The sequence below is a fragment of the Salarias fasciatus genome, chromosome 16 (assembly GCF_902148845.1).
Source record: "Salarias fasciatus chromosome 16, fSalaFa1.1, whole genome shotgun sequence".
Lineage (NCBI taxonomy): Eukaryota > Metazoa > Chordata > Actinopteri > Blenniiformes > Blenniidae > Salarias > Salarias fasciatus.
The window spans coordinates 11,321,040-11,393,128 of NC_043760.1; the positions used below are offsets into that span (position 1 = coordinate 11,321,040).

Genomic DNA, 72,089 nt, shown 5'->3' on the forward strand with positions numbered 1-72,089 from the left:
TTGACCAATCAGAAGAGCCCCTGAGGCTCTTCTGATTGGTCGAGGGGCGACGCTTCATCCTTCATCCTTCATCACGACTGGTTGTAAAGCTCTGCGTCTCAGGAGGGGCTGTGCTGGGTTTCAAATCGCCATCTTAGATGGGTCAAATTGCCATCTTGCTCAGGTAATCCTGCCTACGGCACCTTTAGCCTCCACAGCCAGGATGCAACATATTTGGGAGATTTCAAGCAGTTTTACACAAAATTCTCAAACATCCCACAAAGAGACACTTTTTTTTAATTTATATTCACAGTGATGAAAAAGCAGGACGTTCCCTTCTGCCTGCACCCAAAACTTCATAGACCAGACTCCACAGGGTGCTGTGAGGGCAGATCCAGCAGTCATGTGGACTTTCTCCCCCGCCGAGCGGACGCTGGCAGGCTGTCCTGTCAGAACTGGCTCCAGCCATTTGCTGCGCATCGCAGAGAAGTGAAATTGTGACTAAGTGGGTGGCGCATTGGGAAAGGAGATTCTTGGATCTTCTCTCGGCTTCAGAGGACGAGGCCGGGGCCTTTAAAGGAGACTGCGGCTCCAGAAGTGCTTAAATTTGAGGAAAAATTTTTTTTTTTTCTCATGATAAACTTCAGATGAAGCCTCTTCAATTAAGAGGCCTTGTTGGAGGCGGTAACACCCTGCAGATATGTGAAAACACTGTAGCACTGACCAGAAGCTCATTAGCAAGTCTCAGAAAAATAAAGCGCCTGCCCCAACATGAACCCAAGAGGCAGCGCTCACTGGAATCAATGTGTCTCAATGGGATACTCAAATATCGACAGATTACATGTAAAAACAAATGACATATACCATACTCAGTTCTGTTGATCAGCCCACAAATGCTGTTCCCTTTAAAACTCACAGAGGAAATACATTTTTATGATCGTTATTTAACAACAAGGAGCATTGTCACAGCAGAGAAATTACCTTGTATATATCAAGCTATTTTAACAATGAATTCAATTTATGGTCAGGCTTTAGAAAATACAACCTGTGTGTCGCTAAATATGCAGCATCAGCTCTGAGAAGCAAAGGCTGCACATCAAGAGATGCTCAGGCTGAATAAAAAGCTCCAACTGTGGGAAACAGTCCTGGTTTCTGCTCCATTCATTTACTGATCATCTACCGTGTTTGTTAGAAATGAATGAAGAGAACATCTACTGCATGAATGGCGGCTCTTCTTCAGTGGAATGAACCTGCAAATGAGACGAGAACCAATTCGACATGCTTGATAATTAGTCTCCTTACATTCACACATGCTTATTTCACACAGATTTTTTTTTTCATTTCCATTAGATTTGTGTGTGTATCTTTAGATCAGGCGTGCTGGCAGATGTGGCCTTTCAATGTGGAGTCTGCATGTTCTCTCTGGGCACTCCTGCAGATTTTACCCTCAAAATAATCAGATGTGTGAATGAGTGAACTTGTGATCGCCGCCCAAAGGACAGTCCACAATGCTGTGAAAACCCAGAGAAACACACTGTAATACTCACACAGACTGGAACATGAACCTGTGATACACCGCGTCCACCACCAGGTGGCCCCGAGTCTCTCCTCTCCTCTTTAAAGAAGTGGCAGTAATCAAGGGTAAATATGAGCCTCCATCTCCTGTTACTTGGAAATATGTTTCCACAGTCAGCTTATTTATGTATTTCTACAGTAGTACATAAATACATGCCTGTATATCTGGACTTATTCCAGGCTGAGTTTAGTTGATGATGCCCTAAAATGACCAACACAGATGGAAATAAACATCTTTCTGAAACCGATTTCTATTTAGATGATGTAGATGCTGCAAAACCCCTGAATCTGATGATCCTCCATCACCAAACTCTGGTCTCTCTGGTTGAAGAGCTCTGGTGCAAGAAGAACAGCACAGACGAGTACTTCAGACCAGCAGCATCCCATTGTGGTGTGTGTGTGTGTGTGTGTGCTTTTGTGCAATGAGAGGCTTCAAGAGCTTGATTATAACATTTATCACATTCAGTGGTGCCAAACATAAGGCCCATGGGCCAAAACCGGCACGGAAGAAGCTGAAATCCAACCAAATGGTAAACATTACAAAGAAAACACTGATTTAAAAAAGGGGATGTGTTAGTATACTGTTAGAGATCTGACCTCACACACACACACACACACACACACACACACACACACACACACACACACTGGCTCGTGCTTCCATCAGCAGTGACTTGAGACAGGCAGGTTTGTCCTCCGCGGTCACGTGGTCGCGGAGCATCCTTGGCAGATCAGCGGGCTGCGCGCGGCGTGTTGTCTTCTCTCCTCCGGGCTCCGGGATGATGGAGCAGCTCTCCTCCTGCTCCTCCTAGCGTCTCCCCCCTCTCCTCCATCCCCTCCCAGCGTCTTGTTTTCCTCCCCTTTCTTTCCTCGGCCGGCTCGGATCGCTCTCACAAATCACAGGTAAGCAGAAACGCGGACGCGCGCGAGCGCTGCCACTTCTGAGTGGGCAGTTTACGCACGAGCCGACGCCGCCTGGGTTTTTTTTTTCTTTTCTCAATCTTCCCTTTTTTTTCCCTTTTTTTTTCTTTACTCCGCTACGCAACAAAGAGGTTGTATAATGCTGCAGACTGTCACCCCCCCTGACATGTGTTAACACTGTGAAACGCACGGTGCACGCGCGCAGGGCTGCTGGACGTCTTCCTCATTGTGTGTGCAGGTGGAGCGGCTCGCGCCCATCCTTCCACCCCGTGGCATGATCCCTGCCTTTAGCTGTATTCTCAAAAAAAAAAAAAAAAAAGGAAAGAAAAAAACAAAAGTCATCTTGCAATCTGCACGAGAGTGTAAATCGCCTTGAAGTTGGAGCACGAGCAGGATGGAGGAAGCCGAGTAGTAACAATGACTCAGCACGCGCCTCCTTCTCCACACAGCCCTGGTGGTGGAGGAGGTGGTGATGGTGCTAAAGAGGGGTTTTATTTCTCCTTTCCAGCAGCAGCTGCTGGCTGGAAGGAGGTCCTGATCTCAGAGGAAACTCGACTCCTCTCCGCCGGGCTGTTTTATAAATAAAGACGGTCAGAATTGAGTGCAGCTATCGATTGTTGTGAGGCAGGGAGGAGAAGAGGAGCAGAGATTCACACACGATGGAAACTACTGTTTCATTTCTGCTTATTACAAGGAAAGTGGTCTTTACATAACACCAACCAAGTAAAAGGTCTCTTGAAACTACTCAAGCTGTAAGTTTGTAGCTTTGTCAAAGTATAATAAGCCACTGGTTATATTCTTTAAATCTTCTAAAAAAACATTCTGTGAACAGTCCTGTTTGAAGAGCTTTCTAGTTAAAATAAGTCTTAAAAAAGGCTTATTTTTAACCAGCTCTTGGTTTGTTTACACAGAAATACTCAAATAAACATAAAAAGACCTTTTCTCAATGTGAAGATGCAAGAGATATATCAGTAGTCTTCTCAAACTGTTTGTTTGATATAATCATTAGAAATCACCAGTCTAAAAAAGTCAATGATTATATCCTTTAAATCCTCTGAAAAAGATTGCCTGTGATTACAGTCTAATTTGAAGGGCCTTCTAAACAGGTCTTAAAAATATAAAATTAAAAGCATAAGGTACTTTTCTCAAACATTATCCAATGAATTTGTTCTGCAAATCTTCCAAAACCCATTGTCAATGCACACAAAAACGCTTTATAGTTGAACCAGGTTTTATAAATACTCCTGTTTTACCTTTTCTTGGTGCCACTAATTAAAAAATACTAAAACATTACCCAATGGTTCTGTTCTGTAAATCCCCTGAAAACCACTGTCTGTGAACACAGTGTGATCCAGTTTTATCGCGTATGAAACCCGACTCAGGATGTTTTCACGGACTGCTGACTGTATTAGTTTGTAGATGAGTCATTGAATATATGTAATAATAATATTAAAAAAAACACAATGATTCTGTGCTTTAAACCTTCTGAAAACCATTGTCTGAGAACACTGCTAGAAATAATTTTATACTTTAAGAAAATCGATCACACTAGTTTTCCCAAAACATTTCAAATTACAAGGTTAGTATTTTTGAAGCCTGCTTACACTATTTTAAAACCCTTTGTAGTTCTGTTGTTTCAAAAATACATACAGTATTTAAAAGTAGAAAGAAATATTCTGAAACACTCCACTGTCAGTGAATCCTTTGTCTATGAACATAGTTTGATCAAAACAGTTTCATAGTTTATAAATTTACTCATAGCTGAAACAGTGGTGTGTCAGTGTGTTTGGACCTTATGTTTATATGTTGACGAAGTGTGATCTGGTTTTACAGTGCAGTGACATTTCTCAGTGCAGTCTGAACTGAACCAGAAGGAGAGATTGATCCTCAGTCTGCAGTGATTTAAACCTTCTTCACTGCTGCTACAGCATAAGAGTGTAAACAAAGAATGCATTTAACATATCTGAACTAATAAGTTCACAACGATTAATGCGGCTGTAAAGTACAGTGTAGAAAGCTACTTTAAAAGTGCCGAACTTTTTTGAAACCTCATTTGCATGCTACTTTTTTTTACCCAAAAAACGTTTAAGGAAAAAATGTCAAACTGTGTTAATTCCCGCTACATCTGAGAAAAAGCCTTCTTTTTGTGACGTGAATGACTGCAAACCGCGAGAAATCACCGTGTGCACACTGTGACGACATATAAATTGAGACAGACAAATACGACTAGGAACATTTCATAGTTTCTGCTTTTTAGGCGTTCTTGAAAAATACGATTTCATTACAGCCAATGGAGGCTTAAAAACTAATGATCCTGTGCTTTAAATGAATGCATGCATCAGGAACACATCGCTGTACTGAATATAGTTTGATTTTAAGTATTGTGCAGTTTATTTAATTCATTACAGCAACGTGATTAATTGTAATTTTTTCATTCCCACAGCTGGTTTTATCTCGTTTCTTAATCACTTTATGCAAACTGCCAGACAGAACCTTCTGTTAAAGGATTCAAAGCTCAGAAGTTACGTGAGCATAATTGGCCTTTTCGCTTCATCACTGCAGCAGTTTTAGCCAATTCTTCCTGCACAGACACAGTTAAACAGATTGACCTTTTAGCAACGTTCAGCGACGCTGGATTGCTTTGGAAGCTGCAGTTTGTGAGGCTTCATGTTCTCCTGTTAGCAGGTATCTGGACTCTTTCATGATTTAGACAGAATCGGTTGGCATCATTTCACTAAAAGCCTCTCTTATTTAGTGAAAAAGATTGATTGTGGACACGTGTTGCTAGAAGTCAGTGGGGTTTTCTTCTTTCAACCACATCGACTGCACCTTTTATTTTACATTTAATGTGTTCGGTTAACTATAATCTCACTGTATGAATACACAACACATCAACATAATGAGTCAAAGACTTGCTTCCACTGAACCATTTCCAGTGTTTTCTGGCTGCAGCGTTCAAACACTGAAGTTAAAAGTCTTTGTAGAACCGAGAGGCGTCGCTTGTCTCTAAATATAGATCGATGTACCAAGAAATAGCAGCCTGTTGTGTCTGGAGTGTCTTGATCTGGTCTGACATGGGGAGAAGTGGTCATTGTTGAGGTCTCAGTCTCTCACATCAACAACATGTGATGAACGTGGGTATCGCAACATGGAGGTAATACTAGTATTTTAATAAATGTTTCCTATAAATATGACTCCTGTACATTATTTCGTCTTTAAATAGCAAAGCAAGGCAGTGCTATAAACTGAGTCTGTCATCTGATTGTATGTAACTAAACTCTGATGTGTGGCGCTGACTCATAAAGAGGCAGACATTTACATCTTAATATTTCACTGTTACTCATCTGCAGCTGTATTGAGCGTGTCCGGCAGAATGCAAGAGGGGGAAAGTTAAGAATTTGGTTTCAAACGACGCACGTTTTCTGAAAAACACTCAACTGAAGATGCAAATACCTGAAAAATATACTTCAAAACAGTACCTCTGCAACATTACGTTTGCCTGTGTTTTACTGCTGCGCAGTGAAAAACGCGATCTTACACCCTCCATCTGCACCGCGTGTGAAGTCCTGCATGTACTGTGAAGCCATCCAAGATGTCTCTGAGCCCGTGCCAAGAAAATCTCCCAAGTGTTTGGTCAGAGTCGGTCACTCTTTCTAACAATCCCCAGATAATTCAGAGCAGTAATAATGACTCCAACCCGTTAAGTAGGTCAGACTCTTCGTAGCAGTTTATTGGCTTCAGGTGAAGTGGTTTACGCTTTTCAAGGTTTTTTTTTTTTTTTTTTTATGGCGCTGCACTGCGATCACCAGATCTGTTCAGAAACTGTAGATGGTTACATGTAAAGATGGAAATTTTGCTATCACCTTCATCCATGTACAGTGACAGAAGTTTATAAACTGTTGTCACAGATACCCTATTTCTACATATAACGTGTGACTCCTGCTGCTTACAGCCAGGAATAACGCAGCATAAAGGGAGACAAAGTCTAGTAAATACACAACCAGATCCACTTCTTCCACTCTGGCGTTTTCTTAAGCCTCGTTTACACGACAGCGTTTCAAGTGGAAATCCATCATTTTTGCATTTTCATTGCAGAGAAGTTTTGTGCTTACTCGGCAACGCTTTGATGGCAGCAATATCTGTTTACATGGAAATGGCAGAAGTGCTGAAAATGATGTAGTTTTGGCTTCAATACTTTGCTGCACTGCAGTCTCTCTTAAAGGCAGTTGATGGATGCCCGGGTTTTTATTATTGTTCTGTGCAGAGGTTTGATTTACTTGATGGTTGATGCACCAACATGTCATGCATTAAAACGCTTTTATCTGCTGTCATTTTGCACAGAATTCAGGGAAACAGTTCTTGCATTCAACGCAATATTTTAGTGGAACACAAAGTCCTTCCTGAACAGACGCATCTCCTGGATGACCACAAAACTCTCCTCTTGGCCCCAGTTTGGGAGGAAGATAACCATAACCAGAGACGTCTTCAGAAAGTGGCATGCGCCAAAAGAATCCGGTCAACTTTAATGTCCAATACATTGCCGGGTGGTTGAGTGAAATCTTAAACAGCACTTGAAAAAGTTCAAAGAAACTGCAAAAATCCAATTGATTCCATAAGAAATAATCATAATCATTCCTTCAGATCCAACAGGGTCTTTCCATTCACTGTGCTTGAACTCTAATTAACACAGTTGTTGTAAGTTGTTTTATTAGTCACATATTCTTCAGTGTCTTACATTTAAAATTACAGAGAATTAATGTGAAAAAATGCCAACAAAATCAAATCTGTTGACCACATGAAAAACCAAACAGCATTTTCAGATCCTGGAGGGACTGAGGAAAGCCTTTCAAGCAGCAGATACATCAGTATACTGGCTCGCAACCATAATGTCAGTAAAGCTGAAAATCAATAGCTACGCTCCTAAATATCATACACAATAGGACTCATACCTGCTTTCAGATTCTGTTGATTGAATCTTTGCAGCTTTTTGAAGGCCACAGGGCACAAATCTGAGCTTGGCATCTGTTGCCTAATTTATAAAGTGCTGCAGCAAAGCATTAGACTCCAGTCACCCACTGCTGTTATCTTTATTAAACGCTGTGCAACAAACACCAGGCTGCTGAGAAAGAACAACACTAACATCCTGGTGTCTCTTCTTCGTCACACCAGGCTGTAAATTCTGCACCCAGAGACTCATGAAGCAAATGGTTTGCAATCAAAAACCCAGAAGCTATTAAACGTTAACCATGCTGAAAGCATTACATCTTATCGCCGTCTACAGTCGGCCACATGTTGGTTTTGTTTCTATTTAGGCAGGAAAGGATTGCATTTCATCTCAAATACATGTTGGCATAGTTACACTGGTTGTGCATGAGCTATGTTACAGTTATTTAACAGCAGTATGAAGAAAAAAAAGCAGCAAATAGATGCAATATGAGTGTACTAGTGGATGAACCATTTCCCTTCTTCCACACCAGCAAGCGTCAGTGACAGAGGAAAAGAGAAACTCGCTTTTAACAGGGAGAAATCAGCAGAACCAGAATCACTTTCTGGCGTGACCTCAGACTTTCAGTTTCACTGTCTGATGGAGCTTTAAAGACTAAACTGTGTGAGTGTTTGAGGGATGCTCTGGACTCCTGTTCTCAGTGGCCCCTGACTGGTGGAGGTTGGGAGTCATTGTCCAGTTCTATTCAAACATTGTGGACAAAGTACAAGTGGTGGAGTCATGATGGGGATATGTTGAAGCTGCACCTGCGTACTCTGAGTATTGCGATATGTTTGTAGACTTTACTATTTTGCGCTTCTGAAGTTTTCTGACCTACTTCCAGAGGGTAATACTGAAATGATGAAACGAATCACAGTCTGTTGTTAACACAGTTTATTCCTCCATCTTGACTTGCAGAGCATGAATACATAACACATTAAAAAAATAAGTTGTTGCAGTTCAGTTTTGAGACTTTCACGATTTATCATGCTTTATAATTATAATGTAAATTTAATTTGGAATTGAAATGTATCATAATGTTTATACTGCCTTTGACCCATTCCTGTTGCTCGCCCACTATGGAAGGAAAAGTTCATTTCAGTGTGTTGCTTATATATGATTTGATGGGGGTCACAACATGTTATACCCCATGAAATTGAAAAAAAAATCCTCTGCTTACAACCCAATTCTAACTCATAAAGGTCACTACTGTAAGATCTAAATAAAGGACTGCCAACCAAGTGGTGTCTCATCCTACACGACACCTCCAGACGTTGTTTTGCTCGGGAGGTCAAAGCTATTTTGGTGAAAACTGCACGACATCAAACAGCTGAATGCAGTATTGCGGTATATCCCTCTGAATTCACTGACTAATCCTTGAGGCACCCGTACTCTTGCTGAGTCCTCCACCTTGGAACGGATCCCTCTGAGCTGTTGAGACGACAAATTTAATGCAAAGCTCTTGAAACAGGTTTTTTGTCAATGCTTAAAACAGAACATTATTTCGCAGAAGGTACCCTGAATGAAGCTGTTTACGAAGCCGGTTTCAAGGTTGAGCGCGATATACTTCACAGGATCGTTTGAGTGAATGAAACTCTCACCCGTGAACGCAATACCGGCGTTAAATGATGAGTCAGTCATATGTTTCAATTCATCAACATCAACGGCACTATTTCTGTCTGTTTCTTAATGCTCGGCCATCAACGCTTTAATCCCTCTTGGTACTTGATATTGGCGGTTGGATGGTTTGCGTCAAGCATTCAGATCAGTATCTTGTTTCTGTCGTGCAGCATGTGGCCGGTTATTGTCGAGCGCCGTCCGGGGTCACCCCCATGGTTTGTATTGTCGACCGTCCGGCCATCGGAGGTTCTGTTTACCTGCTGGCATTCCCCAACGGTTATTTGCCGGCCGCCTCCCCCCCGGGGTCAACGCCATCAATGTCTTCACACATTCAAAAGGGCGAGCCATCAGACGCTCTCTGATTACCGTCGACGGTGGGGGGCGGGAGGTGGTCGGACACCCGATACGAGAGGGGCGATGGACCATGGGGCGGTGGGGCCGGGCGGGGATCCGGGTCAGCTCCGGCCAAGGTGACTACTGCACACTCCGCCGGAGGCCGATAAAGACAAACACCCCGGCGATTCAGACATAATGGAAGGTAAGAGTGACCCTGATGGAGATGGGCGGCCTGCAATTTAAAGCATTCAGATCTGCAATCCAGAAACGTCAGACGTTTCTGGATTGCAGATCTGAATGCTTTAAATGCCTAAACTCTGATTTGAAATGAACAGGAAATGGACGCTCTTGGTCTCGTTGTCCAAAGTGACAACCTCGACAAACCGTCGTGCTTCTCGGCGGCGTTCTGCCGTGCATAATGGGAGCCATGAGCCAGATGTAAATGTCTCTCGGGGAGAGCGGATGAGTCAGCTGAATCCAACCGAGGCAGATGTACAACCTCTTATTGTGTTGGGGGGTTGGGGGTGGAGGTGCGGGGGGGGGGGGGGGGGGGGGGGGGGGGGGGGGGTCAGCAGCGCCAGATTGGGCGGGCCACCCGGGATTTATCAGCTCTGCTCCATCGTTTCCCAGGAACACTTCAACTCCGATTATTCACGTGATGCTAGCTTAACTCAATGGGATAAAGCTGAGTCACTGTACGCTGGGCGTCCTTCAACCACAACTGATTTAATTACCTGATTTATTGAAATGTGTGTTTAGTCCAAACACTGTAATGTGTGTGCATCAGTGCAGGATTACTGGAATGACGTTTTCTGGCATTTCCTCTTGTTTTTCTTGTGTGTTTGTGTGAGAGCTGCAGTGGATTTGCTAACAAATGATGTGCAATCAAGAGATTTGAGTTACTTTTCCAGGCATCTTGAACCAGTCCAGTGTTCCTCTGACCTCTGACCTCAACAGAGAGCTGCTGCTCACTGGTTGCTTCAGTAGAACTGCTGATATCTGGATATTGATTTTGAGAGACGCTCCTCTCACCACTTCAGTGTCATTTTACACTGAAATGGACCTGCAGCCAAACAAAACGGCCAAATACTGCATTTGCATTCCAGCTACTTGTGCCTGAAAAAGCCGATAAATGAATCTTTCTGGCACATAACATGAAGAGGGTGTAAGTGCAACTCTTGTGCATTTGTGTTTAATAGAAATGTAAATTGATGTAAATGGGCCTGAATATCCAGAGTACAGGATTCTTATTCTGACCAGACACTGAAACTCCTCAGCATGCTCCCACCTGTTCTCCTCCTCGTTAAAACCAGTATCATCAGCGGGATCGCTTCGAGCATCGTCAGGATAATTAAGAGGCCCCAAGGTGCCTTCTGTTGTTTGTTTACCTGCACGGATGCCACCGTCATCTTATTGGACTCATAAAAGAACAAACACCTGCACATGCATTTGTTAAAACAAACACACCTTCTGGACTGAAGTTCCTTTTTTTCATGTTCAATCATTCATCTAGAATTTCACGTTACAAATATTATATTGTAGATATGTCAGTATCATGTTGACATGCACTTTTCATTCTTATTAATTGTGATTAATTCACAAAAATTGTTTGATTTACCAGTTTAAAATTTTGTACTGACAGTCTTGGTTATTTTATAAGCGATGACCACAGGTCAGAAACACAAAAATTAAGAGAAAATCAACCAAAACAAGAAAAGGAAAAATTCCTCAGCTCATGCCTCCCAGTGCATATTCTTTTTGTTTCAGAGCATTTATTAATCTCCACACAGGTGAACAAATCCAATGAGGGTGAGACAAAGGCAAAGTGAGAACAGCAAGCAGAGTCAGAAGCACGAGAGCGCAGAACACAGTGAGAACATGCAGAGACAGGACGATGGCAAGAAGCACGACCATCTGGCAACAAGGGAGACAAAACAGGGTTTAAATACACACAGGAGGAGGGGAGGCGCACCACTATAGGATAATTTAATGATTGGAAGAAGCAGGTGAGGGAGACGCACTGCCTCGTCTCCCAGCGCGCTGCGTACCTCAGTCTCAGCGTTTCTGCAGTTTCCATGTGAATGGGCTTTGTTTTCAAAACGTTGCCGTGTGAACACCGAACACTAGCAGAGTCTTGATGAGCATCACTGGATGGTCAGTGGTGTGAGCGATAGCTGCCGTGTGACTATAAACTCTGTGTCTCCTGCAGGTTATGCCACCCCGAAGGCTTCCTGGATCCCCGGCCGTGAAAGAGAAGGGCTGATCCCCGTCCTCCTGCAGGTTCCCGCTGCTTTGCGCCCCACCTCGCCCTCCTCCCCTCTTCTGCTTGCCCCCCGACCTCACGGCCACATCTGACGTCTCGCCTGGCCCCCCCTCCCCGGTCTGCTTGAACCACCCGGAACAGCTCATCACCCCCCCCCCCGTTTGCTGCCATTGCACCCTCAAAGATCTATTGATTGACCCAGTGGCTGCTCGCCGGGCCTCATGGCTACAGGAGGCCATGTTCCTGACATAGATGTGTTGATCAATCTACAGCAGGTAGGAACTCCTGGATTTCTTCCCCATGCCTTTGAGCCAGCAGGAGGGTGAACCTCCTACTGAGCAGCAAACAACATGATCTTATGTGAAAACCAGGGACTTTCAGTTTGATGAGAAACATCTAGAGCAAAGATTTCTCCCAGTTATTGGAGTGTTGAGGAGACGTGGAGCAGCAGGGGTGTGAGGGGGACCAGGGCTCTGCTGGTGTGTGTGAGTCTCGTCCTCCTGAAAAAACATGCAAATGATTCTAAATGAAAAAAAAAAAGCTATACCTACAACAACTAAGGTTACATTCATGAAGAGTCATTGGTACAATTTAAATATATTTTATTAAATTTTTGGAGTTTTTGGCCATTTTTAAAGATTTTTCTTATTTTTTGCATGGATTTCCTCATTTTATCTTTTAATCTGTTTACAACCGATGTGTTCTTCTGTTGTAGAAATTTGACCTACACTAGCGTTGTTTTTCCTTTTACCCACATTCTTTCTTGATTTTTTAACTTTTAATTATTTTTCAGTTTTCTTTTTTCCTTTCCTCTATTCTGTTTTTCTTTTTTTAAAATTATTGTACATTTTTTCTTATTTGTTTCCTTTTTCTTTTGTCTTGTATTTTCTTAAAATTTTTTGAACCTATTGTTTTCCACATATTTAACAATTCCAACTATCCAGGTTGTTTTAGCTCTGTTGCCTTAATTAGCAGTTTAAAATGCAAATAAAACAAAAATTAGAACAAAAAGTTAATTTAGAAATAACTTATTGCAAGCTTCATGGAGCCGCTGCAGTCGGGCTGAGGAGCCACGTGTCTCCAGAGCTGCTGGTTGCTCTGATCTATACTAAGCAAATATACTTAAAGGGGCTGTATCATGCTTTTTTAGCTAGTCCAAACCCTAGAAATGGCATTAACATGGTAACAGTTTATTTTTGGCGCAAAGGAAAAGTAATTTTGTGTGAAATAAAAGATTTTCTGGGGCTAATTCTGAAACCCGGAAGAGAAAACGCTCTGTTTCACTGAAAATCCCGCCTCTCCCCCTGTGGACTTTGACTGACAGCGTACTTCAACCAATCAGCGTCTCTAAGGGTTAGCTTTAGCTCTTTAGCTCTAGCTTCTCTACACGGAAATACACGCAAAAACATCTTTTCCTGTGAGAAACTCACCAAGCGCAGACCCTTCAGACCCTTCAGACTCTTGCTCTTGCTTGACTGTTGCTTTCAGACGACGGTTTAAGTTTATCTCCGTAATCAGAGTTAGAAAAAAGCGGCAACGCTGATTGCCGAGGGCCTGCGGGAGGGGAGCTCAGGGGAGCCATCTTCTCCGTGTGACGTGAACGTGGGAAAACAGAGCGTTTTCACGGGTGCGGGAGGGGCTGCCTCTCTGAGCAGCACAACAAGGAGGAAAGCTCAAACATGCAGGCACGAAGGAAAAAAAACGCTTTGGGGGTGTTTTAGGTGAGTACATAGCCATATAACAAGGTTAAAACATACAAAAAGTGAATTTTGCATGATTCAGCCCCTTTAAAGTTTTAGCTGAACACATTAGAAAGCCTCAAGAATTGAACACAAATAACCAAATACAGAGCAGTAAAACATTCCAATGAAAACATGCAGTATCTACTACAAGTTTTTTGCATTTTTTTCACCTCATAAGTAATGCATTTTCCCAAATCAGTTTTTCTTTTACATTATTAGAGAATTGCTGATGGACAAGTTGACCTGAAATCATAAAGTTAATTCAGAAAAAGTTCCATATAGAAACATGAATGTGGAATCAAGAATAAAATGTTTAATCTGAGATGTGTTTTAAGCCACTCCAGCTATTTCACCTAGTTTTGAAATAGCTAATTTAGCTAATGATTGTCAAAAACAGCCAGAAGTGCAATGGGACATAAAAAAACTGTAAAAGCAAGCCGAGTGTGTTACTAGCTTGTGTAAATATAAAAATGCTACTTTAAGTCCTTTTTACTTCCTGGTCATGCTTCTCAGTGGGATTGCAGGAGTGAAAGGTCAGACTGAGCGAGGCACTTTGAATGTTGTATGGATGCAAATGTGGATTTGTTTGACTTGCAAAACCAGAAAACTCCTGGAACAGAGAGCGAAATATGGAGCATGGTGCGTACGGCTACAGCATGTCTCGTTCTCAGATGGAGAAATAGTTTGGAGAAAACGAGACTTTTGAGTCCTTTTTTCAACAACTCGGCGGTAAACCGGTTCTCATGCAGAATTCCTTTTAACGCCGTGCCACGTGGCCTGGAAAGAGGTGAAAACAGCTTCCTGCTTCTTCAGCCGGGTGTTTCTCCAGCTGGATCCAGGATCTGGAGGGAAGCGGCCGGCTGTAGATGCCCTGTGGCCTCAGGCGGACGCTGCTCTTTCGAACGCCGTGTATATCATGAACGTCAGAAACAAAGCGCCGCTTTCCCTCCTTTCCCAAGGCGGTTTGGAGTTTCGTGTTCTGACGGAGCTGAAGTTCATTCCTCTCAGATTAGAAGGGAAAAGAAGAAAAAACAGTGAATCGACCACACTGCATCACAATCATGCAGATTGCCTTAATCATGATCTCGGTTCAGGATAATAAGAATTGCTTAAACAGCAGAAAGTTAATACAATGAAGAGTTTTCTAGTTTGGTTCATTCTTCTTATCTTCTCCATGAAATCTAGTGTGTTTGAGCCCTCTCTGCTTTCGTCGTGAATCTTTCTACACTTCCTCTACACAGGGTACAGATAATCTGCTGAACTTCAGGACAAAAATACCCAATTAAATTGGGACTGAGGGTTTAACAGGCTCACACTCCAAAGTTGATAAAATATCGACTATTATCACATTATTGTTACATTTTCCCCATTTTATTAGCAACATCCACGAGTGTCATACATTGCCGTGAATGCAAAAAAAAAAAAAGAAAAAAAAAAGCGAAATGCCGAAAACTGAGTAATACTGGAACTCTGCATGAGTCAGTGACTCATCTGTAGTGATTTAGTCTGGACTCGTTCCTCAGGTCAAAAACAGTCAAACATATTGAGTTTTTAAAGAAGGCTAATTGATTTGTTTAAATCAGTCGAGTTCCCTACATTGCAGTTATGCAAACATCAGGATTTTACTGAAAAAAAGAACTTTCTAAGGATTCTGGAAAACTGCTAGTTTTGTTCTCCAGCCTCATGATCCCTTCAAGGTCAGAATTAAACGATGAATTAACCAAACAAACAGCAGGTCACGTATTGAACCAGCTGTTTGGAACGTTTACTGTGACCATGTCTGGAGTTTTCCTCGAGCATCGCTCAGAAATTAAAAACGCCCTGAATGTTTTCCTCAGCAGGCTCGTAGATGAGTCAGACCCGGGTCTCATGTCCCTCCTATCAGGACTCTCCAGCTCCTCCTCCAGCGATACGGATTAGCCTGTGTTCTCCGGCAGAGGCGACTCTGCCAGCTGAGTAGGTGATGTGTCACCGTGCGCAGTGGGAACTGTGTCATCCGGCATATTGCGAGCCTCATGTGATTCAAAACAACAGGCTGGATCTGCACAGACAGAACCGTCCCCTCTGCATCCTCCCCTCCTGCAGCTGATTCAGAGCATATTTAAGGTCAGAGCAGTGGGACTGGTGATGGTCGTGGATCCAGTCCTGGAACTGAAATCCGAAAAAACTAAAAACCTCACATAGCGTGCACGGAGGCTTTTGCTCGTGAGACATAATGATACTTATTCAAATGTCTGCGATCAGCCTGGCATTCCTGATGCCATGAGATGGTGTTTTATTGCACAATAATACATTTTGCATGCATATGACTCAATATGCATGTAAGACATTCCTCTGCATTGGATTGTGTATTTGCATTTTTTTTTTTTTTTACAAGATGTGCAGGCAAATGTTTTCCTGATTTGCCTTGTTTTTACTCATTGCTCATTGTAAAAGCTAAAGCCTCTTTTCCTTAGATATGTAATGAGAAACAGACATTAAATACACCTTAAACTTTAAAATGTTCCATATATTTAAAATCAATTCTGGCAACCAGGAGAGGTTGAAAAGCCTTATTTTGAAAGAGTACATTTAAATTTCTGAATCCGCATTGAGTTTTATTTTTGAAAAACGTTTCACTTCCGCCAGCACTAATTTTCTTCTCTTATGTTCATCAGTCTTTTCTTTCTTTCTTTCTTTTTTTTTTTTTAATATGTCGTTCATCCCTTGCTACAGCATTTCTATTCAACGTCCGGCTGGTCTGAGGATAAATTATGCTGCTTGAAACTGGTCTGTGGTGCCAAAAGAAGTTTGGCGACCACTGTGCTGGACAATTAAATCTGAGTTCCTAATGGTAACAGTAGTATCTTTGGTACTTTGCAGTTGTTTCCTTCTGGAAAAATATTGAGTATTTTCATCCTAAATAGTTGAACGAGACTAATATGAGCACATGTTAAGAAGGCTAGGGTGCTAATTTATTTAGATTAGTGAAAATCCAGAGAGGCGAAGTCCAGCACTTTTACTGTATGCTAATGCAAACAGACTGGGCTTCTTGCTCACTGGTGATCAATGATGGAAAACATCACGAGTCAAATGAGATGAGGATTTTTCACACAGTATTCCTGATGCTCACTGTGAAGTAGTTGTAGAGCTTGATAGCGGTCTTGGTCCTGGTCTTGGTCTTGTTTTGTGATGCTCTGGTCCTGGTCTTGACTCGGTCCCGGGTTTTCACACTGATTAATATTGTATGAAGTATTTTGAAGACACAGTTTTAATACATGGTGTTGTTTTACCAGAGTTTTTCCTCAAAAATATTTTTCTTGTAGCTTTTTTCCCAACACAAACTCAGTTTGCTCGACCTTCTTCCATCGATTTCAATCTGTCAGCAAGGTCAAGTCAATAAAACGAGATCAGAGCAGAAAGGACACTGTCAACAAGACGTTTCAAAAACGGGACCATATTTGGCTGACATCACAAACATTTTAAAGTATTTCCTTGTAAACACGAACTGACAAGACAAACAAAACAGTGAAGATGATATTTATGTTGGATGACATTTGTTGGGAATTTGTCTGGGACGTCTTCCAGCCGCGACATGAGGGCAGCGGGGAGTGGTCTGAAAACGAACCCAAAATGCAATGGATGTTTTCTGTTTTCCAATTTTAGGTTACTTAAACATGAAGTTAATCCTAATCTGAGCAGCAAAAACTGCTGTAATCCAAACCTGCTCTGTAAACGGAGACCTGCAGTGATGGCATGCGACCCAGATGACCTTCACTTCGGAAGTCCTCACTCATGTGAAAACACTTGATCTTCACAAAAGAGAGGAACAGACAAGCATATGCTCTCCTGAATAGTAGTCAGCAGCTCATGCATAATTTACTGCGTCTCCCTCGCTCGCCATTCCACCACGTATGAAATATTGATGCTGTATTAGGAGCCGGGCAGGTGATCAGAAAAGGTTAAACTGCACGTTTTGAGCTGAGGTGTGGCTCGGCTCAGCTGATCGGGCCGCTTCAATCGTTTCTGTAAGTTCAAGTTCAAACTAATGAATCAATCTCGTGTACAGAAAGAATCTTATTTTTGTTTCTTCTGTTTTTTGTTTTTTTACATACATTGAAAATGTGATGTGCTTCTTTTAACATAAAGCATAATCAGACTGTATAAACACGCAGACACACAATCACTACCATCGTAGTATAATTCCGTAGTTAGCCATTAAGTGATAAGATATGGATAATATACTTTTATTTTTAGATGAGTTATTTTCTATTTGAATGTCTTTTGTCACTTGTTCCATCATCAAACTCATTTTACTTTTGTCTTTTTCTGTCTGTATATTCTCTTTTATGAGCTCGAGAGAGTGCTGGCAAGATTATGAGATCCACTAAACTATAAAAATGTTCAATATTAGCTGCAGGAGTGATGGTCTTGCTGGATGTCAGTGCTGTCTTTTGTTACTCTCACAGCTCTCTTTTGCAAGATGAAGACTGAGTTAATGTTTTGCTTCTTTTTCCCCACAGTAATCTAAACAGTAGAATGCATATCTGGAATCATTTACTTTGTAACATAGCAGTCGTCTTTGGCCTTTATCTACTCTAAATAATATACTGTATGCTGTGTGATTTAATTCCGTTCAATGTTATTTTTATAGCACTAAATGGAGTGTGGTCACAGGGTGTTTTTAATTCGGAATTGGTTTATTCTGAACTAAGTAATTCTGAATTATACTCACGAGCTTCTTGTTTACATGGGAAAAATGAAGGAATAAATCCTCTTTAATGCCGGGGGCTGCGAAGAGTTCTGATTGGACAGGGCAGCCGTGACGTACTTCCATCTCCTGGCGGTAAACAATGAATTTTGGCGGCGATGTTTCTCTCTTTCTTTCTCGATCAACTTCGATGCTACAGCCCTGAAGATGTCTGTGTTGTTAAGCGCCCGTTCATCCGCTCTTTTCACTGTATTCATTTTTTTCTGAAGCTCCCATTAAATAAATCGTCTCCATACGAGTCAAGCCACCACCCGCGAGCCACTATCTTGGAATATTGCGTCATCGCGATGGGCGACCACGTGCAGAACGACGGGATTAAAGTCACGCAGAACTTCCATACAAGAGAATAAAGCGTCGCTCATCTGTGTGACGATTTTCTCTGGTTGTTCATGAAGCGCCACAGCTGCACAGCGTAGGATCCGGAAACCCCTCGAGGGCGTTGAGGATCCCTGAGGTTAACAAAATGTAAAATAATTTACTCATTAGTCCATCATGGGAGCCTCTCTAGAATCTGGAGCGGACCAGTGAAAAATGCAGTAATCCCAGTGTTTGGCTGGACTGAAATGTTTTGACAGACCCGGTTTAGCAGAGAGAGCATTTCCTGTCTGGACTCGGGTCAGTGGATTTGATTTTTTTTTCCCACTGATTCAGCAGTTAGTCACATTCACTCATTCACACACACACACACACACACACACACAGTCACAGACACACTCAGTCTGTCCACCCAGAGCTGTTTGGGGTTCAGTGCTTTGCTCAAGGACACATGGACATCACACAGTAGCACTAATACTAATAGTAGTAATATTAATTGTATTATAAATAAAAATCGAAGTATCAGGACGAGTGTCAGATAGATCTAGTTCAATTTCCCCTCATGACTCAACCCTGTCCACATATTCTCTCAGAGTCTCTCTCTGTGGACTCCAGCAGGTCACTGTCATCTTAAGCTGCTTACTGCTGTGTGTGTAATATTAGGAGTCTGTTCTTAAAATGTCAAGACTTGAAGAAAATGCCTTTTCCATGGTTTCTCTCATGCTCAGCTGAAGCGTAATGTCTCAGCTCTCCAGCGGTGCCTGGATGGCTCTGAGTCACTGTTTCGCCATTGTCTGCCGGCCTGCGCCACCTGGGCCGGGGTGGCCCCCCTCCTGTGTCCCCCCACCCTGACCGACTTCAAAGCTGACATGAAAGAGTCATCTGTGGCAGGAGACCTCGATCGAAGCCCAACCAGGTTTGGGAAGAAGTCCCTTCTGCGCAATAAGCAGAGCATTGCTCCCCGCCGCATTTCACCAGGACCATAAAATTCTGATGATCTGAATAATAAGTTTGGGGAAATTGGTTTGGTTTTAGGAGACACGCAGCGCCTTGGATATAATGAGCCGAACTGAGCCAGGTGGAATCCTTTTATCGCCTCCTGTTTGCTTTAAAAGCCACCGTCCATCTCGGAGCGGTGTGGATAGGTAGCTCCGATCATTAAAAGCATCCCCTCCCTTCGTCCCACTGGTGATTAGGGAGTAATGGAGCCCTGGCACGGGGAAATCTGAGACCGCTGAGCGGCGGCCACAGCGCTCGCCGTGCCAGCGCCAATCTGAAGCGGCCCGTCCCGGCGCTTCCACCAGTCAGGAGCGGCGAGCGGCCGAGGCGGGACACTCCCACCGGCGCTGGCTGTCTCCGGGGGACGTCTCGTGCATTAGTTCTTAGCTGCTTGGCACTTTGTTGTATTGATTTCATGTTGGCGCTACACGGAACGGAGGTTGTACAGCCGCCGCGCGCTGACTCTAATCAGACAGGAACATTTAAAAAACTCTCACCATTGGGAACAACATATACAGTGCAGCAGTGAATGAAAAACTCCTCATTTGTTCCATATTCATCCAATTTCAGCATCATTTACAGTGAATATGCTCTAAAAATTATGTATTTTCTACTATCTGAGTCACACTACGATCATGAAAGAAACCTTGATTGAGCAATCATGTTTAATCATAGAGTTTATAGAAGTTCCTGGGTTTTATAATCAGGACCAGAACTGTTCATCTTCAGCTGGAATCCTATCTTGATTGTGTAAATATGGCGATATCAACAATTTCTGTACCTCACACGGTCGCCCTCGACTTCTTGACTCCTCTCGTCTTTCATGATAACGGAAGCGATGGACTCTCTCTCCAGGTGAAGGTGGAGGAGGAAGACGAGGAGGGATCTGCAGAGGAGCAGGAGGAAGATGAGGAGGAGGCGCAGTGGGAGAAAGCCCTGTCTGTGGAGCGCTTCGGAGACATCATCAGCGAGTCCGCCGCCGCCAGCGGAGACCGGATGGGCCGACACTACACCGAGAAGGACTTCGAGTGTAAGCCCTGGAGGAGCGTTCGTGCAAACTCCAATATAATGCAGAACTAAGCAAATCACACACAAATACTGTTGTTACGATTTAGCATTAGCGTGTTGGTGCTACGCACGCCTCCGACAGCTGGAACCAACGTGTTCAGGTTCCAGGTGGTCCAGCTCAGTGTTAACAGGCAGAAATCAACATGGCCACCTGCTACGTTAGCCTTTAGCTCTGTTACTAAAAATATCTAAAAAAAAAAAAAAATGTTGTCCCCGAGCGTGTTAATGATCCTGACCTTGTTTATTGTATTTCCATTAAGAGATCAGATTTCCAGCAGGCCTCCATATCAGGAAGGTGCGATCGGGTGGATTAGTGTTGCAGAGATTAGCACACCGACAGGAGATAATGGAGGCCGAGATTAGCCTGAGCTGCTTTCTTTTCATGTTTGTTAAGCAGAGTGTCTCTCCTTCATTGCAGGCTAATTAGACTCTAAACCTTTGTTTATGTAGCGTCTTTCGAATGTTTGAAAGGGTATTTAGGTGTAGAGAAAGCACGTCACATGCACCATGTAATATGGTTCAGTCCCACTTTGTCTTGCGTTGTGGCGGAAGTCAGTAACGCCAGTCGTAATTCTAAACTTTCTAAAACCACAGATCACCGGCACACATTCCACCACACGCACCACCCGCTGTCCACCCACCTGCCCGCGCCGCAGCGCCTGCGCAAGAGGGCGCACAGCGCCGAGCGGCGGCGCAGGAAGAAGCGGAAGAAAAAAAAGACCTCGCTGCCGCCCTCGGACGTCACGCCCACCATCCAGGAGGTAGACGAGGAGGAGGCGGAGTCTGAGGCGGAGGCGGCGGGGGTGGCGGCCACGCCCACCGAGACCCCCGACCTCCAACCACAGGTAATATACGGCTGAAGAGCCACGGTGTCATTGCTACCGTTTATATATTTTGCATTTTTTAGTTTTTCCAGATTTAACCTCTTTTCCCACTTTAGCCATTTTTTCTGGGCGCTATCACAACCCAGTCATGGCGTCTTCCTCCCCTCTCACTGATCTTCCTCTTCCTCTCAGTTTAGTTTGGGGAGCCAAGAGGACTTGGAGGACCCCCGTCCGATCGCCACCGTCCACCTGGAAGACGAAGAGCACCCGCTGTCCAAGAGGGCGGCGCCCTCGCTGGCGAAAGGAGCTCATAACGGAGAAATCACCGTCATTGGACACAGCGAGGAGGCGGATGATGGAGAGGAAGCAGCGTGTAACAGGTGGGCTGCCAAACGATCCAGAGTCTGTTGAAATGATGATCAATAAGATGTAGAAAGATGATTTCAGGAGTGAGTCTCCACATGGGGGCGCTAGAGAGCTCAAGGTCATGGGAATTTTTTTTTTTTTTTTTATTTCAAGATTTCTCTTGTTGATTTTTGTGATGAAATCAAGACAAAATGGAAGGTAAAGTGAAAATTAAACATAATTGGAACGCAATCAATTTCAAGCACACACACACACACACACACACACACACACACACACACACACACACACATTATCAAATCTATTTAAATAAATCTATACACAATGTACACCCAACACACATCTAATTTAACATGACTGAAATCATATCTCATCAGTCAAAGCTACTCCCTTTCAGGGTGTTTTACACAGTACAGCAGCTTTTATAATGAAGAAATGCAGTTTGATTATTATTTTATTTGTATTACTTCACAACAGTCTTTCCTGCTGCCATCATTACAACTCTTCTCTAAAAATAATGTTTTTTTACCCCATCAAACCCTTCTTCATGTTTATTCACTATCAGGCCTTGTATATATTAATATTTACCTATTTTATATGCTGTTCTATCTTTTCTGATATTTCAGTGTTCCATTCCATTCACACTGAGAACCAGTGCTGTACAGAATATCCACCTGGGATTCATGAAGTATTTCTATTCTATTATTTCTGCATTTAAAAGTTACTAAACTTTTCTTGATTTGTCTGATTGTCTGTAAACATGAATATTGAGGCAACACTAAAGTGATCCTCATGCTGAAGTGTTTCAGTGGGAATTTAACCGTCACACCACCGCCTCCAGCCAAATCTGACATCTAATCAGACCCATCAGGCCCGCCGACATGTGGAACCATCAGAATATGAATAATTTGGTGCTTCTTTGAATTATATATGGAGTGATTCGGTGGGAGGCCAGGGGCTCCATGGTGATCCCGGTATTTGTTAAAACCATAGTAACAGCCGTCATCCTGCCTGAGCCGTGCAGCAATGTGCTGCTTTGGATTGAAGACTCGAGGGCGAGTCAGAGGCTCAGGCAGGCCTGATGACGGGCTCTGAAGACCCCTGCTGGCCAACTCACGACACTGCAGTCATCTCATGCAGCTCAACATAAGGCCCCGTGAGCCATGACCGGTCCGCAAGAGGCTCCAACCGGCCCACCAACCCAACAGGAACATGCTCACATTGATTGTTTTCTGGACATGTTATTGTAATGTTATTGAAATTTTAAACATTCTCTAAAGCAGGGCTGTCAAACAGCAAATCTGACTGCAAGATAAAAAAAATTCTAGATGAGAGAAATCATGATATTAACTGCAAAATATTCATTTGACCACCAAGGGCGCACTTCAGTTTGTATTTTGTGGCATAGTCTGTTCAGGTGGTTAATATGATAATATTAACCAATATAATATATTACTGATACCTTCTGATGCTACGACACAAATTCTCACATGATGTAATTATTCACTGGTCTGTTGTTTTTTATTTTTCAGTGTTCCTGCAGGATCAGAGGCTTCGGGCTCCGCCTCGGCCCGGGCCTGGTTCCGCAGGAAGCCCGTCCACCACCGCCTGCAGGGCGCCCAGCGGAGCAACTACGACCTGCGGGAGCGCATCTGCATCGGCAGCATGACGGCGCTGGAGACCGCCGTCTACCAGCAGGTGCCCACCGACGAGGCCGAGGCCCAGATGTTGGCCAGCGCCGATCTGGACGACATGAAAAGTGAGAACAAAACTTTCTTCTTTTCTTCTTTTTTTTTTTTACCCACACAGATCATCAGAATTTACTGTGCATATTCTTATAGTTAAAAAAACTTGGCAAAGCAATAGTACAGGAATATCAAGAGAATCAAGAGAATTCTTCAGGAAGGATGAAACAAATAAAAGTGAGAAACCTGCACACACATTATACAAGCTAAAAAACATTTATCAGACATTAGCAGATCACTACATATAATTTTCCTTCATTTAACTAGAAGCTCCCATTGAGATTCTCTTTTTAAAACAGAATCTGAATAGTACTTTTACCCTCTTTTTTCTTTTATTCTTCTTTCCATGTTGTTTTTTTTCCATCTTTTGTCCTTTTTTCTCCGTTTTCACCCCACGTATAATACTTTGTCATTGCTACACTAATAGCATTTGAACTAAAGCATCAGAGACATTAGAAAACATTAGATTTTCTGAAAGATTAAAACAAAATAAAGACCAGTTTTTCCACTGGGAGATCAGAAGGCTGATTCACTTCGCAGTCATACTATGAAACTATATTTGGACGGTTTCTGTGGGTTTCAGCACAAAAGCAGTGGAAACACAAGCGAGTCTCTTCTTCTCTAAACACGCCATCTGAGAGGAGTTCGCTTTATTTTCTCACCCACGACACAACAAAGCTGTGGAGGAGTGTGCGTGTGCGTGTGCGTGTGTGTGTGTGTGTGTGTGTGTGTGTGTGTGTGTGTGTGTGTGTGTGTGTGTGTGTGTGTGTGTGCGTGCGCACCAGATCTCTGTCAGACCTCCACCACAGCACCAGACAATGTGGTTGCCAGGATATTAACAATGCGGCTGCCAAGTCGTTGCAGCCATCACTGTAGTTGCATCAACGCTGTAATCTGGACACACATGTGAATGTGAGCTCAGACTGCTGGCTCCATGTGTGTGTGTGTGTGTGTGTGTGTGTGTGTGTGTGTGTGTGTGTGCGCACTGAAGGAAAATCTACTAATCATTGCTGGATACTTGATGTCACCTTTTATGATCTCCACTCTTAAATAAAAGCCTGCTTTGCTGTCATGATCGTAACGTGCAGCATCTATTTGAAATTCCCAGAGGCTGTGCTCCCTGAAATAACTCATTTTGGTCAGTTTTGGTGTGGATATTTCATGTCCAGACTCCCTCTACTGGCCATTAGAAGGACTACTATGCTGCTGTGTTATAGGCTTATCAAACAAAATGCGATTGCAATGATAAAAAAGACATTGTTATTATTTTAAATCTTTTTTTAGGGCTTTTCTAAGATTTTATTCAACTAGTTAATTCTTATTTATTTGAAATTAAAGTCTGTAAATGACAGCAGAAACATTACATAATGATTATATCATAAAGAGGAACAGCTGAAATCACATTAAAAAAGCATAAAACATGTTCATAAAGACATGTACTGAATATATAGATGGAGCTTTTTTTCCCAGCATCATCCGCAGATGGGTTTGAGATGGTTCTTCTATATTTAATCTGAGGCCAGCTGCAGGTTTTGGTCAGATTCAGGAACAATCTTAGCAAGAAACCAAAGAAGCTGATCTCCCAGGGTGATATTTAAATGTTTACAAAGTTCAGAAAGTCACAAAAACAAGCAAATGGGGAGAAAACAAAAAACTTGCTAGGCTACTCGTCTGTGTGTCCAGAGAAAAACAGCATCAAGGGGCATTAATTAACAGAGCCGATTCGATTCCCCTTCAAAAGCGACCCTGCCCCCGGGCTTTCCTGCTCCACCAGGGCAGAGTGATCATTGACTGTTTAGGACCCATCTGCAAACAGAAAGCAGGACATCCTGAGTCGCTCGCCATGAGCTATCGGATTTGTGGCATCTGACAGGCCGTGTGTATCACCAGCATGTGCTGCTGCGTGCTCGCCACTGGAGATGTGTACATTGACTGCACTCATGGTTAAACGGGAGGCTTGTTCACAATTTCTTTCACAAAATAGCAGCTCATGAAACGTCCGCTGTTAATTTTGTAGAATTATCAGATTAAATGTTAAAGTTTTCATCGTTTGGATTAACAGATAGTTTCACCAACACAGTTTTGTGCTTTCAAGAACAAAATCAGCCAATTAATAAGTGTCAGTTGTTAGAAAATGAACAGTGAATGCTTTGAAGCGTTTGTGATAATTTTGGGACATTATTAACAAATAATTCAGTCAATTTTTTCACTCCTTGACCATCTTTATGTCTTCAGCTGAGCCCTTACATGACATCTTTTGTGTCAAACAGGGAAAGAAATTTCACTGTGGTGTGAATGAAACCAGATTTCAAAGCATTGGTTTAATGGGATATTCTAAGACTGTAGAGTACATTGCTTGTACCAAGACTTACAGTTAGGTTTAGGAGACCTATCCATTGGATCATCGTGACCAAAAACTTGTTTTTTCAATGTGAAGGTTTCTCTTGAGGCATCTCAAGGCATCAATGAGTAGCAGGAGTGTGAGTACTTAAGGGAAAAGGCATCCACTCATAAGCGCTCATTTCATAGACAGAAGACCTGAGATCTTTCCAAACGGTTCTTCAGCTGAGCAGATGGCGACTGGAGTATTCTAATCCAACAAGTACCCCTTAACCCTGTATCTGACTAGTGGCCTTACAGGTGGTCTTTCCCTGCCTTGGTCATGTATTGCCATTGATACCCAAAAGAAACGTCAAATGGACATAGTCCCCAAAATGTCTTGATATCGTCTGAGCCCTTCAGCCAGGTCTCATTCAAGAGCAAAGTAGAACTGGTTGTACCAATAAACAGAAAACGCAACCCTTGTTCCTCCGGTTAGATACTCTGAGTGATCTTGCTTCTTTTGCTCATTGCTTTGTTGCCTGAACAAACTTCCACCTTGGTAAAAACAGATCCAAGCAGATTGGCAGGATTGCATCGTGCATGTCAGGGGAAAGCTGTCAGTCTTACAAGACCAGAGTCCGTAGGATTGTTATTCAGAGAAACTCATTGGTTAGTCAAAAAAATTGTTCAGCACGGTTGGTGTCAACAGAACATTTTGCAAGCAGTCTTGAAACAGTAAAGGAGGTTGGGAGCTGTCGTTTGCTTACTTGGCTCCACATTGAATCCTTGCAAATGCAGACAGTGAGTCACAATAGCACATTTCATGGAGGGTCTCATTTGACTCACATCGTTGTACCTGTTGCATCACAAGTTATACCACGACTCCTTGGGGGGGGGGAACGCGTGGTTTCCATGGAAACGCAGGGGACCAGAACCACACTGCTCCCTCCGAGAATTATCACCACAATAGCTCCTCAAAGCTCAGTGGCCGGAGAGGATGGAAGCTCCTCTGTTGTTATCGTCGCTTTAATGTGGCTGCAACGTTTACACATCTTTGGACTTATTCACTCCAGCTTACTCTGGGAGAAGATGACAGCCGTGCAGAGTCAACCTTCACCTTCCCACGCATCACATGGCTGGAAAGTTATGACGGCACTATGGAAACTGAAGCCATCAACGCTTCTGCTGCAGATCCACTCTTTCTTGCTTTTCCGGCAGCTCCGAAGATCAATAGGTTGTTGACATCAGGAAAGAAAACCAGGGCGGTGCTAAAAGTCAGCTGCTCACATAGTGGACCATGCCTTATTGACGGCTTTCTGTTGGAGTTGCAGCTGAAGCAAAGGTTATTGTTAGTGTGTTGCTGGAGCCGTCAACAATAGCTTAGCATTTTGTTGGGAATTAAACCGTAGAAACCAGGTTCTTCAAAGGATGCTCTGTTTGCTCGTGTGATTTAGACTTTCGTACAGGAAAGCTTTTTCTCCCTTTATCACTCTGATTGCAAACCTTGAGTGCCACATAGCTTTTCTATTTGGACTTAGGCCTTGTGCAAAAAAACAAAAAAAACATAAAACTGATCAACGCACGCGCTCCACATCAGTGCTCCAGGTAGAGCAACGGCGTTCAAGAGTTGGATGAGCAGTGTGCTCACTTGGAGAGTGGTGGACCGGAGGAGGTACCGACCGTGGAGATGACAGACGTTGAGGGACAGGAAAACAATGGACATGGGACCGCTGACAGGATGGCTTGCACCGACCACCATGGACCGGAACGCCGCTGCAGTGCCCAGAAAGGCCTGGGCACCCCGCAGCAGCACCACGGATCGCTGTCAAACACAGAGGGCCTCGAGGACTTTGAAGAGTTTGTTTTGGATTTTGATGATTACGACTTGCTCGAGTCGATCCACACCCAGCTGGGCTCACCTGAGGAGCCTGTTCGTAAGTTGTGTCTATTTTTTGGGAAATTCACCATTTCCTGGGTAACCTTTTCACGCATGTTTTACACTAATATCTGTTACATCATGTTTCCGCTGCTCCGACGTGATCATGACACACTGGGAGATTCACATGACGAGAGCTTTATTCTATTTTTACATGAATAATCAATGAAAGGGGAGCTGGGCTTTCCATTGACCAGGCGGCCGCTTGCTAGCTTAATTAATGGCAGTATCATTCTCATTCACGGCCACACAGAACAACGTTGTTGGTGCTATTGAGCGAATTGACACAGTGCTCGACTGCTGCTGTTTCCTACTGGTCTATTGATCCCGTTTCACCCATTTGTCTCTGAACTGAGCAGCAGCCAGAGCGGAAAGATATTTTATTGACAAACCGTGTGTTTTCCCTTCCTCTGTTTCTGTTCTGGCTTAAAAGCATGACACGCTGGTAATGTGCAGAAGTTTGTAGTTCTTAGAAAAGAAGCTGAGCTGGACAGCTGGAAGTACGGCAGCATTGCTTTTGGTGCACCACTGGTTCCAATAGGATGAACCCAAATCCAATATGTTTTTTTCACACTTTCTACTCCAAATGTGTGCTTATAAAAAGGGGATGAAGCTTCACATTAAACATACACAGATGGTGCTGGGGATCACATGCTCGATAAGATGCTCTACACTAGCATGTTGGGTGTGTCTGCCAGTTTATGGTTTACATTGGGAGTTTATACTAACAGATAAATAATTGATTTTCAGGTAAAAGTCTCTTATGTCCAAGAAATGATAAGTAATCAACTAGCATCAGGATCACTGGCAAGAAAGGCAGGAAAGGTTTTCCACATGTGGCCTTACCCAGCATGCAAGTTGGTGTAGCTCAAATAGCTGCAGAAATGAATACTGATTCTGATAGAAAGCTGTCAGAATACTTGCATGTTTTGTATGGAATCGCAGCTTCAGTGTTCCCGTTTGGACCCGTGCCCGTGGTCTGAAATGTGAAGAAATGGCGTGACACATCAGAAGGAGATCACAAGGCAAGAAAAGAAGGAGGCCTAGTGTGACCAATCAAATGTTCTTTCTTATTATGTGAATGGCAGGGTGCTGGCGTGTCACTTCCCTGGGAACATGCGGCACCTTCATGTATTATGAGGAGAGAGCAAACCAGCAAAGCCAGTGTGAAGCTTTCCATGATAAAGTAACTTTGAAACATTCCACCTCTCAGAGCAGTGTTGTAGACCTCGTATGTTTTGATGGTTCACATGGTTCAGAAGTGGATTTGAGGACAAAAAAAAAAAAAAAACAGATTGAGATATAGACCTTCATTCTATATTGCTTGATATCAATTCGGGATATGCTGGACAAAGTATTTTTCATAGAGTATTTTGTAATTTCTCATGATACATGATCTTCAGAGGTGTAGTCAGTGCTTGATAGAAACATGTTAGATCTGCTTTCCAATAGATTGCATCTGTCCACGTTTTGACTGACACTACGAATAGCCAGTGATAATGAGAGCTCCTCGGTGCTGAGCCAATCATGTGACTGGAGTAGAGCCATGCCAAGTTAGCACACAGCTCAGGAGCATAAGTCTTGTTCAACTTTCACAGAAAATAAATATTTACAAGAAAATTAACCTTCTAATATCTTTAAATCTCATTTAAAAGTAACAGGAATCATTCAAAGCTCATTAAAATAGTGATTTGTAATCCCAGAAGGCCTTTTTTCATATTGCCCGGTCCTATTTGATGGTTTTAAAATGTGTGAGGGTTTCACAGGGGCAAGACAGTGTATCAGAATTTATGACGTATTGACATTTTCCTAAAATTCAGTATTGAAAAATACAATATGGTTTATATCAATATAGCTTTTTGCATTTAAACATTAGTTGTAGGAGTTGTTATGCTTCCCTGTTTCTCTCCTGCCGGCAGCCTCTCTCACTGAGCGAGCGTCTCCAGTTTGCAGACAGACCGAACTCAGCGATGAACAAAAATGACTTAAAAGTTGAAGAGGAGGTGTCTGGTTGGCATGAGCGATTGCTCTGCTCAAATAATGGATCCTTAATGAGCGCACATCACTCTAATTACCCAAAAGTGCTTCTACAGAAATGAAGCAGATTTGATCCATTCTGACAAAAACACAGTCTGTAAAGAATGCATAAACACATGTCTCGACCAAAAGTTCGACCCCGTCCAGAGCTGTCAATTCTGACGGGTCGGAGCGTTTCCTTCACTGTCCCGCTCTAGTTTCTCCCTGAACTAAAGTGAGTTTGACACATCTGGCCTAAACTCTACAAACAGACGCTTTTTTTTCCACTGCATGACACTGTTTTCACCATATTTCTGGAGAATTCACAAGTTTATTTTATACGGCTGGTGGTTAATAAAAGTGCACGTTTGTTAGTTACTTTGTGCCAGGATTATATTTGTGGTAAAACCTTATTGAGAATAAAAAATATGACTCCAGGGGTGTCAAGCAAAAGGCCTGTGGGGCAACAACAGCCCAAGAGGCTCTAATCCAGGCCACCACCAACAAATATTAAAAATTTCAAAGGAAACATTTATTTTATTTAACAAGTTTGTTCAAAGTAACAGACACAACACTGAAACCTGAGCTATCGGTGATGCTGCCACGAAAGCTAGCTAACTAGCATTAGCCTCAAAGCCATGCTATCAGGGTGAGTTTTTAAAAACAAAAATAATGCAATAGTTTTTTTTGTGTGTTTTTTTGGGACATTTCGCTGTATTTTGCACCAGAAGGTTCAATAAAATTGGCTTTATGTTGACATTGTTTGGTAGTAATTGTAAATGGCATTATTTTACCAGTGAAGCCCTCTCAACGAGTGGCATAGCTGAACTGAAACGCTCAGTTTAGTTCAAAATCTTGTTTTGAGTTTCTTTTTCTTCTGAAATGGTTCAATGGGAGCATAGATAAATTCATTTAGCTGCTTTCCCTAGAATAAATGCAGTCCAGGTGGTGTTGATTTTACCTACACATTAAAAAAAAAAAAAAAAAGACTTTGTGATCCAAATGTTCCCAAAGTAAATTGCAAGAGAAGTCCGCACAAAGTGTGACATTTTGGACCGGAATATTGGCCAAAAGTTTGTGAATGCTCCCAAATTCAAGCATTGAATTACAGGTGTAAATACTGAAAAATCATTACTTTTAAAGAAAACCTTAAAGCAATACTTCAACATTTTGGCAAATTGGCCCATTTAGCACAATTCCTTAGTCATTTCGAACAGCATACTTACTTTTTTTGTGAGGGCGAGCTGTTGTTTATTCAGAGGTGAGTCGGGGAAGGTTTTCGGGACGGACACAATGGAAGTGGATGGTATTTTTTTTTCCCCCTCGTCAAACTCATCAAATACAAAATCCAACAACCCCAAAACACTTTGGTGGACACGTTATAATCTGCACATTCACTACGCTGTGGAACACCAGCAAATTATATTGTAGCGTTACGACACTGAAGCAAATACTGGGAACTACTTTTTCTTTTGAAATCACTACGCCCAGACGCCATGTTTAGTAAGTAGTTCCGTTTCAGCAATCTTCGCATAAACAACTCAATCTCGTAATTTTGCATTAATATTTCACAGCGTAGTGAATGTGCGGATTATAACGTGTCCACCAAAGTGTTTTGGGGTTGTTGGATTGTGTATTTGATGAGTTTGACGAGGGGGAACAAAAATACCGTTCACCTCCATTGTGTCCGTCCCGAAAACCTTCCCCGACTCACCTCTGAATAAACAGCTTGCCCTCACAAAAAAAGGAAGTATGCTTTTTGAAATGACTAAGGAATTGCAGTAAATGGGCCAATTTGCCAAAATGTTGAAGTATCGCTTTAACACTGAATTTTGGTTATGTGTTTCAAAATTAATTCTCTGCAAGGCTCAAGGTTTTAAGAAAGTGAGAAAGCTAAGCCGAGGCACAGCTTTAGCTTCTCTTCACCTTGATGTACTTGTCCCTCGTTTGCCCCGGACGGCGGTGAGAACCATCCGCTCGTCCACAACAGCCAGGGCAGTCTGGGTAAGGCCAAGCCCTCGGCACAATTCTCTCAAGAGACTGTACAAAATGAAATACAACCTAACTTCATTTTGATTTCCATTTCTCGCTGTTTCCTAGAGGAAGGCCTGACATGGCAGAATGGAACACTTGCGGTGCTTTAAGCACATTTAGTCATAAACATACAGCCGACAGCTGTTCGTGTAAAAAAATTGAAAATGACAGTGTTTATTTTGTGAGAAATCATATTCAGCCATTGGCCTGTTTGACTGGTCGGCTGCATTGCACCAATCGATCCAAACTGCCCCTTCAAATCTTTACCACGACCTCGACCAACCCCAGCTTATAATCTAATCATGTGTACCCTTGGCTTCACTTATAATGGCGTGATAATTTTAAATCATGCTCTGCTGAAACAGAAATAAACAAACACAAAGTGTTTGAAAAGGGAAAAAGGAAAAGCATTTTAACCCCTTGAATTTCTGCAGTTTTCTTTAAGACCCGGTCTGGTCTGCATTGAACAATGTGCCCGACCATAGGGCCTGTCCACCTGGAGGATGTTCGGTTTCCATCGAACAGGCCATTACACATTCGCTGTGCTGCAGGAAAGAGCCAATAGACCTTCAGGTCATTAGCTCCAAGAACACCTCATGAGAGTCAGAGGTTGGCAGAAATGGAAGGAATGCGATTTGATCCAGGTGTAAAATGACAAAGACACAATTTACTGTCCAAAAGAAGCATCAATGGAAAGTAAAGACAGGTCTTCAAGACCCTGCTGTCTCAAAGATGTTGACTCTTCTCCAGTTCAGTTTGAAAACTGCCTCTAAATTGAGATGATTGAGCGCCGTCAAGCGTTTTCAAAAAGTTGCATTTTCAGTGGCCCTGAGTAGCATTGTCGTGTGAAGAGACACCAAAAACACAGTAAAATGTTTCTGTTTTTAGTAAAGTTAACCTTGAAATTTCCAATGGCGTTCTCGGGAAGGTGGACAAGATAGCTTTCTAGTGCTGCAGCTCAGTGGGAGTTAGGCAGGACAGTGGTCTCAAACATGGAAAATGATCCCCTTCAGAATAACAGATTATTAAAAAGGACATGAATCCAACAGGAGTCTTCTGAAATGAACTAGGAGAGCCATTTACATCCTAATAATCTGGAGCTACTGTGTAAGAGGTTGAAAACTAGAAACTTACCGTAATCAATCCATTTTTTCACTTCCTTTTACCAGTGAACACTATAAACGTATAACGAAGTCATGATGGGAACTGAAAAACTTCAAAGCAGTTCACACACTTTGATGTTAAGATGCATGATACATTTGCTAGTTCTTAACAAAGTTACATAGTGGTCACAAACACACTCCAAACACATTACTCAGTAGCCTTTTAGTTCTCATTTCCCAGCTTCTTTATTGGAATTCAGTGACCACCCATGGTTCCTCCTCTCTCAGATGGCAAATGGCTGCCAGGTCCCATGAAACGGCGGCCTCATTATCCCCAAAGAATAACATATGATTTGCAGCTCAAGGAAATTGAAAGTGAATTCACTTTTCTTGTTGATGAGGGTAAAAGCAGGTTCTTTGTAAATGTTTCCCATGGCACAACAGCTGTACAATCCCCCTCACCGCGTTACTTTTGCCTCTCTGTCACCAGACGCTTTCAGCTGGAAAACCTGAACAGACACGTAAATTTGATTTGTGCCTTTCCAGAGCACAGTTTGTAACTTAGAAAGGATGTCGGATTCACGCGCGGGCCAAAAAAAGAGCATTTCAGGCTCCGTCTGAACGCTGAGTGTCCAGCCGTGTTTGACCTTTGACTTCTTTTTTTGGAACTGTGGCTCTCTGCAGGTCACAGGTTCGAGGACAACCCCGGGGTGCGGCGCCATCTGGTGAAGAAGTCATCTCGATGTCAGGTGACTCGGACCAGCAACAGTTCCACGCCGCTGTCGAGCCTGAAGAAGAAGAAGAGGGCGGCGGACAAGAAAACACACGAGGTTTGTCTCCAGACACTGTTCATCAACAGAGTGCAACTGAACTCTGTCTAAGCCCCGCCCCCCCCTTAGTTAATGTTGCTAATGCGGACAAGTCGCGGCGGCTGACTGCATGTTTACGACGGCGCGAGAATTAATTTCTTTCGTCATGGAGCCCTCGGCAAGGTCGGAATTATGCAACGGACGGGATATTTGAAAAATTTTATACAGGAAGTAAATGAGAAAAAAACTGAAGTTAGAGGCACGGATCTTCAGATCCCAAAACAAGAGAAGCCTCATCAAATCTGATGGCTGGTCGTTTAGTTTAAGTGTAATTACCATCTAGCTTGTCATGTTGATGCTAATAGATCGCTAGGATTATACAAGACTCTGCCTTTTAAGATGTACAAATGTTAACAGCAGAAGATGCAAAAAAAGTAATATATAAGACAAAACCCAGTAAATTAGAACAGTTATCTTCATTTCTAATGTGTAATATATAATATAATAGACTATCAGCGATAACAACCGTGGTTAGCACCTAAAAAGCTGAGACACATTTGGGTTTGGTGCAGCAAACCAAGACCACATATTTAATAAAGAAAAAACAAACAGCGACTCTGAGTCATACTTGTCTGGGCAACTTTCACTTCAAGAAATTAAAAGTAGTAAAATGGAAAACTGGATTAAGCAGTCTGTAATTGTATTTTCAGCTCATCGTATTAATGTCCAATTTGGTTGCCCTTTTTCCAATTTTGAAACTGAATTTAAAAAAAATCCAGCTGCCTGAGAAACGAGTTGAGCCACAGCTTCAGAAGTTCTCTGCATATAGCTGTGAAGCTAGGACCAGCATAGTGGTGAAGCAGATGTGACACCTGAAGGGGGAGGATAGTGGCAAAGTCATATTTTGCAGCAAATGTTTGGTTTTGCAAATATATTGACATTTTTAATCAAGTGTCCTCTGCGCCAGAACAAATAAAAACTTTAAAGGTTGAATTTATTATGACGATTCTACCAGTGCAGCCCACTCTAGATGAAATCAGGCTGTTTGCATCTCCTGAACTATAAAATGTCTTTCAGGTTTAATGTGTAGTGCGTGACAGAGGTCTGACGATTCTGTTGGAATATGTATAAAAGTAACACTGTTGAAATGGAAGCCATTGCAAGGATCTGAGAGCTTCAGCACTTTGTAGGAATTCAGAGCACAGGTGGCGTTATTAAGGTCAGCACAAAGGACTGGAAATGTTCATTTTATGAAAAAAAGAAAGAAAAAAAATCCTAAACACTTGCCATAGGAATTGAACAAGTTTTTTTCTCAGAAACTTATTTATGTACCATGAACAATCTGATTGATGTTTTCTTTATTTGTCATTTCTGAGTAACAGCTCCCTGAACAATCCTCACCTGTTAGAAATATCACCCTCTTGGACGGCGATGTCCAAAATGTGGCGTAAAGCTTGTGTTTTAGTGCTTTGAGTCGCTGTCCTGCCTCCGCTGCAGTTGTTTGTGGAGCTGAACGAGCTGATCGTGGAGAAGGACCATGAAATGCGCTGGAAGGAGCGGGCTCGCTGGATCAAGTTCGAAGAGGATGTGGAGGAGGAAACGGACCGCTGGGGGAAACCTCACGTGGCCTCGCTCACCTTCCGCAGCCTGCTGGAGCTTCGGCGAACCATCACACAAGGTGAAAACCTCTGTAGTTCGAGCTCCAGTGAAAACGTCCAAACTCGAGACGGTTTCTCAGGATTAACTGTGAGTCAGGTGGACTCCTCAGTAACGTAAATCTTCCCCTTTTTGTCTTTTACCTTTCCTCTCCAGGGGCCATCCTTTTGGACCTGGAGCAGAATTCTCTGCCGGGCATCGCCCACCTGGTGGTGGAGACCATGATCATCTCAGATCAGATCAGAGCCGAGGACAGACCCAGCGTTCTCCGAGCTCTGCTTCTCAAACACAGGTGAATGAGACTCAGAAAGAAATCCTGTCCACAGAGCTTTGGACAGTATTTTCATCCCTTTAGGACTTTTGTATCGAAGCATTTAAAGGTGTTTCTAATGACGAATATAGACTTTTTTTATTTTACCTGTTACAATTGACTTTTTCACACTTTTTATGTTTGGTCTGTTTAAAACACTTGATTGCTGCATTACTTCGGCCTGCAGTATAACATACATGGCGTTGCACTGAGCTCAGATGACATGACTGTTCAAGAAGTATCGTTTCCAGATTTTGCTCAACTGTGAACATAACATGCACATTTTTTGGTTTAACTGGTTTTTTTTAACCAGGAAACAGCACAAGTGTAGACACTGCTCAGTTCTGCCTATTTCAAAGACCCAGGCTCATAATCTTTATTTAGACTCATACTCAACCTCACCATAGTCAAACTCTCGATATATTCCTAAGATGATAAAAAAGTAATCTAATCAAATTAAAACTAAGCTCAGTGTTGAAAATGATGCCCAGGTTCTTTATTTGATCTGGTTTTTTCAAACTGTGATTTTGCCAAATGTTTCTCTCTCTTAGCCTTAGAACCGATAACTCAAACTCCAGTTTTATTCTCATTGATTTAAAAAGTCATCAAATGCCCACATTTCTTCAGAAGACAGGGGAATGTCCAGCTGTGTGTCGTCAGTATAGCTGTGAAAACCAATGCCATGTCCCCAGGGCGAAGCACATACAAGTTAAAAAGAACTGGGCCTAAAATTGAGCCTTGGGGCACACCGCATGGAACTTCCATTAAAGGGATATGGCACAAAGACGAGACAATAAAGGTTTTCAGGATCCTTCTTTTCTCTCCTGTTTAATATTCATGACACCCATAGCCTTTGCATAACATTTGCGTTTCGAGTATGACTGAGGCTTAAAAGCATTTAATAAGCTCTCATATCGGTACTGGGTATCGACAACTAGTACTTGTCATTATTCTTTAAAAACAGTGATGCTGATGCATCATTAGTCAGGAGCATCTGAGGCGGGCCAGTCTCGAGTTAAAACCTAGATCCAAACGCTCCATGTCAGGGAAACCCAAATCAGTGAACTGTACCCGAATATGGGGTCCCACCCCTGAGGACCGTGTTTGGTAGCGTAAGTGTCCTGGCAGGGCTCAGGCCCAACAGCTCGAGCTGTCGGCCAACTTGGACCAACTAACTGCTTGGTTCAGAAAAAAAGTGGAATCTCAGCTTTAGTTTTTCCTTTAGTAATTTAATGGTGACCCTGTCAACTGCAGACAGTGAGGATGTAGCTGTGTTTACATCTAGACCATGATTTCTAGTATTTAGTAGCATGAAAAATTTAATCCAAGCATTCCAACCCCATCAATCCTCACAGTGCAGGTAAAAAAATAAAAGGCCAACTCAAGGGGAACTGAGTGGGGAATTTCCAAAAAGTGACATTTAACAAGTCTTGGCTCATCAAGCGCTGTACTTCCCTGGGGTTGACTAAATTGTAAATGTCAGTGCTGTGCTGTGGCTGCGCCGAGTCTTAAAGCCTTCTCTCTTACGTTAAACGTTTGATGGTTCATTGTGCGAGCCGTCCTTGATCTTTGATCTCTTGCCTTTTGTCAGGACCCTTAACATTTAAACTTGATCTTGTGCCAGACCCACTTCTGTTTCAGTCCTGCTGCACACCGAGAATGAAAAGAACCGTGTAAAAAAAAAAAAAAAAAATGACCTGGCTCGCTACGGGCCAGACATAAATCAAGCCTGTAAATCCACGCTTATTTAATGCCCCAAAAAAGTTTGATTTGAGATGAGACGGACTTTAAAGGGTTGCAGATGAAAGGAGGCCGTGTAAATGTCAAGCCGTTTGGGTGTCTTCCCTCAAAGGCCGACTGTTTCTTACCAACCGGGTCGGCCGTCTCTCCGGCCAAGCAGGTTTTCGGGCTTTTGCGTTTAACAGCTTGTTCGCAGACAGACACGGTAGCCATGACGGTCGATGGCGCTGCTGGAAATTATCGGGTGTGATGTCAAACCAGAGGAAGCGGACAGGAGTAGATGACCATCGAGACGCTGCAGTTTCCTCTCAGGCAGTCCGTCTTTCAGAACGCAGCAGTAGTCCTGATTCGAGCCGCTCTCGTTTCTCCAATCTAAAAGGGTTCACCAGGCACCCCAGGCGCTCCTGTCTTTAGTTACTTTGCATGTTTATGCGACTGAAACCCGAGCTCTCACCGATGTTTCCCGGCTATTGATTGGCACATGCTTTGACACGCCAGCTAAACTGACCTGACACACATGGCCGATGGGATAGTGCGCCACGGCCGAGTGTGTTATCGATTTATCAGTTACGTAACTGAATTGAAAAAAAAAAAAAAAAAACAGTTACTTGAATGTCAGATGTCACAGCAATTTACTGCAGGACAGAAACCATTTATGTTACAACTAAAGCCAGCGTTGCCTTTGTGCTCACTAATTTTTCAGTTTCAGTGATTTCAAGTAGCAGTCTAAGTAGTGTTCAGCTCATTTCGTGAGTTAAAGTGGCATTACAGCAAGGTGGGCATACTCACTTATAGGTTCAAATAAGTGCAATACCTCTGTAAGTGGAGCACATTTAAGCGTTTCAGTGAAGTTGTGTTGTTAGTGACTCCAAGCATTTTGGTCCGATTGCTTTTAAGAATATCAACAAAGGATTAAAGAAACAAAGAAATAATGAACCAATGCATTGCTCTTCCATGCACTGAAACAGGCTGGACGGCTTAATTTTTATTTGCCACAATGGTGAACTCCGATGTCCACAACATAATCACCAAAAACTGAAGGTTATGTAATTGAAAGTGGCACTCTCTGAGGAATTGTTCTATGGAAAGGTGAAACTGAAGAAGTAGTTCCTATAGTGATGCATGGTGGATCATGCTTTAAGGTAACTTTTTCTGTCTGTGGTCCTGGATGCATTGAGTGTATGTAAGCAATATTCCAATTGAGACATTTTGGATTGAAGCTTGTCAGTCCAAATAAGAACTCCAGGTTTTAAGTCAAGATCTTTTGGCTGAAGCTCACATCATATTTGGCAGCACAAAGCAAAAGATGGACTGTCAGAGCATAAAGTGTTCAGGGATGAGTCCTAAACTGTCTGAAAACCTTTTGTCTGAGTCAACAATATGCCACTGCAGCAAGATTTCAGACAAAATGAAAAGAGATTGAACGGATCTCTGTGGAATACTATCAGAACTTAACAGCAGACAGATGCACGAAGCGTTCTGATTCCAGATATTTCCCTGGAAATGGTTGCTTCCAACGCTTCTGCAAACCGAAGGTTTTTGGGAAAAATAAAATATATTAGACTGTAGCGCTTAGCTAGTGTCCAAGTACACACATCGTCTGGAAAACAATGACGAAGTACTGATACGAGCGGCCACGTACACTCGTCAGTTTGATAGTTTATATGCTCCGGGAATAAAAACAGCTGCTTTATTTTCCATTCTCCAACGCACATTGAATCTCATTAAGGCAATGTTTTCACGTGAAAATGGAGGACTTCCGTTGGATTTTGGAGTCCGTTTAGTTCATGAATCCACTGAAAATGCAACTTTTCGAAAATGCTCCAACTCTGTCTGCGTATTAAAAAGATGGAAATCCAACTTTAATGAAACGCTGCCACTGCATATGCACGCCACAGAAAGTTTTCACTGTAATAGCAATCTGACTTCATCTGTCCTGTCAATGTTTACAGCATATTGTGCTTTCCGTGCACTTGTGTGTGGATTCATTACAGAAAGCTGCACCCACTAGTGGCTAAACATGCTAGCTCAGTGTTTCTGTTGTGTAAACGTGAAACATTTCTGAAACAATATTGCATCAGCAATGCATTTTCACAAGAAACACTCTCATGTAAACAAGGACTTCGAAAAATGTGGTCATCTAAGAAGGGAGTGGAAAGTGGAAAGATGCTATTAGCCACTGTAGTGCATATGCTATTGTATGCTAACACATCAGACTGTCATAAAAATCAAGAACCTCGGCGTTTCTCTAGCTGCTGTAGCTCATAGGTTCACTTTCAGCCACACTAACACTCAGTAACATGTCAAGTTTTTTAATCTGAGCTTTTTCACAGTTTTTTGGCGGGTCACACCCTTCTCCTTGACCCTTGAGTTTTCCCAGCTTGTTATAAAAAAAATTACAGCAAGAGTTTTAAGAGGTTTTGTCCACGTTAACCGAAGAGTTCATATCTTTTATGACGTGATTCGATAAAAAGTTCCAGAACGGCGGCTGAGCTTTGGAACGGGATTGTTTCACCGACTACTGTAGCCAAGGTCACGAATAAATTTCTTTTATTGACACCTGTTTTAGTTATATTTGACAAGCAATGCAGCGTATCCTTGTTTTACTGCACAGCGCTCGGCCCCAGGCAGCGATCCAGTGTTCTCCGCCAAGAACAGTAATGTGTGGACACTTTCTCCCCAAAAAATACATTAGATCTATAGATCAATGCAAGTGATTAGATTTTTGTTTTTTTCTTGCTCGGGCAGCAGCAGGCCGTCAAGCGGTTGCTCCAGTTTTCACCAGCTTTCCAAATAAATTCCCAGCATGTCGCTGGATAGAGGGGTGAAGAAAAATAGAAAAAGGCTCTGTCATTACAGTCATCACCTGCGTGAGATATCAGATTTACGACGTGGAAATAAACACACCAAAGCGCTGCGAAGCTTATTCTGGTTTCGTTGGAAGCGTCTCCAGCGCGGCCCGCTGCAGAGTCGCACCTCGTTCTTTTGTCTGGCTTTTCCTGCGGCGTTGGGTTTGAGCCTTATTGGACTGTGTGGGCTTCATGCATGAGCTGATGTCAGTGAACAGTGACGTAAAGAGGCAGCGCTGAGGAACCTGGCCAGCGCGGGACATGGGACTCAGCCTTCAAATGAAAGGGAAATGTGCTTACGGTCAAAAAAAAAAAAAAAAAAAAATCTCCTAAAATGAGGCTTAACGGATTAGTCTCTGGCTGTTTTAATGCTTTTTCTCTACAAATGTCACACTTTGAAAAGTGTCAACTCAGATTTTTCTCAGTCGCAGCTTTTTGATTGGCTTCACCTTGGATGGATTTTCGCTGATGACTTTTCTCAATTAGCGAGTGACATTGCAGCGGCATGAGGCAGTGACTCGGCGCACCGACCGAACAAAAGGTGGATCTGGAGAATTAGAGCCGCAGCTGTGCCGGGCATTTCTACAATCCAAAATTGTTCTCACAAAAATATTCAATTATCCATTTCTTGTCAATAAAAAGGTAGATGCTGTCATGTTATCGTCAGATTTTCCATTATTTATACTCTGGAGACCTCAGAAGTGCTGTCAGTGTTAGAGAGGACGTCACATCTGATCATTTGGCTTCACATGTTAAACCTTCTTCACTGATATTGACAATTCTGAGTGAAAACCTTCCTTAGGTGGAGCAGTTTATGTATCTTGGACTCTTTTTCACAAATGATGTCAGTATACTGACAACAACATGTATTTCAGAGTCAAAACTCTTCCCGCATTGCACGCATTAAAAATTTCTCTCTTCTCTCCGTAGCCACCCGAGCGACCTGAAACACCGTTTTCACCGTCACCATTCAACCAGCAGTCTCCACGGCAGCTTCAACCACAACCACGCCCCGGACACCAGCCAGCCGCTGGTGTCCGAGGAGCAGGAGGAGCACCAGGACGGGAAGCAGGGCGTGTACGACCCCAAGCAAGACGTGTTCGTCAGCCTGTTTGTGAGTGTCTGCCCGTCCAGCCCGGCTCGTTTGCCAGCTTCATTTCACGTCCAATAAGAAAATGTATTGATTGAGACGTGAGAAATACAGAGTCTTAGGCCCCGTTCAGTTTAGTGAAACTTTTTGAAAATGTTTCAATTTGAAAAACACAAGCAGCCAAGACAGAAAGCAGCCTTTCAGTGGACGTTTTGGGAAAGCAGAGATGCTTAAAAACAGCACAAATCCCCTAAAAATACCACTGCAAAAGGAGGAAATAGGCAGAGAGAAGCTGTGAAAAGTGAGGTTGAATTTTTAGTTCATTCAAATATCTCATATTTTGAGAAAAATTCATTATTTTATCAGAGTAATAAGAATCTAGTAGTAAAAAAATCGATAAGGTGCAGCCCATCTCCCAGTCCATATTTTACTGGGACTTGGTAGTTTCACAGTTGAGTCACTGTGATCCAGCTTGGTCGTGTGTCCAGACGAATGTCCGTGTTCTCAGCATTGACAGTTTATTGCGTGCATTTGTGTGTGTGTGTGTGTGTGTGTGTGTGTGTGTGGTTTCATATCAAAATCCACCAACAGCACCAACTTGTGGCCTGGCAGGCTAACTACACTGTTTGCAGCATTTCTGCCATTTTGGTGGAAACGGATTCTTGTGTAATCACAAAACTTTCCTGAAACGTGATCGAGGCCCTCGTGGTGAAAAATGCGAGCAAGAAAGCAGTTTTTGACGTGAGCCCATTGAGATAAGTCGACTCAGCTTAAAGGGAAAGAGAAGTTATCTGTTTCTACGTTGTGGTTTGCATTAAGTTCTAAGAACCAACGGTGAGCGCAGCTTCAAGTGTTAAATTCCCGATGTGAAGCCACGCTGTCCTTTGAAGCCCTCGCCTCTTGAAGTCGGAGGAAGCCAGGCCCTCATATGTGTTGGATTATGCTCTTAGTCAGCCTGCAGGTGCTTCCAGTTAAGGCCTCTTGACATGTTAACTGTGAAAACTTAATGTTCCCCCTTGGCTTAAACTGTTGGCATATTTAAACCAGCCTATTTAAAAAAAAAAAAAAAAAAATCTCTTCAAGCATAAAGCGCTGGCTGTGTGGCTTGAAATAAATTGCTCAGGGACATTCAGAACGCAGCTGTCCACGTGTCCACTCCAACAAAAGGGTTCCCACAATAATTGCGCGCAGTTACGGCGTCACATCAAGCAGAAACGTGGGTAATCTCTGCACTGTTCTTTCTCCAAGAAATCCCTCCACCCTCTGCCTCCCGAGAGCCTTCCAGCTACGGCCAGATCTCTCAAGCTCCTCGCCAAGATCCCCAAAGACGCTGAGGCCGTCATTGTTTTAGTCGGTAAGCTCGGGCGGGCGGGAGGGAGGGTGCACAGATCCGTCAGAAGAATTAAGCCCTTTCTTTTTTCACTCCATGTTTGCAAACCAGCTGTTAGATTAAGATGATCGTGGTAACTTCCTCATGCAGCGTGATAGAATTGTGCTTCTTTATATTCCCACCGGCTCCCTGAGGCTTTTGTGTGTTTTCTGTTTTTCCATTGAGGCTGTGTCGAGTTCCTGGAGCAGCCGGCGATGGCCTTCGTCAGGCTGAGCGAGGCCGTCCTCCTGGAGTCGGTCCTCGAGGTCCCCGTTCCCGTCCGCTTCCTCTTCGTCCTGCTCGGCCCGAGTCAGTCCAACGTGGACTATCACGAGATCGGACGCTCCTTCTCCACGCTCATGTCCGACAAGGTGAATACTGGATGATTTGAGGTGATTTGACGTCTTTGAACCCCACATTCGGTCGGCTCTCTCCTGAACTCCTTGTGTCACAATGTCAAAAACAACAAGTGGCTCCAAATGTTGGGCGGTGACATTTAATGGCAGGATGAACGGATGAACGAGTAGATTAGATTACTTTTACACCAATTTGGTTCCTTAACAATTGCTAGCTATGTATAAAATAATGGGCAATATAATTAATTATTTGACTGTTTTAGATGTAACAAAACCAATAATAACAGTAGATTTCATTTGACTGAGGATTTCCTGAAGGACCGGTGAATCAGAGCTAAAGGACCACATGTTGTCTAATGATGTCCAGGTCTGCATTAGATGAATGTATGATGTTAAAATCAGTAAATATTGACTTCATGTGCTCGATTGTAAATCGTAAAGATCTTATAATTCTCCTGGCACATTTTTATTCCTAAAGGAAATGTCATTTGGTATTGAATGTCATACTTCCTGATGATTTTCACCATGAAAGCGGTTAAGATCCACTCAATATAATTCTCAACTCTTGTCATGTGCATTCAATTTAAAATATCTGCCACATGTTGCAAAAAAATTGAATTCATATTTGTTAATAAGGAATTTTAGAAAAAACAAAGAGCTCCCAGTGATTTAGAAAACATAGAAACACTACATTAAGATAAATAGTTAAAAACTATATAATAAACTCTATAACACAAGATAATGGTGATAATGTGGAGACAAAAATTGTTTAGAAATGTTTACTGTATGCCGGGATAAAAAGGTGTGCGCAAATCAGCGTCTTACTAAGTTAAAAGCCAAGAAAAAAAATCTGATTTTTGACATGTCAGGAGAATTTCTTCTGGAGATGCAACAAATGGTAAATAATTTCACTTATAGAGCATTTTTCCACTGCTTCAGTAGCCAAAAGCCCAAAGCTTAATCCCATTCACATGGGCTGGTGGATCAGTTGGAAGCAGTTTCAGATTCACACAGGGAATCAAATCTGAAATTTTCTGATTGAGAAACAACCGCTCTATCGACCGAACCGAGCCACAGTCGCCTCTACAGCAACATTATCTACAAAGCTGAGGGCTTTTCCAACAAATGTAATTATTTTACATTTGATCTTAGAGCAAACAGGCAGCCAGTGTGGTGAAGCTGTATTCATGGCTCCCGTTTGCACGGCGCCTGCTGTACAATTTAAAAGCATTCATGTAAAATACAGTCAAGCATGTAACTTAAACGCATGCAATACCAAAATACACTACTCTGGCTGTAACACGTCTTATTTATGTTACAACATCCTCTGAGTTAGACGTGGAGAAATCACAGGACTTGGTTTCTTACGTCATCCTGACGCTGACTCGTGGGTTTTATTGCAGAACTTCCATGAGGTGGCCTACTTTGCCGATGACAGGCAGGACCTCCTGAACGGCATCAATGAGTTTTTGGACTGCAGCATCGTCATTCCACCGTCCGACGTGGAGGGCAAAGACCTCCTGAAGACGGTGGCCGACTTCCAGAAGCAGATGCTGCGCAAGAGGAAGGAGCGAGAGTTCAAGAGACACCAGTCCATGTCTGGCATGGAGCTGGACAACAAAGGTAGAAGCTTGCTCCACTTTCCCCCGACAGCACGGAAGACGACGGGGAATTAAAATGTATTTATACCACAGAGGTGAGTCCTGAGGAGGAGGAGGAGGGAGACCAGGAGGTGGACCCACTGAAGCGCTCAGGGATCCCGTTCGGAGGCCTGATCCACGACATCCGCCGGCGTTACCCACAATACATCAGCGACCTGAAAGATGCCGTGGACATGCAGTGCATCGCCGCCGTCATCTTCATCTACTTTGCAGCGCTCTCGCCCACGATCACCTTTGGAGGCCTGCTGGGTAAAGTAGTCACATGAAACAGACCGGAGTCCTCCGCCTTTACTGAAACACTGAGTCTGACCAAATGCACTTCTGATCCCTAGGAGAGAAAACGGAGGGCATGATGGGAGTGACGGAGCTCATTGTTTCAACTGCGACTCTGGGAGTGATCTTCTCCCTGCTGGGCGGTCAGCCTCTTCTCATCATCGGCTTCTCGGGACCCTTGCTAGTGTTTGAAGAAGCCTTCTACAAGGTGCTTTGCAGCAACTCTTACAGCAGAGTTTGGACCATCAGAGATGACTGACGAGTCTCCTCAATCAGTTCTGTCAGGTCCACAACTTCGAGTACCTGACGGGTCGGGTGTGGATCGGCTTCTGGCTCATCTTCATCGTGCTGGTGATCGTGGCGGCGGAGGGGAGCTTCCTCGTCCGCTACATCTCGCCTTTCACCCAGGAGATTTTTGCCTTCCTCATCTCGCTCATCTTCATCTACGAGACCTTCTCCAAGCTCATCAAGGTGACGAATCCCAATATCTCACGAGTCGAAGCGTCCATCCATCCATCCATTCCAGACCCAGCTCGTCCCTCTATAAGCTGCGACTCACACGCCAAAGCATCAAATGTTCGGTTTGTTTTTGCTCCCAGGTGTTTCAGGAACATCCGCTGATGGCGATCTACCCCACCGATGCCACCCCGTCGGCCGGGTTCCAAAATTTTGACGGTCCCGTGTTTAACCAGCCGAACACTGCTCTCCTGTCGCTGGTGCTCATGATGGGCACTTTCTTTGTGGCGTTCTTTCTCAGGAAGTTCCGAAACAGCCGCTTTTTAGGTGGCAAGGTAATGAGAAAGACTTAAACATCATGCTAAATGTGTTCTATAGATTTCCGTTGTTTTAAAGGTTTAAAGGTTTTAAAAACTACATTGCTTAATGTTCCTTCTCGACCGGTCTGGAACTTCTCATGCCTCATTGCACACGGCTGCCGTCAGCCTCTGAGAAGTGTAAAACCATCTGCAGCCGTGCAAGTTATGACTTTCTCAGACATCGCAGATAGAAACAGAGCGAAGACTTTCTAATTCTCTGAGAATCACTGCCTTTCAGCACGATATGGAGACAGACGGAGCAATCTGCTGTCGGCCCTAGAGAATGCCTAAACATTTAAATTCCAGCACAAAATTTAAACTTCAACACAAGAAAATAGTTTAAATTGATGATGGTTTGTTTGATTCACCCAGAGTTTCTTCTTATCTCCAGGCCAGAAGGATTATTGGGGACTTTGGAATCCCCATCTCCATCTTGGTGTCTGTGCTGGTGGACTACTCCATCACCGACACCTACACACAGGTAGGTTTACTGGTATCCGTTGCAGGAGATTGAGTTTAAATCAGACCTTTTTTTCACTAGATATTTTTGGGGTTGGTTTCTCTTCAGAAATTAAACGTGCCATCTGGCTTTTCCGTCACGTCTCCTGAGAAGAGAGGCTGGTTCATCAGTCCGTTCGGGGACAAGCAGCCTTTTCCCACCTGGATGATGGGGGCGTCTGTCGTCCCCGCGCTTCTGGTCTTCATCCTCATTTTCATGGAAACCCAAATCACTTCGTACGTGAATCAAGACAACGAATTGTGCTTAGGGAATGTGTTGTATTCTGACAGCTTCTCCTTCATTCCTCAGACTGATAGTCAGTAAGAAGGAGCGCCGCCTGGTCAAAGGTTCGGGTTTCCACCTCGACCTCCTGCTCATCGTCATCCTCGGCGCCGTCTGCCCCCTGTTCGGCCTGCCGTGGCTGACCGCCGCCACCGTGCGCTCCGTCACCCACGTCAACGCCCTCACCGTCATGAGCAAGGCCACGGCTCCCGGCGAGAAGCCCATGATCCAGGAGGTGAAGGAGCAGAGGCTGACGGGGCTTCTGGTGGCCGTGCTCGTCGGTAAGGCGAACGCGGCGGCGGTGGGGGGGGGTATGCCGAGTGACAGCTGGTCAAACCCCTTCCCTTAACAGCTATTGTCAAATGATTGCTTAGCAACGGTAGCCAGGCACACGAGCCCGTAAAGCTTTATTTTTGTGCTCGTCAGAGACTTGTGCAGTTTAACAGTGAAAGAAAGGAGAGGGTCGGCTGGCTCCAGCAAAACCACAACATCAGCACGTATTTCTGAGGAAAGTGGTCAGTGGTGCCTATTTGACTGCAAAGTTAAGTGTTATCAAATAACTACTACAATACCTACTATAGTAACAGCCAAAATATGGACAGAAATACATAGTTTTTAAATAAAAAAAGCTTTAAATGACTACCGAAATGCTCTCTTAGAAATATTGTAAGTACATTTGTTTTTTTACAGCATGAGTAGGGCTACCAATCAGTGTTTGGACGTTTTCCTGACTGCCGAATAATTTTTTTACTCCTCTAAATGACTTTACTTGTGATTTTCTTTGACTTGTCTGTTTGAAGACTCAATTTTACAGGAATCACCAGGTCAAGTCATGAGAACTTCCATTGTATGCTTGGAAAGTTTCTGAGGGTTTTATACTTGAATGCATTCCCTGCCACGACTGGGAGTCAATCGCACGACATTTTCAAATGAAAATGGAAAATTTTCATTGAGTTTTGAGGGTCCATTGGTGCTCGGAGCCTCTGAACATGCAATTTTTTGAAAACGCTCCATAGAAACGGGGGTAAATACAACTTCGGCAAGGCAGGTTCATTAGTATAACACCATTCATACAACAAGCAATTCAAAGTGCTTCACAAAGAGAAAGAAACATGAAATTATGTCAAAATTACAGAATTGAAACCAGACACAAGACAAAAAAGAAAATAGTTAAGAAATTTAAAATGAAGCTAATAAAAATGCATTTGGAATGGTTTGAGTTTCCCATCTTGGTATTTGGCTTTCCAAATCCCACAAATATGTCCTCTCATCAGATAACTGCACATCACCCTGTCCAGCTGCCTCAGACATAATATTTTCCTAAACGAGTGGAGGAAGCGTTTCACTGCATCACTTCAAAAAATTAATGCACACTTAAATTCAAGGAGCAATTCTCAAAATGAGTTAAGTCTATTGTTTGAAAGCTTATGCAAATAATAAAGTCTTGAGTTTAAGGGAAGGGAGTGTGTCTGGCAGCCTCCGGCGTGCCATGGCTCCCAGTCCTGATTCTCCTGGCAGACGCTGCTGGGTGAGGAACTCAAGATAGGATGAGAAAGAAACGCTTTTCTTAAAGAACAGAGAACCGCAGGAACTCAAACACAACAACCCAGAGAAACACAGTCTGCCTGGTGGAAGAACAGACGCCAAACTGAAGCTCAGCTTATAGAGCAGCCACCAGGTGCAGACAATCACACAGTCAGGCACAGGTGAAAGAACAACAGTCCAACACGAGGAAGTAAAGGAGGCTGAAGTGAGAGACAGTTAGAATCTAACAAAAAACACATAAGACGGACCTGAAACATGAAGATTCATGAAAACTATTCTGAAGTGAAAAAGCTGTCTTGTAAACAGGGTCAAACACACAACGTGCCCTCAAAGAGACTAATAGAGTACCTTAAGGTTCCTTTTCAATCTGTAAAAGTAAACACCTAAATCAAAATGTCTCTATGAGGCAGATGTAGGTAACGTCCGAGTAGCGGGTAACATGCTTCAGGTCTGTGTTTGGTTCAGCACATCTCAGTCTGGTGTTGACGTCTTCATCAAGCTTGATAAAAAGCTCATTAACGAGCTCTGATTGCAGTCAGGTGTGTTGCACCCGGGAGAGACCTGAAACAGCTGAAAATGTGTGAGCTCTAAATGTGTCTTCGCCTTAGTGCAACAAGTTATTCATGTATAATTAACAACTTCATATTTAATGAACTAATCTGTGATATGAAATTTGAATGAAAGAACTGTAATTTTATCAATATCATGCTTCACTTCAACATGGACCCGGAACTTAAAACTACAGGAAACTCTTTCATATTGTGTCAAATTCAAGAAATAATCTTAAATGTAGACATTTGTTTAGGTTGAAAATACAGATCACCTGAACTGATTCGCCACATAATACAAGCTAAAGTGCGCCCCTGGTGGCCACATAAATATATTGCAGGTAATGTTGTATTTTCTCTCAGATGTCATTTTGTGAGCTGGATTGGACTCTGGCAGGCCTGGACTATTGGACTACTGCCAATTTTGCTTACAGCTAGCACACTGCATGTTACTGTTAAAAAGAGGAAGTTCATTCAGAATTATTAGTTCCCGATTATTAGTTTGTAAGTACATGCAGAACGAAACAGCAGTAGGAAAAGTTTTCAGGACATTTGACTGTATTTTTCGCCAGAGGGAGTCGTTAAAATTGCCTTTATGTTGAGATTATGGTCATTTTCAGTCGTAATTGTAAATGACACTATTTCACACTTAGAATGAAATTGGACTAAAATGTCCTTCACAGCCCTCCCGGGAGCGAGTTAAGCACTATATCGCATGTGCAGCCATCATCTCACTTCCAAACAAATCAGCCAGAATCTTTAAGGAGTCAGCCGGGGTTTCGCGAGACTTTGTCCGCCTCACAGATGGAGAGCTGGCGTTGGCTTCGAGGCGTGCCTCGCTGTGTTTACATCTGTGTATGAAACTGGAGCCCCATTGTTCCAGCAGCGGTTTAATGTTAAAAGGTGAGCGTGCGCGACGGGGGAGGCGACTGTAAACACAGTGCAGAGATGAGACTGAGATAAGAGTTTTCCCTGGTTTGATGGAGGGCTTCGTTTTCACCAACTTTGCAGTTTTGAAGCACTTTACACACACACACACACACACACACACACACACACACACACACACACACACACACACACACACACTGCAGCACACAGACAGACAAAACCAGGGATTGAACCACTAACCGGGAGACTAAACAACAGAACCACTTCACCACAGCCGCTGCAGTTTGCGTAACTCTGATGTCAAACAAGGTGAAACAGTGTTTTTTTAAATATATATCAACGTAGTGCACAACCTTTGAATTTTAAAGCTGTGATTGTCGACTGCCTGAATTCAAAATATCAGCAGTAGAAGGCGATAAAGTCTTGTAGTGTGACATGAAGATGTTTCACATCATAAACTAAAGACCAGTACCATGAAAATTCTCTTTTTCCTTGTTTTCACTTCGAACTCCGATTTGAAAAGAGTTCAATCTAAAATGAGAAATATCTGAGTGTGATTAGTCCCTAAAAAGGGGATGTCTGACATCCTGAAAACAATCGCATCACAAGCTTTCAGGATTCAGAAGGAGGCTTCCAAGTTTCAAAAGGAAAGTTTGCTGTGTTTAGACGTCAACTGTCTGACCTATAAATCATAATTACTACATATTTTCTCACAAAAACCTCAAAGAAGCGAAGCCTGCTGTGATATTTAACAGTTCAAACAGAAGACAGGAACATGCAGACAGTATTTGATAGTGTTTGGTAATATTTGAAATGTCATTTGTTAATCGCTAATTGAGAAAATGTGTGTTTATACTAACTGGCTCAGATGCTTTCAGGGTTTCCAAAGACTGGTATTATAACAGGAGCGTCCAGGGGGCCACATACAGCATGCTTTAATCACAAAATGGGAGCAGTAAAATGATAAAATGATCTATAAATAGTTACTATCCAACTTTTCCATTGATTTCAGTGTAATGACGTTTGAGGAGACTCTCTAAACTGTTCAAATTTGATAAACTTTTCTAGGAAACTCAGTGACATAACTCAACATTCCTAGAGAGAAATAATCTAAAATCTTGCAACATTCTTCTCCAGAATAATGCAAGTGGTGAAAGCCAAATCATTGTTTTCTCAAACTCTGGCTTCTCCAAACAGACAGAGAGCTCGGTTTGAGGAAAGCAATACGAGATAAATGTGTCAGCTTCGCTTCACGCCACCTGTGAAAGTAGTCGAAGCAGAATTTCTGAAGCGGTCCCAAAGAAAACACATTAACAGTCGTGACTGTTTCTGTCATCTGGAGTCCGATCACAGCGGCGTGCTCCAGCAGGGGTGTTAAACTCAGAGTGTACGTCATTAGTATGTCTGAATTTTCATAAAAACAAACAATTACTCGAGAAAATTACTACAAACTCAACATGAAGCCAATTTTAGTGAAACCTTTTGGTGAAAAACATCCCTGGATACTATAATCAGTCAAACTTTATCTTTCATACAGTACAAGGCAGCACTGAATACTTTACATATTAAACACAGCTCCACCCAAAGATATACAGACTCCACCCAACAAATATGATGAAAAAAACACAGAATATTACACAAATGAATACACAAAAATTATAAAACTGTACAAAAATTCATAGACATCAATTGTTAAAACTGTCAACGTTCGCTACAGCTCCATGCTGGGTTAATGCTTTAAGTTTCGGATTAGATAAAGGTCAGTGCTCGTACATCTGTCAGGGCTTATTGGATAAAAGTGACTCTCATAAATAAGATTAAGATTTGGAAGCCAAATCTGAATAATTTCTCCCATGCATTGACCTTAAAATCCATGTTTCTTGTCCCAACTTTTCTGGAAGTGTGGTTTCCGAGACGTGGCGTCTGCTTCACACAACCCAGGGATTAGAGTCAAAGTCACTTCAGATACAGAAGATACCTGCCGTTTGTGACGAAGAATTTTAACAGCTTTTGTTTACATATGAATTCAAATCCACTGTTTTTCTCTGCACATCATTAATCGCGGCGTCGGCGTTCCTTTCATGGCGAAGTGGAGGTCATCAGCGTCGACCCGGAGCAGCTCCTGCATGTCTAGACGCTGGTGGAGCGGGACTCAGCCGCAGCCACAGTTTAAAATCACTTTACATTGTGTTTACACATCTCCTCCAGAATGATCTGGAACAGCCGCCCCTCCCTCCCCCCCGCCTACACCCAGAACGTGGCGTCTTTTGACACGGCGGCCCCGTTGACTCGTGATCGCTCGGCGGCCGTGCGCCTTGTTTTCATTAAGGTCGGGCGGCAGTGGGGTTTAGGTATACAGCCGTGAGCTTTTGTCCGATTGAAGAGGAGTTTGGATTAAGAGCGGGACTCGGCGTTTCAGCCAGGTCATCCGCTGCCGGTGTGTTTGTGTTCCATCCACTGAATAATTTTCCCCACAGTTTGCAAATTATAGTACAAGCGTGCCGCATTTTGCTGAACAAACATGATGCGGACTGTGTTTTCAGGCATGTCCATCGTGATGACCGACGTGCTCCGCCTCATCCCGCTCGCCGTCCTCTTCGGCATCTTCCTGTACATGGGGGTCACCTCGCTGACCGGCATCCAGCTGTACGAGCGCATCACGCTCATGGTGACGCCCGCCAAGCACCACCCCGACCACATCTACGTCACCAAGGTAACACGCAGCCCCGCGTCTATTATCAGTGGCGGAGGGCGGGAGCCAAACCCGGCGGCCAGAAACCAAACTGCGTCCGTCCGTCCTGAGATCCGACCGGTCGGGACAGAAATAACAAGACGCAGTGACAGAGGAGCAGCATAAATAATGACAACCTCTTGTAAAAGCTGTGCGCGCAAGTATTCGGGGTTTGGCATGGATGTGTCAGTCTGCCTGCTGCCTGCAGCAGTTTCCATCCTCTCATCGAACCGGAGCAGTTTATACAACATGAGAAATGTCATTATAATGTGCTTTATTACATTTTTCAACTCTGAATTGGTTTACTATGGTTACGTAGTGCTTTAATTCTGAGCTTTGACATTTTCTTTTCACTGTTTTCCCAGCATTCTGTGGTTTTTGTGCCACTGAGTGATGAAGCAGGATCGCTCAGATTGTATTAAGAAAAAATGTAGCTACTGATCGAAAATCCAATCAGTGTTAAAACTCTTCATTTTCCTACAGAAAACATCGATCCACTTTCTAACACGGTGTTTTCATTTATCATTTAAAAGACGGCAGTAGATTCTAGTGTGTTTTCTCAGCTGAGTGGTCACACACAAACAGTTTATTTGTTCAACAGAGTGAGAGCTCCTGTTGGGAAAACTCACCCACAGAATATCAGCCTGTTGAGCCTGTTTCACTGCGACGGCCTGTTGGGCGAAAGCAGGGCTCGAAAACCTTCATCACCTCAAGAGAGAATCGAATCACTGTTAAAGTTTTAAAATGAGGCATGTCGAGTTTTGATGCACCGACAAAAACTGTATCTTATGTTGCGTTCGTAGTTTCAGTTACAGTTCAGGGCGGTAAACATTTTATTATCTGTACCTGATTTAAGCAGTTTCACCCCTTTTTTCTTGTCTTGACATTTTAGCTCTTTTAACTATTTTGTTTCTTTTTTAAGCAGTTTGTGGTATTTCCCTTCATTTTTTAGCTTTTCTTTTAAGAATTTCAGTGTTTTTATTTTTTTCTGTAAGTTATGTCAGCTGTTTCTTTTCCCCATTTTTCCAAGTTTTAGATGTTGTGGCTTTTTTTTTTTAAAGCCCTCTTTATTCGCAAGTCAAAGTCCTTTTGAAAATGACTCTTGTATATAAATACAATGAAAACAGGATAAAATGTTTGTATAATGTAGTGAAAGCCACAACAGAAGAGCCAAAGACCGATGGTCTAAAGCATCGATTCTCAAACTGTGGTACCAGGATATAAACGTTCTCTAGTTCAATGTGGAAGAAAGTTATAGATATGTTTGGAAAGTAAAATCAATTTGACTCATGTAGTATTTCTTGCCTCATTTGAATTGATTACATCTGCTCCCTCATCTGTCTGCTGCCTGATGGGATTTCTTCCTCAGTATATCAGTCCACTTGTGATGAATAATGTTTGAATCGCCTGAATATTAACTGCATTTCTGAATCTGAAAGTGCAAAAAACAACAATATACAATACTTAAAACAGCAATCAGAATCAAGCAAACAGAAAGGTGCATCGGTAGGAGAGGAGGCAGATGTTGTGTTGTTGTAGATTCGTCCCTCGTGTGTCGCAATGACCGAGACAACGTGACCCCGCCTATAGTTTATTGTCTCTTCCACCGGGCGTGTTTTCGCTCTGGACCGCTCACCCTGGTTGACCCTCGTGTTGTTATGTCACAGAAACCTCTCCAGTGGCTCCTGAAACTTTCCAGACGTTCTACCTAAATAAACATTGTCCTTTCAGGTGAACGCCACATTATTTTTTTCCCCCAACATGTTTGATTAAAAACAGCTGAAATGGATAAAATCTCAAATAAGGGTTTAAATTGCTACAATAAAAGTTTCAAACCTTTTATCTAATGAGTTTGTTTCTATAGTTTAAACCTGGAAAAAAAAAATGCCTGAAAATGTTCTTTTTGTTCCAAGTTCTCCACTAATGAGCAGCTGTAGCCGTTTCCACTAGATGGAGCTAGAAACACATGGTATTTTCAGTCTTTGGGCCTCGGTGTGTGTTTGACCTCCTCTCTCTGTGGTCCCTCCGCTCCTCACAGGTGAAGACATGGCGCATGAACATGTTCACCATCATCCAGCTGCTGTGCATCGTGGCGCTGTGGGTGGTGAAGTCCACCGTGGCGTCGCTGGCGTTCCCCTTCGTGCTCATCATGACGGTGCCGCTGCGCCGCGTCATCCTCTCCCGGATGTTCACCGAGCGCGAGCTGCAAGCGGTAGGTTGGGGAAGCCGAGGCATCCCAGGAATGCTCCAGACCGACGTCTGGGGCCCGCGTCGCCTCGGGACGCTTATTTTACAGTAAACTCTGACATCAAATGGATGTAGGTTTGTTTTGATATCCGTCTAGTGCCAACACGTCTTAAAGCAGCTCGTAAAATCAACTCCGTGCCCAAGATCTCTGACGGTTTTCTCTTCTTTCCCATACAAATCTTTCTCAGAATAGCTTTTTTTTTTTCTCACCCCTCCTTCATTCTGACCAGATAAAGGTTCTCACTTCGTCCTGCGTTTTGGTTCCATGTTTTCCTTTTAAGATCCTCTAAAACCTTACATGTCATCGCCGTCAGTTAGAGAAAACAACCAAACCACTATAGGCACTGTGTTCATCCAAAGGTCTCAGAAGAAAACCCGCAGTTCTGCAGAATTACCTCAAACAACCTTAAAATGAGGTAAATATTGAAAATTACCATCCGACGCGCATGAGGTTAGCGTCCTCACCCCTCCTGACCTGCCCTTATATGAACCGCACGATAAATCTATCCGGCGACGTTCCTTCAAGCCGTTATTTTCTGACCCGAAATTAACATTCATCATCGTAAACGGCCGTCCCGGTTCTGGTTTGCCTCAAGTCCGCCCGGCCATGAAGTAATACCGCTTCACAGGAAGCTCAATTATTCAGCGTTTTCGATAATAAACCGCGTTTCGGTTCTCGTGGGAGAAGCGGACTGATGAATTACTGCAGTTCATGCGTCCCTTTTATAACGGCGCATTTGATCTTTTTTACTTCTAAACTCGTCCTAAAAATAACCTGAACGGGGGGAAGAGTCGGACCATAATTGGGCCAGAGAAGAAAATGTGGCGAGACGGAGCGGCCTCCAAACGCCAAGTGACTCAGATCGTTCAGAAGGAGGACGATGACAGAACGCTGGTCGAGGGCGCAGCGCTTTCTTTGTCACGTTAAGGTTTCAGAGGACTCTCCGCATGTATTGAACACTTTATGGACGATGCTGAAAAGTTTGATAGAAACTGTATCTCTGTAGCGCAGAGGCATGAAGGGGCCATACAGCCCAGCGCAATAACCTTTAAATTTGAACGTTACAGAAAGTTAAATTATATTTTTCTTCATTTCGGAGTGATTGGCGGTCATACACAAACATTTAATTTGTTAAACAGCATCGATCATATCTGGATCAAACCTCCTCACAGATTTCACTCACATCAAGCTTGAAAGTATCAAAAACACTGAAAAACAAAACTGAAGTTAACATAACCTGCGTGTCACGGATGATTAAACACTCTAAAGGGTCTAAATCTGTGTTGAATGAAGTTGGGTCTTCCTCTGTTGCGTTTGGCTAATCCGTCGAACGACAGCGACCTGCCAGAGAGCGACGGCGTCTGGTTTATAAAGGGAACGTTCGGTACCGGGCTAATTGCTTTATCTGATGTTTCTCCCAAAACACTATTAAGTTTCATTAAGAGATTAGGTGCACACCTCTGAACCGTGCGCCTGTTTTTTCATGCAGATCATCTGCAGTTAGAATAACAAAAGACACACACCCAAAAATATACCAGCACTATAAATTAAGCTAAAATAATAAACTGTGCTCTTGAGATTGTTAATGTAGAGCTTCGTGTGTTGTTTTTCATTGATTGCTCTTTGCATGCACATGCTGCTACTATTGGGAAAATGTGGGCTTTAGATGTAAACAAAACTTTTTTGAAAATGGCTCCGAAGGTGGAACTTTTTGAAAATGCTTTGACTCCATATCCATGGAAATGGGAAAGACAAGTTTTTGAAAATACTCAATCAATTAAAGAAACTGGTATTGAAGTGCTTCACAAAGAGAAGGAGGCACATCAAAAAGAATACGTTAAAATCATAGAAACAAAACAGGATATCAGAAAACAGAACACTTAGAAGAAAAATTGCAATTAAAATGTGAATAAATAGCTAAAGAATCAAAACCGAAGGTAATGAAACTGCATTTGAACAGTGTCGTTTGTGCTGCATCATGGTTTTTGGCTGCCGTCATCGGAGAAATCTTATTGATGAATACTGTTTCTTAAAGTTGACAGTTGTGCTCTGGGGTCAAAGCTAGAGTCGCTTTGATGTGTAAATCCTCCTAAATAACCGAATCTGTCTCTTTGCAGCTGGACTGTGACGAGGATTCACCGAACTTCGACGAAGACGGACGAGACGAGTACAACGAGATCCACATGCTGGTGTAGATCCGAGGCCGCCGGGTCGCCTCCACCCTCCCCCGATCAGAACGGACAGATCCTCCGTGTGTGTGTGTGTGTGTGGAACCGGGACAAAGTGTTTGTATAGTGAACAAAAAGCTCTAGCCGGAGAAGCATTTTTACCTTTTATTTATTCAAAAAAAAAAAAAGGAAGAAAAAAAAAAGCACAGCTCACGTTAGATCTTCTTGGTGTTGTGTTTAACCTCCCTGAGTGTGAGGCCGAGCTGAGCGGACGGATCTGCGCTCTTCACCCCGAGCGTCCCTCTAACGACCCCGCAGGTCCCGGGCTTTAAGTGCAATGGCGATGGTTCACCTCCGGGAAACGGCGGCCCGCTCCGGTGCTTCACCACAGCAAGCAAACGTTTAGGGATTTGAATTATCAACGTCCAAGAAAGAAAAAATGTTTAAACGCTAGGAGACCTTCGCCGCTGCCGTTTAGCTACATTTTTTTCCCTCCTGCAGCTCTTTCCCTCCTCTGTTCTCACTCCCAGAGGATTTCTGAAAATTATACGATTTTCATCCTTTTCGAAACTTTTCTTTGCATACCCAGCTTATTTCAGAAAGATTCCCAGCTAATATATTTTAGCGGCTTAAACTGCTAAAATTGCTTTTCAAAGAACGCTACAAACTGCTAACATGGTTACAAACCAGGAGAACAAGTGTTAGAAGGAGCATTGACCAAATGAAAACAAAAAAGTAGCCAGAATGGTGCAAAAACAAGTGAAATTATGAAATTATTATTAAATATTTGGAACACCATGAATGTACATTTGGCAAAGCTACTCAAGTAACTTGTGGAGCTGTGTGTGATCTCGTGATCTCTGATTCCGATCGCGTCGCGTCGTTTGGGCAGAAAATGTCATCGTTCGCCCGTCCTTTCATGTGCGGGATTTCTATACATTTCTCACACGTGTCATGAATAATATAAAGACACACTTGACTGGGAGAGTATATAGCTCACACACACACACACGGAGCGAGAAACACACTGGCAGAGCGTTGGCAGCGAGGCATGAATGATGCATTGTACGGAAAAGACTGTGAATTATAATGTACCATCTGTGTGCAGGGTTGTTTGGAAATACCCAGAGAATTAGTTTTCACCTCCTTCCTATATTCGCGGAGGCCTCTATAGAGTTTTAATCACGACGCCTCGCTCCCGCCGCACTGGAATGCGTCTCGTAAGACGCCGAGGTGTCGGGAGTGACTTCACCGCTCGCCGTATTTATTCAGCAACAAGGGCGAGGAAATAATGTGATTTCTCTGAGGGTCTCTCTGCGCTCAGGCAGCTCCAACACCCAGAAACTTGGAAGGTCACTCCTTCAATATTGACCGATTCACGCCTGAGTCAAAGAAAGAGGAAAAGTCTGAAATGAAACATTTGGATGTTTCTTTGATGTCTGCTCTCTGGCACACAGAGACGATGACATGGAGTCATTTTTAGTTTTTGAAAAGAAGCTATGAGAACGTGAGAAAATAATTCTTAATTTTGAAAACAAATCAGCGGATTGACACACACACACACACACTGAGTGTTGTCCGTGCTCTTTGACCACCGATCAGAATCAAGGACACCGAAGATGACGCTCGTCCTGATTTTTTTATTACTCTCCCACTGAGAGGTGTCTCGCGCCGTTCCCAAATAACTGAGCTCAGTGTTTGAAGAAGAGTAGCCGTAGAGGTTTGTGGAAGCCCCCGAAAGGTCACGGTGAGATTTGCTCAACGTGCGGTTTGTGCTGGTTGCTGTTTGCATTGCCCTTAACTGGAATCGGTTAGAGTTCACCTCCGCGGTGGGTTTTGGTTCCTCCGATCGGCTGCTGTAATCTGGATTATTAGCTACTAGACTCCGCTGATGTGTTACAGCTGTGGGTCAAAGGTCGTCGACCCAAAATCTACCACTGATGAACAGAATCTACTGTAAGGTTACGTAAAAATGCACCAGTGGCATAAGAGAGTAAAACTGCATAGTGAGAAAAACCCAACACTCACAAATCTGCTAAATGAGTTAAAATTCCTTCAATTTTTACAATTTCCTTGGTGGCTTGGTGGACCCGATTGAAGCCTCTGGCCTGATTTTGGAACACGGGCCTTATGTTGGATACCCCTATTTAAAACTAACAGTTGTTCTCTTTATTTATTTTTAAATTATGACAATCATATAATAAATGTTAGACTATATTTTGCTAAATGAGTTCCTGTTTATCTTTCCTGCTTCCATTGGCTTCATTTCTTCACCTGATGAAAACATTTACAAAAAAATATGCATTGAACCTGACGAAAATGGTGCCACTGAAAAACACTGGACCTGAATTTATGGCTCATTTGTCCAAATAGTACATAACCAGACAGTGGTACTCACTAGCACGTAACCTTTATTATACAGAAATAACATAACATGACATTTTGAACACATTTATCGTGTGTAAAAGACGGTGACTGATCTTAAAGTGTTATAATATCATGAGATAACACATTCTGATCATGCTCTATAAAGAGTGAAGCAGAGATGTTTGCAATAGGATACAGAAACACTGCAAAATGACCCGAGCCATTAATAAAGTCATCATAAAAGTCATCATGGAGTCATCATAAAACCCGAGTGACAATGCAAAATTATGAGATGCAAAAGTTACCTAGAATTAATGAGGAAGGTACATAAGGTAAATAAAATCAACCCAATGGAAAACTGTATTATATGCTAAAGCCAGGCGTGTTGCCAAGAGCACAGAAATGTAGAGTTTGTGCAAAGTAAGCCAAAATATACTCCAACGTAACAGACTTACACGAGATGAACCGACAGTAGGTTTTGTAAACATAACCGATGATCACACTTGTCATGGAAGTCAGTGCATTTCTGTCATAACCGGTCAGAAAAGAAGAAATTCTACTAGAAACGATAAAGGGTCAAATGTACAACAACATGTGTGAACTAAGCGCGGAAAGTAGTTCACTTCTTTTAACTGTGTCCTACATTATGAGCCATGCAAAGACTCTGTCTCAGGGGAAAACCGACCTTCGATCTGTAAATATTGCTCTCAGTTCGTTACCTCTTGTGTGTACATAAAGCGGTCTGGGCAGTCCAGCTCTCAGTTTGAGTTTCACCGAGGAGGGAAGGAGGTCAGGGGAGAGCAGAGGAGCGCTGAAGTGTCCTGGAAGTTTCACTGTAATCCGTCTTAAAGCCCGCTGATTGTTCTGTGCGCGCCGCACTTTGATGTGAAGCGTCCAACCTGCTGTCGTCTGGGTTTCACCCAGCGGCGGAGTTAATGAGTGACGCTTTACATTAGCCCCCTCGTAGCAGTTTCATCTGAAATGGGTTTGCCTTATTAATGGACCTTTTCAGCCATGTCTTTATATTTCAAGAGAGAGATTAGACATTTATTTATTATTTAACCTCTATTTTAGTCTTTTAAAAAGTCTTATTTACCATAAGACACACTTATAGTGGGATGGAGGAGAACGGAAGGAAGAAAAGAAGGAAATCCTGAAGTAATGAAGTTATATTTGCTCATTCCACAATGCTTCAATAAAACTGTTTCCACTGATTATGATTTAAGGATCATTTAGAGTTCAGCAAGTTCAGAGCATGGCGGCTACAAAGTAAGAAACAAGATGATCTTCCTCCAGGGAAAAAAATGTTCAGTAACACAGTAACAGAGCTACTGTGACAGTAAATGATGCTTAAACAGTACATTTAGGTTCTGTATGCACAGTGTTTCAAGTGAAAATGCGTCATTTTGTTTCAGACGTTTTGCGACTTGTCCACCCCACCGGCTAGCTCTGGCCTGTAATTCCATTTCGTGCCACAAGATGGAGCACTGAGCCTAAACTGGTTTCAAATCCTCAGTTTAACCAGGAAAAAAATGTCACATTTTTCTTTTCTGCCTATCATTGTCTTGGATGACACAGAGACGATGTGGAGATATTTTTACTGTTTCTTCTCTTTGGTGAATTAAAGTCATGACAGGTCAGTTACACACTCGAATGCTTAGTTACACGTTACACAGCAGGCAGCGGTTTAAAATTTCAGCGTGAATTGTTAAAAGTTGACAGTTACTGGAGGATTCCTGTGCGAGACTGATGGAACTTTCAGCTCTAATCGTGGAACAGAGAACGGTCACTGCCCTCCTCCATCACACACAAGTGGCAAAAACCTGCATACTGTATCTTTAAGCTTCAAATTAATTGGTTTTGATGTGCAACTTTGTTGTAATGCACCAAGTTGACCTTAGACCAGAGTTCACCGGTGGACATTTGTCTTCTTAGTCCAGTGTAGACTTGTAGTTGCCCCTCTAGCCGAGCCACAGGGGTAGAATAATCACCGAGGTTTAGTCTAAGAATACAGGAGCGATGGAGCGCCCCACACGTCCACGCGCTGCTGTTTTGATAAGAGCCGGTGTGTCTGAGCGGCCCGTAGCCCAACCTGCTCCTAGCAAAACATCCCCTCAGTGTTTACTCAAGAGAAGACGTGGAATTGCGGCTATTTTCCGAGATGATAAAAGGCGTGTCGCCGCCGCGATCGCTGCTGTCTGGGCGTTACAGTTTGACCACGCAAGATGAAAAAGAAAATAGTCAATTTGAAAAAAAAAAAAAAAGGAGAGCTTTGCAGTGTCAATGCTCTGGGTTCCCCCACATTTCGTCGCCTTGTACCTCCGTGGTAGCCGTGCAGACCACCCACCCAATTCTGTTGTTTTTGAACCCGGTCTAATTCAACATGGTCGCTCTGAGTCGAGCAGTCTGGACGTCCCGGAGTGTTAGCATATGGGGTAAACGTATTGGGTTCGGCCGTTATATAACTGTAAATCAGACATGTATGAAACAAGATCAATTACAACAGGGGGAGGCGGTCGGGCCGATGTTTTCTTAACAGCAACAGAATTCTAGTGCATGGACTCTTTTGGATACCAGAGAATGCCATTCGTTTTTCTTTAATTGCTCCGCATACCAAAGGATTGGGTTCCTGATTCTGCATACTGATCTCCTGTGTTGTACATTGATTCCTTTTCCTTTTGAATTCACCTAATTTCTGTGCATATTTATTTTTTATTTGATAAAATGCTGTATTTAACACAATTAATGTTAAATTCTGTATTGAGACAAATAAGTTCAGCTGCGGACTTAAAGCCATGTTTGACTAGAATTTCAGTGTTGTCCTCAAAGCACTGTTGAAGCTACATTTAGCGTCTTCTTTTCTTTTTTTTTTACACCACTGAATGCAGGTTAACCAGTGAATTGGTAACACAATGTGAGAATGTAAAACCGTTTTACATTCATCGGTTCAGTGTTGAAATTCAACTGCCGAATGGAGCTTTACGCTGTTTTGTCGTTTTCTTCTCGAGGTCTGCACAAATAGTCCCTCTCTGTACAGTGATGGCGTTGTAAAGGTCGAGATGCGGTAGGTCTGCAGTGCGGATGCAGGCTCACACTTAGCTCGTGCAAATACTTGAATAGCAGGTGTGTCTTGCTATGGCTGTAAAGAGGTTTTCAAACCACTGTAAAACATTATTTTTTTGTCTGAAATAAATATTTATTATGTGTTTGAAATACAAACAGTCGATCTTCTTTGTCTTGCCAGTGTTGACACAGATAAACCAAACCGAGGTATTGATCAGATTTACCAAAATGGTGTTGCTTTTCAGAAACACTGGACTCCTGCAGCCCATCAGGCCACACTGCGGTGTCCAGTGAAGAACTGTCGATTTCTCCAGCATTTGCTCCCATCTGCTGTTCAGTTCTAGAGGGCAGTGTTGTGTCAATACCTCTATTTTTAATGAATCTCTAGTCAACTAAAATGGAGCAGAAGGTCCAAGGTCATCCCCACAGGCCAGACTGAACCCTTCTGTGGTCTGGTTTGAGCCCACTGGCCACGTGTTTCACAACATTGGTCTAGAAAACCCATCAAAGTTTTCCCACTTGTATCGACGTCAAATGGGAGCGAACTCAATTCCTTTTCTTTGAAAGTTTTATTGCTAATCTGAAAGCAGAATACAGCATCAATCATACAAGACATACAGTTCTAAAGAATGTCAAATATTTACACACAACCACAAATAAATAAAGCTTTGAGAATAACATACACATCTTACATGACACCTGAAGAAAGGACAATAAGGTGAGCAGGTTATAGGCAGGTGAGGAAAACACTTTGGTCGTTCTTCGGTAAATTGGTTTGAAGATGATCGTGGAAGTGGTAACAAAACATAGACGTGATGTTGTTCTGAATATAGTGATGATTCAGAAGTGCAGTTTTCCTCAGTATTTTGACCCATGCCAATGATCCCAATGGTCCTCCCAAAACTACACTCATATTTTCACAGTTTAATCATACCTTAGTTACCTTTAGCCGGCTGTAGCTTTCTGGAATTCATACCCCAAAGGAACCCAGTACTGTGTTCCTGGCCCACTTCCAGAATGGGTTTAAAGGTCAGGGGTCGCCGAGTCAGAGTCCCAGGGTGCCGGGCATCTCCGTGTTCCAGGTGGTGAGGTGCACACAGAGGAGGGGCAGGAAGAAGGTGACGACGATCCCTGGAGCGATCAGCATGATGAGCGTGAAGAGCGGCGGGTCGTGGACCTGTCCGCACAGCGCGAAGTACGACTGGTGGACCTCCAGGAAGATTTCATCTGCCAGGAAGCCCCGCCCCCTACACCACGTCTTATTAGCCCAGTCGTCCACGCAGTGCTTGAGTTCATTGTAAGACCTGCAGGGAGGAGGAGGATACGTGAAGTGGCTTCAAATGATCCCAGAACTCACAAGAATTCATTAATTTTACTGCACACCTTACAAAAATGCTCAGACTAAACTTTCTTTGGGAATCAATCTAATGATTATTTCAACATCAACCTTATGAAAAAGCTCAACAAGAACCCTCTCATTGCTCATCAAGTATTTTCCAAGAGGGAGACACCTGAAACATGCAGGACGGGGGCCGTCCAGAACCAGGACTGGACACTGCTGAGCCAGAACCACTCAGTCCATAAAACTCCACAAGCCTCTTCTCGGTTTGAACACTTTTCTAGGAACTGACCACTACATACCAGGAAGAGACAAATGTATAGCTGTTTTTCCAGTCGCCGTGACATCCCTGAGGTCGTCTTGACATCAGAACGGGATATTTTCACCTGGATTCTCACCCATTTTTATCTGTTTTTTTAAATTTGAAGACTCTCAAGGAATTACTCATTACCTGCTGCCAGTTGTATGGTAACAAGAGCGATGCACATGTCCGGTGCTGTGCAATTTTAAACTACAAAAAAAAACCCGCAATGCAATCCTTGAACGATAAACCCTTTACATTTTCAACAACGTAGCTCATTTTAGTGACTCCAAGCTTTTCATAAAAACAGAAATCACTCACTGATGTTTATTGGGCCTCTTATATTTCACAGCTAGAAAATGAATTTTCATGTCCCGGGGATGAAAAACTTTGCAGCACCTCACTAAATTATCATAAATCTCACAGCCAGTTGTCACAACAAAGCACTTAGTGTGGAAAACAACCACTGAAGGCTTATTGAGCCTGACAGCTGGAAGCCCGATCAACAGGCCGGGCTCCTGGTGATGATTGACGCTCCGCCCTAACGCGGCGTTTCGGCTCTATAGGAGCTCGGCCCCGGCTCGTGTTAATAGTAAAATATGGATTATTACAGCTATAATTAAAGTCTGCGCTCTGCAGTAGGTAGCGTGGCGAAAACCAAAGTCTCCACAAACAACGTATGTCTGGAAACGCGAGCCCAGAAGCAACAGTCTCGCAAGTTTTCATTAAAATATGACTAATTAGCTGAAACTCTGACCAGCAGCAAATGCAGCCAGGAGACAGGAAAGCATCTGACTTTCCCATGACTGAAGGTTATATATCTTTACTGAAAAGGCAATAAAAATGTGTGTAATGTTCCACTTTATCCAGACTTCCTGTGTTTTCACTCACTGGGCTTGAGCTCATGCAACACACGCATACCGAGACGCAAACAGCAGCCATTAGAGCAGACCTACAGATTAGTTCACTCTTTGATTAATCGCACACAGATCTCGTAAGCTCATTGCCACACACTCTGTATAGAACTGAATGTAGGAAGAGAACATTCCGTTTTTTTCAGGGGGAGGAGGTACATTACCGTTTGACTGTAGGCCATGGGCATTGGTCCTGATAGCCACTCCATTCCATGCTCCTGCTGAAATCCGACAGGCAGTTCTCAACATTCCGATCGAACATAGTCCGGTCACACTGTGGAACGACGAACTTCACCGCCGATCCCGGAGAAACCGACACTGTGCAGTGCAAGAAAAGAACCAGGTCAAGACGAGTAAAAACAAAGTTATTTCTTATACTTAACCGACACATTTTCTTCTCAAGAACATTCTCAAGCTTCCACATTCATTCTGCACAACTCATCCTGAATAGATCAAACTAACGTATTTCAAAATTAGAAATTATGGGCGGGCTTGGGCAGAGATTGGTTGTTGGTAAAATATAAATGCAAGTGATTTACAGTGTTAGTATTGAGTTAAATAATCCAGTAAAGGGTATAGATTGTCCCTCTCTCACCTCCACTGACTAATAAGAAATATGGGATCATTTATTTTCATTGCAATGTGTTTCAATACCAATGATTACTGAGAATTTCTCCCCTCTTATGTTTTTGGATGATAACCAGCCCTCGCTTCATTTCATTTCCATTCCGTTTTTTCAATGATTAAGTACCTAGATTCTGGCTTACCTGTCCAGATGAAGGTGAGCATCAGCAAGTGAGCTGTCAACATCTAAAACAAATATAAAAAAAAATATGTACATAATGTTAAATCAAGAGAATCAGTGATCATAACTTTGTCTCAGGACAGATGTTTTCTCTCTCAGTCATTCAGACCAGCTGTTCGGACAGGAATTCACATTAAAACGGGCCCTCTTTTACATGAATGCCGTACAGAGTGTTCTCACCGACGGGCTGGTGGCTGTGTGACGGCCAGAAGAGCTCCCTGCTTCCTCTGCACACATCCACATTCTCCATCATGTTTGTTGTCTCAGTTTGAGATATCGGTCATGTCGAGGCTAACAACCTGACACTCAGCCCAGCCGGAGAATCCATTTACTTTCTCGGCCTCCTCCTCCTCCACACTTAAGCTAACATGTGGAACTTTGACGAATGCAAATCACAACACAGATTGATCGGAACGATCAAATTCCTGGGTATAAAAGAGGATGCATGAATTTCTCTTCCACTGACGGATTTTTAAACAAAAATCAGCTTTTTCTTTAAAAATTGAAATAAAAAGAGCACAGTGGTGTGTAAGAAACAGACATGCTGTCCATCTGCTTCCTGGACATTCCCATAAACTAATGAATTTATCTCATGGGAGGCAAACACTGAAAACAGATGTTCCCGCAGAATGTTGGAGAGGAGTCATTCTCTTTGGTTCGTAATGCTTCTGTTATGCACACATGCCATTTCTGAGCCTATATTAGAATGCAGATATAGTCAATCTGCTATGAAAAACTGCAAAAAATCAGCCGTTAAATTCCAAAAACAAACTAGTGACAGGTTGTGAAGTGGAGAAATGTTTCAGTTAGTCAATCTAATTTCAGGTTAGACGAAACGAAAATGGATAAACATGACTAAGATAGTCTCGTCGTACATACCTTCGATTATGTTTATTCTTCTCGTCGATCCCGAAGAAGTTGAAGATGTCCGGAAGACGCGGCGGGATGGCTCACCAGCTACAGCTGGTCGCACACACAGTGTGTGTGGTGATCTGGTCGCGTTGCTTATCAGAAAGCTCAGAGCTAATTGGATTGCACAACCGAGATGGACAGGCTGCTTCCTTTCCCAGGCTGAGGAAGGACTGTTCCCATACTACCCAAAGGCATGTTCCACCCTCAGCCCCCCCAGAGACGCTTGAACTGTAGCCTCAGTGTCAACAAGCCAGCACGGCGCTATCTCATAGATATACATATATATGCAACGTATATGTGCTGATGTATAGTGGGGAGAGACTTGTTCTTTTTTTGGGTTGAGACATGGAAGGCAAGGTTACAGGACAAGCAGAAAGAGATAAATATTCATAGAATTCACAGAATTCCTATCATAAATGACTTTAATCTCAACATAAAACCAATTATAATGAAATATCCAAAAACTTCTCCCATTGCTGTTGCATTTTGGGTGTTTTCATAAACTCACCAGCATAGCTTTAAGGCTAGTCTGATAGCCACGAAGGAGCTATGTTTCATGGCAGCATCACCGATGTCTCAGTTCCAGTCTCAGTTTCGCGTTGTGTCCGCTACTCCTAAGAAACGTGTTTAAAAAAAAATCTGTGCCGTCTTTGGAATTATTAAAATTTGCTTTGGAAAAAAAGGCATGTATGTGTTTGGACAGAAATTCCCAAAGAAGGAGAAATAGGAGAGTATGGACACAGTCGTGTCAACCTGGGATGAAAATTTTGCAACGGGAATTTGAAGTAAGTACTAGTGTCGCGCTGATCCATACGTCATACTGCATTTCTATTGGTTACTTAGTTGATGTAGGTCGCAGCGACATTCACCATCACCCCAGATCTCTGACTCTACTGCACGTTGCATTTGGCCGCAAAACCATGAGGATGGCCGTCCTTGAACGGCTCTTACAGTGTAACAGGACCAGCGGTTTAGAGTCAAGACCAACAACATCTCCACGATTCTCTCACCATTGTTATCTTTTGTCTGGAACGCCAGAGAATCGCAGTGCATACTGGGCATAAGGCATGGTGGTGTCATATTTCCTGGGTAAGTAAAGCACATGTGCTGCTGTGCGTCTACATTTTGTGGAGGGAAACATGATCTATCAGACTGGAACTCCTTCTGTTACTGCTTGGTGGAACAAACCATAATGTCTGAAGGACAGGTTGATTAGAAGAATTAAGCTCACATCTCAACCCCTATACAGAGGGATTTTTGGAGTTTGTTTCTTTGCAGAAACAAGCTGTGTTGAGTGAGCTACAGTAAAAGACTAAAAACTACAGTTCAGAAAAACTGACAAAAGAGAACCAGTATGAGTTCGATCAATCATTTAAAGTTGAGCTGAATTGCATTAGACAGTGGGAGGAAGATGCTCTGAAAGGTGGATGTTGGTGTGGAGAGGAGGCATTCACAGAAAAACTGAGTGACACAGCCAACATGAAGACGGCTCTTACGGTCGGTGTAAACAGGATCCCTCAGTTTCTCACAACACCTTCACTGGTTCTGTTACTCTAAAGCCCGTAGCCCTCTGGGTTTCCACAGATTTTCTTCAAATGATTCGCAGTCACATTTTACATGAACCAATGAGCCCTGCCCCTGCACAGGAGTGTCTTATCCAAACCACGTCTCACACATAAACAGGAGCCGCATAGTTCACCGTCTTCATGTAGGAAGATGGCCGAGGCAGAAACTCAAGAAGAAAGGTTCCAAGCGAGCACCGGAGAGGAGCTTGGTAGCCAGGAAGCTTGTATCTGGGGGAATTTTTCAAAATGTTTCGGTCCAAAAACAACTCCTTTTGTTAATATGCACAATTAAGACCTGCGAGCTAATGACTTTCAAAATATGGCATCATAGTTATTACAGCACTTAGAAAAATGGTGGCTCTGTTGGGAGGTGGGGTTTTGCACTATAGGCTCCTCTGGTGTGAGACCTAAACTGCTTCTGTCCTTAATTGTGTTTTTTCCCCTTTATTTATCTTGCTTTTTAGTTTTATACTTTTGTGGAAGACACCACGGTGCATGCCGAGTGTGTTGCAGTGTTTCCAGCGGTGTTGCTGTTGCATTTATTTGCATAAAATAGAACAGTGCTATCTTTATGCAAATGAGGCGTGGGAACTGGAGGTCTGACGCTTCGCAAAGCATCTAAAGTAGCAAGTGGAACCAAAACGAAGACAGATTCAGCAACTGCAACAGCTAATTTCTTGCCTCAAAGAAATAAAGTAACTTATAATAGGTAACAGTAACAAAGCCAGGTATTCACAGAGCCAGCAGCAGAGCCAGACCGCTCATTACTTATTGATTAGGATGACCGCCGAGCGCTGGACAGAGCCGGCGCTGGCTCCTCAGGCACAGCCACTGTTTGATAAAATTAAGCTTGGACAGAGTCCTGGTTCTCGCTCCCGGGCTGTTTGGGGTTCTCTGGAGTAATTACAAGATAATCTGCTCTACAGATCTGCTACTGAGCCGCTCCCCAAGCACACCGAGAACCCTGCAGATAGATTCAGTAAAAACCTGAAGTCTGTCACACTGGATTCGTGTGGAACCCATTACAGCATGCTTTCCTTGACTTTTTGCGCTTTTCATTGATGGAGATTTATCTTGAAGTTGTCAGCTTTCCTCAGAATAAATAACATCCACTGGAATTTTATCAACATCCTGAAAGATTATGTTAAATTTAGAATCTTGGGATGAAAAAAAAAAAAAAAAGAAAAAAGAAGTAATATCTGATTCAGCATGGCCAATATTTTTTGTTTTTCTTTTTTAATCAAGATCTCTTTCAAACAATAAGCCTCCTTTTTACTCCTGCTCTTTTGAAATATACGCATGAGTAAGGAAAATGACAGCGAGTGGAAAATATGAGCACCTTTCTGTGGTATTCCATTAGTCTGGCCCGGGCGTCTCGTGGAGAGATGGATCTTTCAGGAGGCCAGTTAAAAGATCTCTCAGCGCCGCACTATCAGGTCGTTCCGCCTAAGTGTAAAATTAAACGTTCCAACATTGTTGAGCGCGCCGGTCGGCCGGTCCTCTGCAGTTGCCGGGCAGCGCGTACACATAATATAATCAGAGCGGAGAAAACGCCGAGGAGTGGTCATAAGAAAACATTTCCATTTCTCTAAAAAAACCCGAGGACGTGATCGCGTGAGCGACGGAGCAGACGGGGAAGATAGACACGGTTTGGTGAACTCTGAAGGCGGCTCACGTGCTGTTTGGACAGCGCCGCTCTCTCGTCGATGGAAAATGTTTTCACAGGTAAAAACACGACTGGAAGGAAGCGGAGCATGAATCCTCATCGTCACTCAGTTTTTCTCTCATCCGTCATAAGAATGTCTGCAATCTTCAATGATGAATATATATCTTAATTATTTGCTTTGGAAATCTGTTGTAGGGTGGGATTTCCAAAACACTTTTTTCAATCACCTGAAGCATTCCTGATGGGATCGTATCAGTATTGATGCTTATGGAAGACAAATACAAGCGAGAGAAGCAAAACAGTGTTTAACTCAAGTCACTACTGGAACAACATCTCCAGCCTTTGCTGCTCTTCTGGCTGGAGGTCAGAGGTTATCCATTCATCACACGCAGAGTTTCTATAAGGCTGTGGTGGCAATATGGGGAGCAAAGACGCCTGGGGCTGCCGGCTCCATTTCTTCGCGGTGGACCTTTAACCATTACCAGGCCGACCCGGAGATAACATCACTGCTCTAATCGGATTGGATCGACCTCGGGGTCCCGTTCTGGTACGAAGATGTTTCCTTATCAGATGTCTGAACCACCTTCAACTGGCTGTGGAGGAGGTTTAGATGGACTTTGATCTACTGCCTTACGCTTGAAGTTGTCTTTATTTTATTCATTTTTTTTTTTTTTAAACATTCATAGCCTGAAGTTGACTGTTGGTGACGGTTGATAGTAAATACAATGGTTGCAGCTTTCGTGACGTCACCCATAGCGTTCCGAAGTCCCGCTGCGAAGATTTCAGCGAGTTCAGCAGGACGTCTCCATACTGAAAATTTGAAACCAGATGTAAATGTTATTGGTCCAGCCTGTCACATGACTGCATCACATGGACAGACGAGGCGCTGTGATAGGGCGATTTATGCAAAACTTTAACTCATAAAATAAAATCAATAGATGATTTATATGACAATCAGAGTCTGGTGAAGCCAACACGGTTGTAGAAACTAGAGATAGAGACCAAAACATGTTCTGGAACAGGGTGCTGTATATGTTTATTTGAAAATCTGCATTTTTGAATGGCCTCCAATGAGAAACCAACAGCATCGCCTCCTGCTGGAATTTCCTCAGAATAAAAACTTTTCTGTACTTCCGCATTATCTTCATGTAACGGAGGTAGGCGCTTGCAACAAACCAAATGGGGGTGGCAGTGTGGTCGGTACTGACCCCCATTGGTGGGCGGCAAAGATTCTTCTGGGATGTCACGAAGCGCTCTTGATTTTAAGGACTATAACTTTGTTTATAAAAAATCGGTGAGCTGGCATTTAATTCATTTATATCACAAAACTACTCAGTTTGTGTGTTTACATTAAAAGCGTAGCATTTATTTGAAATAAAAAAAAATCTATTTAAAAATGTTTGCAATATATACTAAGGTAAGCTCACTGAAGAGAAAGATGAAAAGGTCAAAAAGGGGGAAAAAAAAATAAATAAAAGAGAATTCCGAGGTGGTTACACATAATATGGCTTCATAGAAACAATGGGCAAAATTTGAGTTGACTTCATCTTTAGGAGGGTAAAAACTGGTGAATAAAAGTTTAAAAGTGCAAGCTGAAGCAGTACCAAACCACCAAACAGTATAAAACCCAAAACTCATTGTTACTTAACATAGTAAAAAAACCTGTATTTCACATATAGTGTGTTATCAGGCTTATGAGGTTCCCATTTTTTATTTTTTTTGTATTGTACAGGGTGTGGTGGATGGTCCCTCAAGAAAACGGTTTTGAATCACTGTCTTCGGTTAAATATTAACAGAATAAACTGTTAAAGGTCATCATGGCTGGGTTTATAAGTGACACAGTGTGAGAAAGTATCCAGTACTGATGTCCAGCAGGTTTTAGTCATCCCCTTCTCAGCACTCTGATGCTGGTGACATGGCAAAGCAGCAATTCCATCCAATCAAAAATAAGCTGACTAATTCAAACAGAGAACCATTATGCAGGTCTGTCTTCCCAGGCTCTAAGTGGGAAATGTCCTGTGATGTGCCAGTTCTTGGAACAAGTGTCTTCCATCGCCGTGCAGCTGCGTACGTGGGCGGGGAGGAAACTGCAGGAAAGTGCTTCAAAATGCCAGTGGGGTGGAACGCTTCCACTGAGGACTGGAGCGCAGCGCACAAAGTTGGAAATTTCATTACCACACACAGTAATGGCTTATAATCGCATGCATTATGTTTGCCACACAGCCTCATGTGCTCTGTAGCTGAGAGGCGTCGAAGGAAATGAAAAGCACGTCGTGACACGCACAAATGCAACGCTCAACAACAGTACCTCAAAACGCCAAGATGAATCCTACAGTTTCCTCTAATGCCAGATTGTCAAGACATTACACACATTCACACCGGGCTGTGGAACACCCGAGTCAAAGTGAAATGATTAATC

General features: G+C 43.0%; 2 protein-coding genes across 2 annotated transcripts; one reads left to right on the forward strand and one right to left on the reverse strand.

Moving 5' to 3' along the window:
- Nucleotides 1–11,865: 11,865 nt before the first annotated feature.
- Nucleotides 11,866–56,831, forward strand: slc4a3 (solute carrier family 4 member 3). Its single transcript, XM_030111605.1, has 22 exons — nucleotides 11,866–11,953; nucleotides 20,340–20,514; nucleotides 21,147–21,397; nucleotides 21,569–21,756; nucleotides 23,275–23,501; nucleotides 33,583–33,728; nucleotides 35,205–35,385; nucleotides 35,520–35,655; nucleotides 41,193–41,376; nucleotides 42,601–42,706; nucleotides 42,908–43,092; nucleotides 44,481–44,700; nucleotides 44,772–44,987; nucleotides 45,071–45,219; nucleotides 45,288–45,482; nucleotides 45,611–45,802; nucleotides 46,218–46,307; nucleotides 46,395–46,561; nucleotides 46,635–46,888; nucleotides 52,135–52,304; nucleotides 54,361–54,534; nucleotides 56,688–56,831. The coding sequence occupies exons 1-22, from the start codon at nucleotides 11,900–11,902 to the stop codon at nucleotides 56,763–56,765; spliced, it is 3,738 nt and encodes a 1,245-aa protein (XP_029967465.1). The 5' UTR covers nucleotides 11,866–11,899; the 3' UTR covers nucleotides 56,766–56,831.
- A 5,902-nt stretch (nucleotides 56,832–62,733) lies between these two features.
- On the reverse strand, nucleotides 62,734–66,577 carry LOC115403589 (receptor activity-modifying protein 1). Its single transcript, XM_030112540.1, has 4 exons — nucleotides 66,407–66,577; nucleotides 65,490–65,532; nucleotides 64,887–65,040; nucleotides 62,734–63,472 (listed from the first exon to the last, which is right to left on the reverse strand). The coding sequence occupies exons 2-4, from the start codon at nucleotides 65,530–65,532 to the stop codon at nucleotides 63,214–63,216; spliced, it is 456 nt and encodes a 151-aa protein (XP_029968400.1). The 5' UTR covers nucleotides 66,407–66,577; the 3' UTR covers nucleotides 62,734–63,213.
- Between the last annotated feature and the right edge of the window lie 5,512 nt (nucleotides 66,578–72,089).

Coding starts and splice junctions, on each gene's coding strand:
- slc4a3 (XM_030111605.1), top strand. CDS start 11,900: ATGGCTACAGGAGGCCATGTTCCTGACATAGATGTGTTGATCAATCTA. Junction 45,220..45,287: donor TTGAAGAAGCCTTCTACAAG/GTGCTTTGCAGC, acceptor CTCCTCAATCAG/TTCTGTCAGGTCCACAACTT. Junction 54,535..56,687: donor CCGAGCGCGAGCTGCAAGCG/GTAGGTTGGGGA, acceptor GTCTCTTTGCAG/CTGGACTGTGACGAGGATTC.
- LOC115403589 (XM_030112540.1), bottom strand. CDS start 65,532: ATGTTGACAGCTCACTTGCTGATGCTCACCTTCATCTGGACAG. Junction 65,041..65,489: donor GCTCACCTTCATCTGGACAG/GTAAGCCAGAAT, acceptor TGCACTGCACAG/TGTCGGTTTCTCCGGGATCG. Junction 63,473..64,886: donor CCATGGCCTACAGTCAAACG/GTAATGTACCTC, acceptor TCCTCCCTGCAG/GTCTTACAATGAACTCAAGC.